This window comes from Nicotiana tabacum, chromosome 19 (assembly GCF_000715075.1).
Source record: "Nicotiana tabacum cultivar K326 chromosome 19, ASM71507v2, whole genome shotgun sequence".
NCBI classification, from domain to species: Eukaryota; Viridiplantae; Streptophyta; class Magnoliopsida; order Solanales; family Solanaceae; genus Nicotiana; species Nicotiana tabacum.
In genome coordinates, this window is record NC_134098.1 from 138,928,544 (window position 1) to 139,000,632 (window position 72,089).

Below are 72,089 nucleotides of genomic sequence, written 5' to 3' on the forward strand. Positions count from 1 at the left end.
TTCTTGGTCGGCTGAAAGACAAGGCCACTAAAGCTTTCCCTATTAACCTCCCTAGTGTGAGCACTGCTCGGGGTCCATTTTGAGACCCTTATGAACTCTCACACACTAGGGCCTGAGGTTCTTTAACCATTTTCCTTACTACTCAGTTTTGTCCTTCTTTCTACCTGTTGAACGTGCAAATTGACTTGTGTAAGTGATTATTTCCTGGATCTTATGATCAAACCATGGTTGTTGGGTTTGGTTCGAGTTCTCCTATGGTTTTTGGGCTATGTTGAGATCTGTGTGGAGAAAGAGCTTAGTTGAAGGCTTGTCAGTGCTGGGTATCTTTTGCGCTTGTCTTGGGCCTACTATTTTTGCTTGTACTACTTTGTAATTTATTCATTATTGGGTCTGTAATAATTCTGTAATAACAATTGGGGTGATAGTGAAATTGGAAAATGGGTATCTCTTAATATTTGCATGAAAAAGGGTAGAAAGAATGTTTATAGGATTTGTGTGATCTATTTGCTATCCGACTTGTTATATGTGAATCTCTTTGGGCACTATTAGAAGTCATGTCATTAGGGGATCACACACTCACATAATTAGTATGTTGTCGATGCATGAGTATTCTATCTATTCTTGTGTCTACTACTATATGTTGCTAGACAGCATGCCAATAGAAAATAATTACTAATGGGTGCTCCCTAATCTTCTCAGTAGATATCATGCCCATAGGATTTTAACTAATTAATTCGTTATTGCAATCTCATCATCTATCTAGAAAGCACGCCTATAGGAGCTAATTGTATGAGAATGAGTTCCAATCGCTAAGCTTTAGAAATCATGCCTATAGGACAACACTACTCGCTTTTCAAACGTTGTTTTATTGTTCATCCACGCGATTATTAGGAAGCGTAATAATTTTGAGCACTTCTAATGAGTTTCACTGTTCCTTTTTATATAAATCACCTAGAAATCATGCATATAGATGTGTCCACTGATAATATGTAATAAGCCACTAAAGCAGTATCCGGCATTTACAAATTGGTAATTTGGAAATCATTAGGTCTAAAATGGCTTGCGCATCTGAATCAGATCATCTAGAAACCATGCCTATAGAGTTTAACAACTGCAATCCCTTCAATTCTGAAAACTGCCTAATATGTAAAATATGTTTGCGTGCATTTGTTTGCCTAATTGTGGAGGATAATGTGAGCCTTTAATTGTATCTAATTGCAGTCCTATTTATTTTGAATTGTCGCCTAGTTTTAACATTTTTGAGCAGCCTAAGTCAAGTTTAGAACCACCCAAAAATAGAGGTCCAAATGTCTCCTGGACCATAGGCATGGGACGGGTAGTGCACGCATAAGGCACGATTTAGAATCAACTAGTACGTTTTAGGTAATAACTTAAAGATAGTAATTGGATAGCAGGAGATGATAATCTGTGCCCGCTGAATAATACGAGTAACACCCCATCTTGAGGGAGATACGAAGTATTATTTATGTTGCACGGGGTGATCCTTTAGGCTAAAAAATTTAGGACCCCCCATTTTATCCTTGAATCAAGTGTTTGTATTTACTCAAAGTCTTTGATAATCAAACTTCCCAAACTTCTTATTTTCTCTGTCTTTGTTTATTTAATTAATTCATATAATTCAAGTTCGGTCGGGACCCACAGTTGTGGACCTCGAAGAGTGCCTAACACCTTCTCTTCGAGGTAATTTCGAGCCCTTACCCGATCTTTGGTGAGCAAACTGGCCAAACCCGAGTCATATGCAAATAGGTGCCCTAACGCACCTTAAAAATTGTTAGGTGCGACTCTCCTCTTTTAATACCACCTTTAAAAGAGTTGTCACATGTCGAGGCTCGATTTCGCGAGAAAACGGGGTGCGACATTCATGACAAATACATTTGGAACAAAGAGTTCAAGGTGGGCGATCTCGTATTATTGTTCAACTCGAGGTTGAGGATGTTTCCCGGAAAGCTAAAATCTAAATAGCATGGTCCTTTTGAAATTGTGGGTGTGACGTCTTTTGGTGCATTAGACTTGAAGAACAAAAACAATGAGGTATTTTGAGTCAATGGTCACCGGGTGAAGCACTATTTGGGAAAAGTTGGAGATGGCCACATCGTGGCGGTGATTCATTTCAACTAATGGTATTTTGCGTCGTGTCGCGATGTTAAATCAGGTGCTTATTGGGAGGCAACCCATGTTTCTTTTTCTTTTCTTTTCTTCTTTAGTAGCTAGGTGTTATTTTTGTGCTAACTTGATTTGAAGTGTTCTAAAGGGATGAGTGTGCCTTACAGGAATTGTGTACAAAAATTTGGTTAAGTGTTGAAAGAATTGCGGACTGCAGTTGCATTGTGCGGGCCGCACAATTATGGTTGTTGTAGCAAAAGTGCTTTGCTGCGGGACAATTATCTTGCGAACCGCAGAAATAGAAAGTGGAAAATGCCAACTCTCTGAAGTTGGTCTATCAGAAAAATGGTCAATCTACGGTCGCAACAGGAAATTTGCGACCGCAACAAGGAATCTACGGTCGCAAACAAATATTCTGCGGACCACAGATGAAGGTCACAATTGAATCACCAGGTAACAGAGTGCGGTCGGCAATTGAAATTTTGCGGCCGCACTCGCTCTTCTTTCCATTAGAAAATCAAGGAGTATAAATAGAGGGCTAGGACCACTGTTACTCTTTTCCATCTCTGAGCAAAAAAATCACATAATCTTTTGAAGTTTCTTGCTGAGTCTACCTGTGCATTCATACAACATCTTTGATCAATCACTCATCACACTCACTCATTTGGTATGCTTCATAATCTTGTTAATTTCTTTCTTTTAATTTTTAGATTTTTAGTCAAATTTTAGACAATTTGTCAATAGAATCCAATTGTACATACTTGTAGAGGTATATCTGTAGTGGGTCAACTAGTACATGCTCTATGGGGAATGGGTAAATGTATTCTCATACTTTCATGATGTTACCATGTCAAATATTGCACACAAAAAATTGCAAACCCTAGAAAGGACTATTCGTATATTTTGAATTGTGTGGTCCGCAGAAGTTAATTCTAGGTAAGATTAGTTAAGCATGTGTCTGCGGCCGCAACAAAAATTATGTGGACCACAGAATTTCCATTGCGGCCGCAAAAATAGTTGTTTCACAGTCTTCAGAGAGTTTAGATATCTATGATTAAATGTGCGGCCGCAATACAAAATGTGCGGACCGCAGAAAACATGTTGCGGCCGCACATCCACCAATTCTTTGCATCAGAGAGTTGCATGTTTTTGATTTCTGAGTTGCGGCTGCAAGGAAAAATGTGCGGACCGCAATTCCCATATGCGGTCGCAAGAGAGAATTGTGCGGACTGCAGACCCTCACCCTTCAATTCCCCTCACTATGTTTTCATATGTTTTCTTGTATATATATCATGGGTCTGATTGAACATTGAATTGCAACTAACAACTATGTCTACTTGATATAGATAATTGTCCGATCTAGAGGCAGAGGTGATACTTCTAAAGGAACGGGAGAACCTTCTCGTGGACGAGGCAAGAAAGCCTTACCTAGTGCCCAACAGCATGAAATCAGGAAAAAGATAGCAGCCGGGATAGGGAGAGGTGCAGATCTCTCCGAGACGAGTTCATACGCCCCATCTAGGGACGTATCAGAGGGCAACTCAGCCTCAGTTCAGGAACAACTAGTAGTACAGTCCAGGCCGTCAGGGAGATTCCAACTGAGGGACGAGCCATCATCATCCCACAACACTTCTGAGGATTCGGAAAGTGCTAGTCAAGCTTCTGAGCCATCTACTACACTTTCCCCTGAGGTACCACAAACATCAGTTCAGGACATCCCCGATGATGGTAGAGGGGGAGATGCTACAGTTATCGGCCTTGAAAGGACAAAGAAGAAAGAGGTTTGGGATGATCGGTTTGTCAGTTTGGCCGCCTTCACCAGCTTCCGTCAATGGCAGCTAGTGAGGTCACTTACTCTTGAGCGACAGTTTCAGTTGAAGGATTTGGAGAAATATAACCCGGCAGTGCTGAGACAGTTCAAGGAACACAAGGGGTAGATGTGATTCACCCAGAGTGTAGTGGATGCCAAAGAATATCTTGTCCGGGAATTCTACGCCAATGTGGCGCAAATCAAGAAGAGGACAAAGTTAACCAAAGTATGTAACCTTAAAGTGAGATTTGATCAAGCTACTCACAACATGTACTTGAGTTTCGAAGATGTCGAGCCGAAAGAATACTTAGAGAAGTATGCAATGGGAGATGAAGCCCGACCTTGGTTAGCAGAGATTCTAGCAGCTCCTGGGCCACCGCCGCCATGGATCACAGCAGGGGTTCCTATTCACAGGAGCACTCTGAGCTTTAAGGCAAAGGGGTGGCAAACCTTTGTCTGCAGCAGACTGGACCCGAGCCAGAATGAGACCTATCTCCCGATCCCTCGGGCAGTTCTAGTTGCTTCGATCATGGCCAGGTACCTTATCAATATGGGTGCCGTGATGTCAGACAACATCTTAGTCATTGCTCGACAAGATGACTCGTCCTACCCATATTCCAACACTATTACAAAGTATCTTACGGATGCGTGGGTGGAACCAAGGGATTTTGATGTAAAGGTGAGGCCGAAGAAGCCTTTCTCATGGTACTCACTTATGGATGCAAGCAACCCGAAGAGAAAAGGTCAACCGTCTACTACCACAGGCCAGTTTGATAAGCCAGTTGTGGTAGTTGCGGAGGGAGTTGATGTCCCATATACTTCAGGCGAGCCTTCATCTAATGTTGTAGTTATGCCTCCACCATCATCCATAACCTCTTCTGCAGTTCCTATCACAGGTTCCACCTCGGCTTTGAAGCCTGTGCCCATGCCTACTGTCCCACTTTTGTGTTGCGAGTCTCCCAGACATTGGTGAGCCTCAACAACTGGATGCAGACAACCACTGTAAGGCTACCGACCTATCCAGTACTGTTGCAGCACAGTCTTCAGTTCAGGCACCTCAGATTCCCCCGACAGTTGAGGAGATATTGAAGAAGCTCCTAGAGAACTAGAATACCATCGTGGCTACCTTGGTACAACACGGGTCAGTGATCGAAGAGCTGGGCAAAGAAGTAAAGAAGATGAGAAAGTCCCAGGCCAATAAGAAGTCAGTGGACAAGCTCCGGAGGCAGGTGACCAAGCTTGTTGCAGCCGGAGACATCCCTTTTGACATGTTGATTGACCCACACCCTTCAGGACCAGATCCTGCAGCACCATCAGCACCGGTGGCACTAGCTGGCCAGTCTGAGGAGCTAGACTCTGCTAACGACACTGCCGAGGCAGTGCGTCAGATCTTCACCAACCCAGTCACTCCCAGAGTTGAGGATGATGAGATCCAGTTGGATGAGACTGAGAGTGGTGACCTTGCTGTGGACACAGAGATGTCCAAGGAGCCATAGGGAGTTTTCTTCATTCTTTCCCCTCTTTTACTCTTATTTTGTTAAGCATTGGGGACAATGCTTATTTTTATTCAGGGGGTAGAGTGTGATGTTGCCCAAACACCACTGATTGGGATTGTGAAGCGGTCGATGCAATTATAATTACCCAACTTTGAGTCGAGGTCGATTCCTCAGAGAGCTTATATTGGATTAGGTATATACTTATACTAGGTGTATGACGTGCCTAAATTGCACTTCCACATACTTGGTTGTTTCTTTCTACTTCTAAAATTTATGCTATTGTTTGTAAATGTAAAGCTATAAAACGATATTTTTGGTGTTGTTGTTTTTTCAAGTTTATAAAAGATCTAGGGCTGTGACTTCCACCTAGGTGGTTACCTAACGGGTTGTGGGATTTAGGGTATGTTTCATTGGTCGGGGTATAATATAGCAATCAACACGTAATTATCCACTCGATACCTCTCGGTAGTTAGAGTGGTTTTGCCCAATTTGGCTTTTTCAAGTCCAAATGGACAATTCACAAAACCGTTGATATATGCTCAAGTCGGGTCTTACTATCTCTAGATTTAACCCTTTAATTGAGGCTATCAGTTTCTTCAGTTCACCCCAATTTCTTGTTAGCCAAGTTTTCCTAGACTTAGTCTCTCTTTCTCAAGTAGAGACTAAGTTAATTAGGCATGAATCAATGTTTGCAACCATTAATTCCTAAATTCAAGCAAGAACTAGGCTAAATATCATACACCCAACCTTAAACAAGCCCTAAATCAAACACTCATTAGGTACCCACACTAGGGTTGGGTCACAACCCTAGCTAGAGATTTAGCTACTCATAGACAAAAATGAAGAAACTAAGGAAGAAGATAAGATTAAACTCATAATAGATGATAAAGGGATGAAATTCCAATGTTAAAATGATAAACTAATGCAAAATTTCCCAAAGCAGTAAAGGAAAAACGGCTATCTACTTTCTGCAGTTCAAACTTGACCTAAATTTGACAAAAAGAACTATTTATACACATCTAAAATTATCGGACAAAATTGCCCTCCGCACTTTGAAGCTGGGCTTGGCAGGATGGACTTCTGCAGCCGCACAATTCTGGGTTGCGGCCGCACGTCTTCAGATTATGCGGACTGCACATTTCTGAGTGCGGTCGCACTCTTGAATTTGAGCTAGACATGAGGGACTTCTACAGATCGCACATTTTTGAGTTCAGCCGCGCTCTTGACTTCTGTGGCTGCACAATAATAGTGCGGTTCGCACTTCTTCATGGACTCAGAACTCCATCTCTCTGAACTTCATCTTCTGCAGCCGCACAATAATTGTGTGGTCCGCACTCTTGAATTCTGCGGCCGCACAATAATAGTGCGGTCCGCACTTCTTCATGGACTCAGAACTCCATCTCTCTGAACCTCTCTTCTGCGGCCGCATAATAATAGTACGGTTCGCACTTTGCAAAGGCATTCAGTCAGAGGTCCTTCATAGTCTGCGGCCGCACTTAATATTGTGTGGCCGCACTTTGCTCTTTTTGCTCGGTTTTAGTCCTTGTCCAAAAACACTCCTTCTTGAGTTGAATTTCATCGTTTTGGCTCTTTTTCCAATGCTCCTGCAAGTAGGCATATTTTATCAGTTTTCGTGAATACCTTTAAGCATTTTTGAGCTAAAACTAAAGTAAAAGAGTGCAAATAAGTAGTCAAAATCCCTACTTATCAGAGTGTATTTTGATGATATTTGGTACATTCTGAGACAATTGGCATGTAATATATAACTTGATATTATTTTCTTTCTCTTTCTAATTCTGTATATATTCTTTATTTTTCTCTCAGTATGTATATTCAGTAGTTTTTTGTTTAATTAGCTTCTTTATTTTTGGTTCCATTATTAGTTCGTAGTTTGGGTTAGTAGCTTCTTTGTTTGTTTTAGTAGGTTCTTTCTATGTTTTAGTAGACAATAAGCTTTTGGTTTTCTTAATCTCACGGTTCTTTCCAAAGGTAGTTGTTGTGTGAACCGGGTGACTCGTCCCAATGATGGATGGCGTGACAACCTTCTTAAGGGAATGAGTTCGTTTTTGGTATTTAGTTAATAATAGTAGTAGTAATGAATAAGAAGACCTAATTAAGTCATGCTCAAAGAGTCAAACATGTTTCATTTGGTACCAACACACTTAACTACGTGTTTATGGTTAGAAACAAGGCCTTTGAAAGAAATAGCTCTAGTTAGTGACTTTGTGACTCTTGTGTTGACTTTGGCAACCATCGAGTGATTTAATTGAACCATAGTGATTTTCAATATTGAATGTGGTCGTTGTAGGCTCTCGACTCTATCATTTTTAACAATCCAGTTATGTGAGGGGTGAGATACTTTGTTGCTAGTCCAAGTACCCGCGCGAAAGGTCTAGAACTTGCCCCGAATGTATTTCAAGGCAAAATCCTAAGTTTTTCTTGGCTTAAAGTAATTGTAGGCTTTCCTTGGCCTGTTTGAATTTTCTATTTCCTACCAATGTTGTTATCCCTAGTCAACCCATTTGAGCATCGAGCCTTTCTCATTTGATAACCATGTTACAAGCCTTTACCCATTTTGTCGTGACCCTCTCTTGGCACCCGAGCTTTCTTTAACACTCTTGTGAAATAAATGGCTAAAAATGTATGTTTGGAGGAGATACGAGGAAATTGAAAAAAGTATCAAGACACAAAAAGAGAAAAGAATTGGTGAGAAGGAAAGGCAAGAGAAGAAAAGAACAAAAAGAAAAATGCAAAAAGAAAAGGTGAATAAATGGAAGAGTTGAAAGGATTCAAAGAGAGGTAATGATCCCAAACATGGAGAAATCAAAGAGGGAGAAAATGAATATAATGATCAAGAAAGAGTGATGTTAAGACTCTCTAGTACCCCAAGGAAAAGAAAGTGCCTCAAAGAATTGGCAAAGTGTGAGCCGAGAATAAAAAAAATGGAATGCTTAAGGAAAGGTGTAACCACTCAACCATATTGTATCCAACCCTAATCCAAAAGCCTTCGTTACATCCCGAAAGAAGTCCTATTTGATTTCAAGCCGAGTGAGCTTACATTAGTGGCAATCTACATCTATGGTACTTGAAGCTGTACTTGCGACATTCTCTTGAGAGAGATGAGTGAACCTTTCATAAATCTTTGGATTGAGTGCTAAGAATTCTTAAGTGAGCCAGGCAACCGGAAAGTAGAAGAGGAAGAGTTTGGAGTCCATCATGACCTATGTGATAAATAAAGAGTCCTTGATGAGTAAAGTCAATTTTTGATGCTCAAATGTCACTTTAGAACTATATGTGCATAAATGATTAACTTGTCGTCTTGTTGATAATACATAAGTAGTGTCGGTAATTGTTGGTCCCAACTGATGTGTGGATGGCTCACCTTCGATTCGCTGAAATGATCCTTAACTTTTGGAGGTGGGAACTAATTTATTTTCTTGAGGACAAGCAAAGCCTTAAGTTTGGGGGGTTGATAAGTGGGGATTTTGACTATTTATTGGCGCCTTTTAACTTTTATTTTAGTCTAAAAGCATTGAATTGTGTGCCCGAAACTAATAAAATTGTGTAAAATTACAGGAATATTGGAAGTTGGGCACCTGAGATGAAATCCGACTAAAAAGAGACGTCTAATCACAAAATAATAAAGGGCACAAAAGCACAAAATGTGCAGTCCGCAAAAGAAATTACGGACCGCAGAATTCCATTTGCGGCCGCAAGCAAAGAAGGAAAATCTGCAAATAATTGTGCAAATTGTGAACCGCACATGAATTGTGCGTCCACAAAAGCTAGGCTAGGAGTCAAGATCAGAGAGTATGCAAATTACCAAGTCCAGAACATTAGTGAATTGCGGAACGCACAATATTTGTGTTGCCACAACCCTAACATTGCGGACCGCAGAAGATTATCTTGTTGCTGCAGTTCTAAATCTGCGGACCATAGAAAAGTTGCTTCGCGGCCGCAGTTCAGAATTATGCGGTCGCAGAACTCCAACTCTTGTTAGATGAAGAAATATGCGGACCGCACATGGAATTATGCGGCCGCAGAACCTCCCGAGTAGTATTTTTGTCCTAGATTTTCAGCCTTGTATAAATAGACGAGTTTCACAAAATTAGGTCAAGTTTGAATATCAGCAATTACTGTAGCCGTTTTTCTTTGCCATTTTTGGAAGTTTACTTTGCTTTGGTGTATTTTACAATAGATTTAATCATTTTAAGCTTTCATTATGAGTTTAATTAGTCTTTCTTCTTCATTTTCTTCAAACCCAAGTATGAGTAGCTAGATTTTTACTAGGGTTGTGACCCAACCCTAGTGTGTAAATCTTATGGGTATTTAATTTAGTACTTATTTATGATTGGGTGTTTATTATTTTGCTTAGTTCATGCTTTAATTTGAGGAATTAATGGCTGCAAATATTAGTTCATGCCTATTTGACTTAATCTCTTCTTGAGAAAGAAAGACTTAGTCTAGGATAACTTGGCTAACAAGGAATTGGGTCAATCAAGAGATTGATTTACCTAATTAAAGGGTTAAACCTAGAGATAGTAATAACCTGACTTGAGCTTTTATCAACTGTTTTGTGTGATACCCATTTGGTCTTGAGAAAGCCAAATTGGGCAAAATCACGAGGTATTGAGTGGGTACTTTAGAGTTAATAGCTATAATACACCCCAGTCAATAGAACAAGCATTAAAGTCTTTATCACATTAGGCAAACATCTAGGTAATGGTCACAACCCTAGGCTTTTTATCAATTTGAAAAAAAAATAAAAAATTTATTATCTCTAGTCTTCTTTCTTTATTTTGCAATCAATAGAGTAAAATTAGAAATAGAAAACCAATCTTTTTGTGAAAGTTCAATCTCGATAATTCAATCACGCACATTGAAATATATACCCCTAACTCCCATCTTAGCTCCCTGTGGATTCGACCCCGTCTCTTAGTTGGGTTTCTACAATTGCAAACGACCATTTCATACCTCTTTTGAGGTGTGAATTTGGATGCGATCAACATCCTCCTCTGTAAAAGTGATATCATCTTCCCAAAGCCTTTTGATATGCATTTTTGATACTTTCATCTTCTTTGCTGCTGAAAAGGTGACCCCATTAATCTCATTCCCTCCGAAGATCATATTGATTGTTTGACACATGGGATCTTCTCCTGCTTTCGAGGGTTCCGTGTTATCTCGGTTACGACCATAATTGTTCTTAGCTCGGTCACTCAAGAATTCTCTTAGGTGACCATTCTTCAGTAATGTTGTCACTTCTTCCCGGAGATGTCGACAGTCCCCTATCCGATGGCCATTCGCCACGTGGTATTCACACCACGAATTGGGATCCCTCTAGCTAAAATTAGATCTCATCGGTTTTGGGAACCGTGCTTCTTTTATGTTTCTCATAGCCGATACCAACTCCACTATACTGACGTTGAAGTTGTATTATGATAATTTGGGGTAAGGAGGATCCGGCGATCTTGCCACTTCTTTATCCTGCAGTGATCGATTGTTCCGACCGTGATCAGTCCTCTTGTTAATGGTGAACCTGTCTGCTGTCCGAAAACCTCTACTGCGGCCTTCAGTTTGTTCGTTGGGCAAAAACCGTCCCCTCGAAGTCCGCATGTCCGCGTCTTAATCATCCTTTGGTTTTTCCATGTTCTTTTCTCGTCCTTTGGTCGACGGCGAATAACCAACCTGATCATCTTCAATCCTTATTTTTTATTCGTACCGGTTATGGACATCCGCTCAGGTCGTTGCTTGAAACTCGAGTAGGCTTTCCTTCAATTTCTGGAAAGTGTCTGAACTCCTCGGATTCAATCCCTTGGTGAACGCCTTAGTCGCCCATTCATCCGGGACAGCGGGAGCAACATTCTCTCTTTCTGGAATCAGGTAACGATCTCTCGTAGTAGATCGGACTCTCCTTGCGCAATCCTAAATATGTCGGCCTTTCGGGCCTGTACTTGTCTTGCCCCGGCGTGTGCCTTGATGAAAGAATCCGCAAGCATTTCAAAGAAATCTATGTAATGCTCGGGTAACAGCGAATACCATGTCAAGGCTCCCCTCGTGAGGGTTTCTCCAAATTTCTTCAGCAGCACAGATTCAATTTCGTGAGGGGCTAAATCATTTCCCTTTATCGTTGTTGTGTAGGTGGTAATATGATCCTAGGGGTATGAAGTTCCGTCATACTTTGGCACTTCAGGAATTTTAAATCGCTTCGGGATTAACTCTGGTGCCACACTTGGCTTGTACAGCAATTGAGTATACTTTTTCGAGTCCGGACCTTTCAACACTGGTGACGCGCCCGGGATCTAGTCCATGCGGGCATTCACTTCCCTCATGAACCGTAAAAGTTCATTCTTGAAAGTATCATTCTCGTTGTTGAGGCCGGATCCGTTCCCCCTGCCCCATCGGAGCCAATTTCACCTCTTGGAGTGTTGTTGTCGATCCTTCACGTCGTTTGATTCGTGGGAACCCCTGGAGGAATGGGATCTCATTTGTTTGCATTATTTGAAGCTCTCGATAACGCTTGCTTCAACTCCGTCATAACTTTATCCTGTCGCACGAGGTGGCCTAGAATGATCGCTTGTTGCTCTTGCAAGACCCTTACCGCATCGACGACATGTTCCTCATCGGCGTCATCGGGAGTTGTTTCCCGAACATGTCGAGGGTACTGCCTGTCATGCACTGATGTAGCGTCATTCCCCTCATTATGGGTGTCACTAATTGAATCCTCGGAATGAGGTTGATCCCCTCGAATCTCGGGGTTGCGCATGTCGTTAACAGTGTTATCAGCCATGTCTTATGATCTTTTCTAAGACAAAAACAATCAAAACACGTTAGTAAAAAAGGCAAGGATCAATTTAATTACATGGCTATCTAGCCCCCACGGTGGGTGCCAAACTGTTTACCCGTAAAATGGTACAGTTGAATTTATATGTGGTTCATAGATAAGTGAATTAATTTGATCCTGAAATAAATAAATAATCGAAGAATTGTACAATACTTAGCCTTAGGATAGAGATGAAACAACAAAAGCAACGATTTCGGGAAAAGGGTTTCCGGGCACAACAACAAAGAAAATCAAGAAATAAGAAATAATATTGGATTGAGCTTTGTATAGAGTATAACATAAGTTTGCCAGAAAATTTGTGTCCTTTACAATGACAACTGAGCTCACTATTTATAGCTATGAAGAAGGTCCTAGGGTCGTGCCCTTATTTAATGTCAATTATGAGGGGCATTGATTAAGATATAATGGTGAACATAAATACCAAATTCCTTATAACGGGTAACTGCTCTTAATGCCATGGAATATTCTCTATTAAATGTTATCGGGAAAAGAGCATTTATCACATCTTTATGAGCGTTATTCTTTTCGGTGAAAAATAAAACAGTTGCCTTCGGTCTTTAGCCATCCCATGTCTGGGGGTTCCACGTGTCATAACATATTTTATCCTATATAAATAGTAGTTAATTTTATGCAAGATTTAACGTATATATAACATACATAGTGATAAGATAAATTAATATTTTTATACTATCGGTATAATTTAATTTATTCTATTTTATTATTTTTCTTATTACCAATTTCATTTATTATGAATAATTACTTATTTTTATATTCCACGTTAAACCCAATATAATAGGGTCCATTAGGAATGGTACTTAAAAAAAATTCAAGTTAAAGTAGAGTAATTGTGATTCCGCCATTGGAGGCAAATGGACAATTGGAAAGGTAGGTGAGTGAGTGAGGTGGTAGCATGACTCGGTCTCCAGCTCGTAATTTCATTCTCTACGCAAAGGCAAAGAGACGTAAGACGCCATCGACCTCAACATCTCTTCGATCGCTTTCCTTCAGACGACGTACGGCGAATTAAAGGAAAGCTCGATCAGAAGAATTAACTATGTGGGTGTTTTACCTTATATCGTTACCCCTGACGATGGGAATGGTCGGGGTAACGCTGTGGTACTTCGCGGGACCAGACGTACCTCGTTACGTACGTTACACCGTTGGATACACCTGGTTCTGCTCTCTCTCTATCATCATCCTTGTTCCCGCTGATATCTGGACTGTACGTTCTTCACTCCCCCCTCCCCATTCTCATTCCTTTTTTGGATGACGAATCAGCTCTCTGCATCTCAACTAAGCTATCCGCCTGTTTCCTTTTTCTTTTCTTCAGCATGTTATCACTGTGCTTTAGTTGGGGTCAATTTTATAAATCTTCAATATCTTTCTGCTTTATTTCAACCTGTTAGCCGGTACGGATGTATGGTGGATATAGGAGAGTACTTCGTAACGTAGTCAATACTATCATCAAATATTGACTAGTTTTAGCGGGCCAGCTAGAGGCAAATTCAGAATTTTGACTTTACAGTTCAATCTCTAAGATTCTTATTACCCATTGCACTTTAAAATTATGGTTTTAGAATTTATTATTTGTTGACTTTTTAATGATTTTTCATATGTATATTTATTCTTCATGTCGAAAATGATGGGTTCCGTGAACCCATCCCCATCAAATTCAATGTCCATCCCCCCTGGCATAAACCTAGCCGAACATACATAGTTGCATTATGCATTTGTTTTATTTCTACTTGACAAAGGTTTCAGTATCGTTTGTTTTTGTTCAGACATTATCGAATCATGATAAGGGACAAATTTCTTTCTTTTGGATCTGGTCTTATTGGAGTACATTTTTACTCACTTGGTAAGCTACACCATCTGATATTCTTTAAGCCAGTGCTGTTGAAACTGTGGAATCTTATGCTAACTTCCAGTGTCGTTGATTGCTTAGTTAAATGTTTGCTTGAAATGCATAGTATTGATGTGTGAATAATTTAAATATAGAAGACTAATAGTACTTGAAGTACATTGTTTTTTCAGTAAATGTTGTAAGCTAACATGTGATCAGGACGATTTTTGGTATTGTCAGCTTTTGAGCTGAAGGGTTATCTTTTAAAGTATTGGCATACGAGGAAAAGTACGAGTATTTCTGATGAGTGATATGAGGAGAAGTAAGAGTATTTGTACAGCAATCTTTTCAATGTTCGTCCAGATTGAAGGAAACACTGGAAACTCGAAAATTTCAATGGGAGTGAATGCTTAATGTGCAGACTGCCACAGGCTTTTGTTTTTGTTCAACTTTGTGGATGGATGATCAATTTAGCTCGTATTACCTGTATCAATTCTCCTAAACTTCTTAGTCTTACTGGTACTTTATCACATTAACTTGTGGCTAAGATTAGGAAAAATATATGACAATGCTTCTGCTGAATCTTTCTTGATGATTCAGCATGATATCTTTGTTTAGAGGTATCTTTGTGTACCTGTTGGATGATTCAGCCATATCTTTGTGTACCTGTTGAATACTTATATGCCCAGCTATCCCAGATTTTCATTTGAAAAGGCAAATACCATGCAGCATTTGTGTATGTGCCCATCCACTGGGAAAATAATGCAACTCTAGAATTAATACCCTCTCAAGACAGTCAAAAATCGATGTCTAAGCCTTATACTTCTGTCCTTGTACTTATATTCAACTGGACATTACCAGTCTTCATTTCCCTTAATGACACACGAAGAAAAATAGTACTTATGTTTAAACTGCTCACTGTGGCGAATAGGTGTTATTACTTGATAATTAATGGTTCTCTTTAATTTCAAGTTTTATACCTTCCTTTAGATATTGCTTTATTAAAATTTGGATGGCACTGGTTGGGGTGCTTTGTTGAAGTGAGCATTTTATCATGCATTATGGCTATTTTCAGGGTTGTAGTGCCTATAATTCAGGGTTATGAAGATGCAGGGGACTTCACTATAACTGAAAGGCTGAAGACTAGTGCACATGCAAACTTAGTTTACTACTTGTGTGTTGGTGCTATCGGGCTCTTCGGACTTCTCTTGCTCGTCGTTGTTCAAGAATACCGGTTTATCTCTCACTTTCTCAATAGTTTGTGTAGACTGCAGTCTTATGTTTCTCTTCTCCTGATTCTGCATTTTGTTGTACCGATCATATTGGATTGTTTGTCATTGAATTATGTTATATTTGCTCTAATAAAAAGAAGTACACTGGTTTTACAATTAGACAACTCTACTTGCCAAGTGCAACAAGAAGGCTGCAGCGCATGCTTTTAAGTTTTAACTGTGCCATGGAAGCATCTTGGTTAAGCAGACCATCTCTATTTTGGGATTAATGAGCTGACCTGTTAGTCTCTACTAAAGTGTGATGCGATTCTTGAATTTAATAACAATAAAGAGCATATATATATAAATACATTTATCTATTTGGTCATGTAGGAAGATTAAGAAATAAAGCAACATCGCTTACTCCATTCTTTTTTTTTTCCTGCAAAATTCTCTCCACCTTTTACCGCTCCTAGCTTCAATTTCCAACTATTGATCCCTTTCTTGCATTCTCAAGCTCTAAATATGCGCATGCAGGATAGGAAACATTCCTGGTTTTGCTATGGCTTGCTCCAATACATTTGGTCTTGTCACTGGTGCATTTCTCCTTGGCTTTGGTCTAAGTGAAATTCCAAAAGGCATCTGGAGAAGTGCAGATTGGACAATTCACCAAAAGATTCTCTCACATAAGGTGGCGAAAATGGCCGTCAAACTTGATGATGCTCATCAGGAATTTTCAAATGCTATAGTAGTAAGTTCTGCTTGACACGTGGCTTTTCTTCTATCATTGTTCATAGTTCATACAAGGTCTAAATTGTCATTACATATACTCTGCTTGTTAACATTTACTTGTAAAAGATTTTTCTTGACAAGTATAATTTTTTTCTTGACAACTAGAGTACAACTATTATATCCGGGGATGAAGTATGTTTAAGATGGAAATGTTGAGAAGATACTGGGGAGATTTGATTTGTAAATTGTAACATATTGTAATACACAGGGGCGGAGCTAGCATGCGGAATACGGGTTCGGGCGAACCCCGTTGCTTTGATTTAAATCTTGTAATTAGAACCCACTAACTTAAACGCACTACATTTCTGAACCCATAAACTTAAAATCCTTGCCCCGCCTCTGGTAATACAAGATAATTTGCACTAAGAACTTGCTAATGCATTTTCAATTGGCCTTATTGCCCCATGTTTACCACTCTGGTTTAGAATGACATGAGTTTTTTTAACTGAACCCCACTGTCGGTCGCTTCTAAAACCGACCAACATGAGAATTGGGGATTTGCCCATAAAAATTACTAGAAGAAAAGGGAGAGCTCAAAGGGAATTGGGTTCATTTCCGAAACTCTCCACAAATTTCAGTTTCAGTTGTGAAAGTGATGTTCATATCTTGAGCGCAGCTCTATAATTGCCAATACTCTATTTATACAATAAAGAATCTAGCATTACCTCTAGCTGCTTTTGAGACAATTGGTGGGGTGGATTGATAGGTATGTACAATTGTGCGTGCATTTCCCCATCTGGGCTATATTTGCTTTGACTGTTCATCTTTTCAACCTACCCAAAATGCTGCAGTTGGAGCAAAGATTAATCTTGTTGAAGATGAACAACTCAAGATTTCTCTTCCAACAGTAAAGATGTGGTTTCATACTTTCAGGTTGCCCAAGCCACGTCAAAACAGATGTCAAAGCGTGATCCTTTGAGATCTTACATGAATGTCATAGACAAGATGCTGATTCAGATGGTAATCATGCTTCTCTTTGCAGATGATTTTGCCTCAAAGCTTCATATCAGCGATTTAGGCACTTCTATTCTTGTTAAATGCTTATCTTCTCATACGCATTAAAGCCTTTTCTAGTATTACTTTGAGTGCAGCTTAGCGAAGATCCCTCTTTTAAACCACAAGGTGGAAATTTAGGAGAAAATGATATGGATTATGACACTGATGCAAAAACAATGGCTACACTTAGACGTCAACTCAAGATAGCTCGAGAGAAATACTACCGATACAGAAGGTACATGTTCATTGCTGACTCAAAAGATTGAGTACATGTAGTCCATGGTTAATTTTTTGGATCATAAGTGTTTAGTCATGACGTATAATTGCCTATCCACATATTGTTATAGCCTGGATACACTCCTAGGTTTGAGACCTTTATTTTGAGCTTAAGAATGATATTAATTGCTTAGGAATCCATTCTGCGCCCGTGGAAAACTAGCCCAAATTTTGTTTTCCTATTCCTTATGCCTGCAAGGATCATGTTAAGGCCCTGGTATCTCTGAAATCTTCTTCATTTTATCTTATCTAATTTCCAGATTTGAAATGTAGTAGTTTCATAACGTGTAACTCTGTGGCAATGGTCTTAAAAGGCAAGTCTTTCCACATATGACAAGTTGACAACTATGGTGCTGTAGGTTAGTGGTTTAACCAGGAACATTCGCAAGCATTGGGATGAACATTAAAATATCTTGCAACAACATTGTCCTTAAAAGTTCTGGAGACCATGGTTTCTATTTAAGAGCTATGTTTTTTCTGCTCTCTCCAACTGTTGAACCCACTTAAGCTCTCTTTTTATGAGAATTGTGTTTTGTGTTAGAGGGAAATACTGAAACATTACTGTATGTTTAAGATGTGCAGAGTAAATCAATAAACTAGTAATACATTTGCCCGCTGGTGTGTGCTAATGAGAATTATCTATTCAGAGAACCACGTGATTTATGGGTGAAACACCCAACTTCATACATTCAACTCATGCAGTTCCTGATTTCATTTAAAATTCCGTTGGCACACTAATAGCATATAATTAACTCTAAGTCTCTTGTCTAATACAGCGAGTATATGAATTTTGTAACTCAAGCGCTTGAGCTGGAAGATACCATAAAGAACTTTGAGCACCGAAGTGGCACTGGATGGTTTGATCTCTCTCCTTTCTTTCTTGTTATTTCCTTTTATATTAACAGTAGAAGCTACACCAGGTATCTTGTTGTTATTAACAGTAGAAGCTAGACACTTATGGGAAAGTTTTAGAAGCATTATACTCCTAATTTATATTAAAAGACGGATTGTTGAGTATTGGAATGTACCGGTTTTCAAATGGATCAGAATGAATGTTGAGGATACATATAACCGATCCAAACTAGTTTGGGATGGACGTAGTTGTTGTTTTAGCAGTCTTTTATAGCTATAGTCCTATATATATAACTCTGGAAAGCAGTAATTAGTTGGTAGTTGTTCAAATATCTAGTGCGTTAATTATGCTAAGGAACATAGGTCTTTTATGTACGAAACTCATGGTTCAGAGCTTAAAATTGATCGATGATGAAGTGAACCGGCAGAATCAAAGAGTACTGTTCTCTTTCACTACCGATCTACCCCTAATCATGGGCTTAGACCTGCCTGCTAATTCTGTTGCTTAGGTTTTGTCTGGGACATCGTTACTGATTTAGGTATTTTATTTAACACCTGTAGTTCATATCATCATATGACAAATTGATAGAATGACATTTTGGGATTCAATCCCAAAAGAAAGTAAAAGGGAAGGGATTTGACACTTATCTTTCATTAGGGGAAGTATTCTGCTCACTATCATGCTGTTTGCTTGATTCAATACCAGAGCTAGAAATTGTGCTGAGGCACATGCAGTAGCAAGACAATATATTTAGCTTTTCTTTGATGTGAACTAGTCATGCTAATGGTATATGGCATACAAGATCTTGTCTTGTAGGTTAAGTTGTTTGTACTGATTAATTGATTATAAAGATCTATTTCTTAAACTTGGCAGGAAATATATATCAAGCTTCCGGCCTGAAAGAGGTGGAAGATTAGGGTCTACGCTGGACATAATAGGTGATCTTCAGATTTTTTTCGTCTATTCTATAATAAATGGAAATTCTCATTCCGGCATTTCTTGAAACACTTCCTACTTAAATGCTTAGCAAACGGCGGAATATGTTACAAGATTTGATTTCAATCTTGATGATGATTTGCAAAAGAGAATATTGGTAATTCTCACATAATCCTACCTTCAAAATCTACAAATTTCTTGTAGTAATGCATTTTCTAGTTCATACTACAAAATGTAGCCATGTAAAATGGCTTCAGGAAGAAAATGCCTTTCCTATCTTTTGGCTTCAGGAAGAAAATATATTTTTCTGTATAAAGCAATCAAAGAAAATGCATTCACAATAAATGACCACATTAGTGCCTTCACAAGAAGAGGTGGGGAGAGGTGATTAGGCAAGACATGGCGCAGCTTCAGTTGACCGAGGACATGACCCTTGATAGGAAGTTATGGAGGTTGAGGATTAGGGTAGTAGAGTAGGTAGTCTAGAGTGTTCATAACAGTAGTATTGGCACGTAGTCTCGCTTTCTGTTGGTAGTATGTTTTTATGACTAACCGATTTCTTTCATTGTTAATCACCTTACTGTCTTGTTGTTTTTATTCTGCTTTTATATTACTTTTTGGTACTGTCCCTTGTCTATATTTTCATTAATGTGGTGCTTATGCTTTCCTAAGCCGAGGGTCTATTGGAAACAACCTCTCTATCCTCACAAGGTAGGGGTAAGGTCTGCGTACACAGTACCTTCCCCAGACCCCACGGTGTGGGATAATACTGGGCATGTTGTTGTTGTTGTAATAAATGACCAAATTACAAAGGAACAATAATAAAAAGAGAATCAATTAAATGACCAAATACAATGTGATTATTAAGTCGCATCTCTGCAGAGTTGATTTGGCGTTGTGTATTGGCAAAGCAACTTCAGAAATTTTTGGCGATCGTCTTAGGCTGTATATCGGCTTCTATACTTCTTGCTGAGGCAACAATTCTACCAAGTGGAGTTGATTTATCTCTCTTTTCTATTCTGATTAATGCCACAAAAAAGCACGAGATGCTTGTACAGGTAAATTTCTCTCTCTCTCTCTCTGTCTCTCTTTTTACTTCTATCCTCTCTTAGTTTTTGAAATTAAGATATATAACTTTGTAATGATGAAAGCTTCTTCTGAACACCTTGACTAGATTTGGCATAGAACTTTCCAAATGAGTTATTTAGCAATAGTCAACACAACATTGTGCATCATTTATCCTGTGCACAAATGTTTTGAACAGCGATTGAACTGAGAAGGTGCTTTTCTTTCACTAGTTGTTTGGATTCCATATATGATCTCAAGTGAGATGGAGTAAACATTTGTTACTAAAAAGATGGACTAAACATCTGTTTTTCTTTTTCTATTTCTCTGTAGCTTTCTTTTGTTCCTTGTTTGGATCATGTCCTTCTACACACTACATAGAGGTAAAGATGTAGTGAGAAGAGTTAGTAATGCCATACATGTACTTTTATAAGCATTGCTTCCTGTTTTTCAAAGCTTCTCTCACACTACAGGTATCTCGTTGTTTAGATCTACGAGATCAAGAATATTTGTTAATATGCCTGAGTTTGCAGAGACACGGTTTCCCCCTTTCTTATAGTTTGAATCTTTTGATGGCTCTTAATGGTTGATGGATATCTTTCTCTGGTAATTGTAATCAAGTTAAATGCTATATGGCTTCTTTTCCTGAAAACTTTTTTATCAGGGAACTGGTGGAATGCAGAATTTGCCTGACCTTTCCCTCTTTGGAAAAGAAAGTTTAATTAGTTGTAGTTTTATTGGGAGTTTGTCTAACTTACTTTTCCCTTGGACATTATAGAAGACTGTTTGACTACTTATGATGTTGTCTAATTTCCCTAACATAAGGAAATGCCACCTAACTTTTGTTTTGGCATTAAATTGGATGAGCTAAATTGGTTGTGTCTTGAAGTTACTTCATAGCTTGTGCATTCATATTTATGTTTTACCTGTCTTCTTTTCCCTTATTTCTGGTGCAGGTTGCTGCCTTTATTCCTTTAATGTATATGTGTTTGTGCACATACTATTCCTTGTTCAAAATAGGAATGTTGACATTTTATTCACTGACTCCAAGACAAACAAGTTCAGTCAGTTTGCTTATGATATGCTCGTATGTCTCTTTGTTCTTCCTTTTCCTTTCTTACTGGAATTTGCAACCATTCTGTGCCTAATACTTCTTAATAACCATGTAAATCATATTAGGATGGTTGCACGCTATGCTCCTCCTATTTCATACAACTTTCTCAACCTTATCCATCTCGACAACCGTGCAAAGACTATCTTTGAAAAGGTAAGTAACTGATCCATATGTCTTTTTGTTAGCTAGAATGTTTAATTCCGGTATGTCAAATTATAATCACATATTGGATTTTCTTGTGAGGCACAAACAGAACTCCCTTTTGCCCATTTTGCATGACTTTGATTGGCTTTCATGAAGTTGTAGAGTAAGGGCTTGGATTTTTTTATTATTATTTGAATTTGTACATTTTAAAATAATGGTTGGACGATGTGGATGTCAAATAATTAAAATAACGTAATCTTATATTTTAAGAATACAAGATTAATATCATGGGTTCAAGCTGTGAAAACAGTTTCTTGCAAAAATGCAAGGTAAGACTGCGTACAATAGACTTAACGTGGTTTGGCCCTTCCCCAGGACCCCGCGCATAGCGGGAGCTTAGTGCACCGGGTTTTCCTTGGTAATCTTATATTTTAAATTGACTTTTCCGAAAATCTTGGACTTTGTCATGTAAGGGAGAAGTTATGTACTAAAACAGAAAACAAGTCAAGCGAGATGAGACGAAGGAAGTGGAACACAACCACTCTGAAATATGCAGCTCTGTTTTTGCTCTCATAGTTAGTATTCCATGGATGATTATAGGACTGCAACGAGAGAGAGATTACAGAGAAGCTACCTCAAAGAAAAGATTACAGAAAGTTGAAATGCGTACTTGGTTCCGGACGTACAATGTATTGATACACGTATTTTGCAGAGAGAACACGAGGGATTTGTTCTTTATTAGTATTCTTCTCTTTAGCAAATATTGAGACTCAAATCTTAAATTTCAGCTTAAATTTGGGAATTCGAGTGACATGGTGTAGTTCATAATATTCGTCAGACATATAAATTGTAGTTCATAATACTTCCAACTATAGCTTAATAAATTCAATCTTGCTATAATCATCCTTTTTGTCTATCATGATGATCTAAGGCCATTAGAAATTTAGAATAAAATTAACCAATCTAGTTAATTGGTCAGTTTATTCAAGATCTCTTGTCTAATAAACAAATTCATCTTTTCCTAGTCCACTTGCAATTGGTAGTTAGATGCATAGACACAAGCAGGCACCATAATGGGAAGTAATTAGAAAAAGGAGGGAGATGAACAGATATTCTGAACTTTCATAAGAAATTCGTCTTTCTAATTGACCATGCAAGTTGATGATTTTGTCATTGCATTTATGCAGAGAATGGGGAATATTGATGATGCGGTCCCATTCTTTGGAAGAAATTTCAATAAAATATATCCGCTTATTATGGTCATCTACACCTTATTGATTGCGAGCAACTTTTTTGATCGAGTCCTTAGCTATTTTGGGAACTGGAAAATTTTCAAATTCCTGAGTGAAGAGGCTGATGATTTGGATGGATTTGACCCCTCAGGACTCATTATTCTGCAAAAAGGTTAGTCTTGGCATTTATCCCTATGTGACACATGTTATTGGAGTTCTGCCAAAATAAATTTGTAGCTTGGGTATTGTTTTTTGGGAGAATGGAGGTCTAAAAGAAGACAATATAAGACAAGTAGTTTAAACTTTATGCAAAACCAGGTAATGCACAAAATGACTTTGATTTCACTTCTCAGAACGTTCTTGGCTTGAACAAGGACATAAAGTAGGTGAGCTAGTTGTTCCATTGGCAAGGAATTTCCAAAATGCAAGCTTGGATCTTGAATCTGGCAGCAATAATATGGTATGTGATTCTCGGAACATGACATATTCTTTCCATCAGTTATCTGGAAAATATTAATTTTACAGATGTCTTATTTCTCACATAAATTTCTTGGTGTTTTACACTTTGGCGTCCACTGTTTTACAATTTTCACCTTCCTTGCAAATGATACTAAACAGGAGAACTATATCGCAAGGCAGGTTTGGCACATTTAAATCCTGTTTTCCTGAACTTGCAAAATTTGCTTAATTTGAAAAATACTTTTTGTCAAATAGAGTTTCAGAAAAAGTACTTTTAGACAACAGCTATTTGTGATTGGCCAAATCATTTGAGAAATATTATGGAAGCAGTTTTTTTATAACTGTGGTGTTCGGGCCAGCTTGCGCAAACCTCGACTAATTTCACGGGGTACATGCTAGTTGCTACCTCCCGCTAGCACAAGGACTTGGTAACTCTGTCCAGTCAGGTGGGATGAAACCACCTAATGTTTTTGCCTCCATTGAAATTTGAATCTAAGACCTCATGGTTCTCAACCCACTTCATTGACTACGACGCCACACTCTCACAAGTAGTTTATGTCTGGCTATTCTTTCCAAGATAATGATGTGCTCTAAGTGCGCAAGCTTTTATTAGTTTTGCGGTGCATATGTGAATTATCCACCGTGAATGATTATTCTTCCGTATTGCATGTGACTTTGGGTTTATATTGGTAAAAGCTTCCTGAAACAAAACCATCAACAAGACTGAGGGAAGAAGATAATGTTAGCAATTCAAAACCTCTAAAAGGAGAGGCACAACATGAGAACAGCAAAGAGGGGATCAGTGGAAAGTACAAGGCAAAAAGAGCAAGACAGATGAAGAGAGAAAATAGCATAAGTTCAAATGAGAAGAGCAGGGACCGCCCCTTGTCTTCACGGGACGAAAGCTCCATGATGGATATGCATGTTCAACCTTCTAGAAGCTTATCCTCAACTTGGAGATCAATGAAAACAGGTTTTCGCAACTTCAAGTCTAACATGGAATCAAATGGATTTGTCCCTTTACGTCAAGTTCAAGATGCAGGACACAGTCGTGCTTCCTCAACTGAATCCCTGGATGAAATATTTGAGAAGATAAAGAGGCCAGGTTCAGAATCTACAAACTATGACAGTGACGATGATGTTTATGAAATGAGCTTGAAAAGTTCAAGGCCAAGAAGATAATATATGTCAAATTTTGTCAGAGATCAGCCTACCAATTTTGTGCCAGAATCAGGATATTGGTTGTAAAGTTTGTTCAATATTCTTTTCTCCAAGTGGCAGGTTTCTGCGTTGCAGATCCTTTTGGCATCTGTTTTTGTTGTAACAAGTAGTATAGCATAGTCACTCCTTTACCAATTACCATACAAGAAAGCATAAGCCACAACTTGAAAACCTTCTTAAAGAGTTGGAAACATTGTTATTGGAAAACTCCAGTTTCTGTAATGACTCACGCACGGTTGCTGTAACGCTCCCTTTTAAGCATTTCCATTTTAGGAAATATAATGAGACAATGTCTGCTTCCTTTTATTTTTCGTGGAAAAGTTCTTTGACTCTCGATTAGATGTAAAAAGGTTAAAAACAAAAATTGAAGTTTTATCCATATAAAATAATATTTACATGATTGTATAAAAAGTATATCACGATGAGCATCTGTTAGAAAAGCTGGTGATAATTTGTTGGTATAAAACTAATTATACTGAATGAATAAAATTGTTTGCAACATTAGTGGATAAAAGTTAAACCAAAAAGAAAGTGTTATTCTCACCATCACACTCCCCCCCACCCCACCCCCCCCCCACCCCCCCCACCACCACCACACCACCCCCTTCAAGGTAAGCTATACTTAATTCCAAATTAGTTAGATTTGACTATATAATTGTCACTATTTATTGTGCTCCATGAACTCATTTCAATCTGATATCTAATCGTTTAATATTTTCTAAAATTGAAGTTCATCATTACTCCCTCCGTTCACTTTTACTTGTTCATTATGCTAAATATAAATTTTTATTTTGCTTGTTAACTTTAGCAAATTAACAGAAAAATAATTCTTTATCCTGTTTTACGTTTTTCATTAATTACTCATTTCTCAATGATTATGCTTGGAACACTATGTTAATTATTGAGACTATTTATCATTATTTAGGTTTATATGGTAAAATATGCTATAATTATTATTTTATTAAAGGACTTGTAAAGTTAGTTGTTGACGAGTAAAAGTGAAATGAGAGATACTTAATTTTGTTATAAAATAAAGACAGTAAAGTAAAGACAAGTGTAGAGAGAAAACTGATATATTATTCAAACTTCAAACTTATGTACATAATAAACTGAATTCTCCTCTATTTATAGAAGAAAGGAAGTTGTTGTGTAAGCTGCTACTGCAAGCTGCTGTGTAAGCTACGACTGCAAGCTGCTGTGTAAGCTGCTTGTAAGTTGCTGTGTAAGTTGCTTGTAAGCTGCTACTCTAAGTTGTTGTGCCAGATATAGATAATCTTCTACCATGGGTAATATTTATCCATAACGGAGTACCGGAAGGATAAGCTTCTTCGGGAGGCTTATTTCCAATGGAGTACTAAATAGATAAACATATTTACGGTGGAGTCTCATATGGATAAGTTTCTTCAGGAAGCTTATTTACAACGGAGTACTAAATGAATATCCATAATATAATATATTTATAACACTCCCCCTTGGATATTCATTAGAAGATAATATGCCTCATTAAAACCTTACTTGGAAAAAACCCTGTGGGAAAAAATCCTAGTGAAGGAAAAAGAGTACACATATTTAGTAATACGCATTGCTAGCTGCCTCATTAAAAACCTTATAAGGAAAACCCTGTGGGAAAAAACCTTAGTAAGGAAAAAAGAGTACATCGCATATGTTACTCCCCCTGATAAAAATCTTGTTTCAAATATTTAAGTCTCCGCATTCCAATCTTGTATACCATCTTCTCAAAAGTTGAAGTTGGTAAAGATTTAGTGAATAAATATGCCGGATTGTCACTTGAACGGATTTGTTGCACATCAATGTCACCATTTTTCTGAAGATCGTGTGTGTAGAATAATTTTGGTGAAATGTGTTTCGTTCTATCTCCTTTTATAAATCCTCCCTTCAATTGGGTTATGCATGCAGCATTGTATTCGTATAAAATTATGGGTTTTTTCTCACATTCCAAACCACAATTTTCTCGAATAAAATGAATTATTGATCTCAACCATACGCATTCCCTACTTGCTTCATGAATAGCTATTATTTCAGCATGATTTGAAGAAGTAGCAACAATAGATTGCTTTGTGGAGCGCCATGATATGATAGTACCCCCACATGTAAAAACGTATCCGGTTTGAGATCTAGCTTTATAGGGATCAGATAAATAACCTGCATCTGCATAACCAACAAGATCTGCACTATCTTTGTTAGCATAAAACAAACCCATATCATGATTAGTAATATTATCACCACATAGTTTCAATTGAAAAATAATTATGAACATAGCAATTATATCCAATGATAGATTTAAAATCTTGTAACCTTAGATGAGTCCAATCATAACGTGTCTGTGGAAGAACGACCATCTTCAGGTGGTCATATCTATCTTTTAAATTATTCTACAGTATGACTGGATCTTTAACAGTAAGATATTCCATTTTCAGGCCCTCATCAAGGTGATGGCGTAGGAATATCATTGCTTTGGCACAGTCTTGGTTTGATGCTTGATTTTTATTTTTGATGGTGTGTGCCAGATCCATCGCATCAAGATGAATTTCGGCATCAAGCACCCAAGACATGTAGCTTTTGCCCGATATATCCGGGGCTACAAACTCAAATTTAAAAAGATTTGACATTATTTAGAAAAAGAAAGTTCGTACCTCTGATACTTTCAAAGTATTTTCTCGAGATGGCAGAGTCTCGTGCTGATAACGTGTTAAAAAATAAAGATAGTAAAGTAAAGACAAGTATAGAGAAAAACTGATATATTATTCAAACTTCAAACTTCTGTACATAATGAACTGAATTCTCCTCTATTTATAGAAGAAAGGCTGCTTGTAAGCTGTTGTGTCAGATATGGATAATCTTCTACCATGATTAATATTTATTCATAATGGAGTACCGAAAAAATAAACTTATTCAGGACGCTTATTTCTAATGGAGTACTAAATGAACCTCCGTAATATAATATATTTATAACAAATTTCAGTTTATTGCAATCTTCTTCCTTTTAAGAATACGAGCTCATATCGGTCGAATTAATGCCCAAAATAAACAGCGGACCAAATATCTATTTTTCGTTTCTTTTCAACGCGGACCAAATATCATTCCCCTTAACCCTGCGGTTCACGGTGCACCCCAAATTTTCCCGCCCAAAATTCTTGGTCCCCAATTCCCGCCAGACGCGCCGCTGACGGTGAAAGCGAAAAGCCTTTTCCGACGTGGGAAAATCCGATGGAGGGAAACGGTTACAGCAAAGAACTGGCGGCGTATTTGCTAAAGCACCACTCGGAGCAGCTGAGTTCCATCATTCTCTCTCCTGATCCTCGACTTCACTATCCCCTCTTTGTCGAGTAAGCAGCACTACACTACCCTTCGCATTTGGCTCCACGAAATCCCACGATTTTTATTTTTTGTGAAACAGTTTTGCAGAGATAATGGATGATAATCCAACCCTTTCTCAGTTCATTTTCGCTAAACCCACAGAATATTTACCCCTTTTTGATGAAGCTGCCGTCTGGGCTCAGGTATCTTACTTTACCCTCTTTTTCAAAATTCTGTTAAATTAGATTAGTAATCTACATAATCAGTGGTTTTTTTTTGTCTTTGGGTAGAAAGTTATTTTGGCAGATCTTAAACAACGTGAGAACGCAAGCCTTAAGGACAACATACATGTCCGTATCAATATCAGTGGTTCTCCTCTTGAATGCCCTGGTTTGTTCCTTTTTTATCCCTTTATTTCTTTTCGCATTAGTTTTGTTGTATTTAAGCGATATGTATGAATATTTTAAAGATTCTTCTATATTATTTGTGTAGTTTAACCGGTTGTAGAGGTTACCCCGGCGAATTTACAGTTCAACTTATTGGTTCATCCGGACCTAGTAGCTTTGTTCGGATCCATGTGTGTTTAAAAATTCACTAAAAAAGTACAAATAATTGGTTGCGAATCCAGTAAATTAAAAGAGTTATGGTAATTTCCCAAACTCGAACCCTTAAAGCTTAAATCCTTGATCCAACGGAGGTTACATATCTTATTTTCCATATTACTGCCCCATGCTTACTATAGACAATTACTTTAGTTGGGTTTTGAACAACTTGATAGTATCTATCAAAAATCTTCTACACCATCAGTGTAGATAAATTAAACCCATTATTGTTTAGGATTTAAATTATCTTACTGACCATGTAGAGATTTTAACTGGTTAAGACATGTTACTAGCCTTAATTACCATTTGACCTCACTTTGCACAAGTACCTGTAATAGGCTTCCAAACAACATGATAGTGTAAAGAAATTTTATACTATTAGTGTATAAAAGTTAAACTCTATTGGTTATGTTCCTAATACTAGAATTTTTACAAGTTTCACATGTAAATGCACATGCTCCGATCAGAAAAAGCACATATTACTAGTATGCTTTCAGCTATTCCGTGCATATTTCTTTTCTATATCCAAGTCATAAATCCTTCACTACCCTTGCTAAATAATGCTTCAGTGCATTGCAGTTTTAAGTATACCTTGTAATATCACATTCTCAAAAAAAGTATACCTTGTAATATCAAACTTAGTCATTTTTTATAATGTTTTAGAGACATTTCCCAGCATTGGCCGTGTGAGGGTGAAGCATCGTGGAATGCTTCTTACTATCAAAGGGACTATAATCAGGTCTGGAGCAGTGAAGATGATTGAAGGGGAGAGGATATATGAGTGTCGGCGATGTAAGCACAGGTTGTTCTTGTGTGCCTCTCACCTAGTCATTCTGCTAGTTTCAATTCTTCCAACTAGGTTGAAAATCATGGAGATATTTTCACAAAGCATTAATGGAATCATTGATTTATTTTATCAAGTCTAATACAAACTAATCAAAGTAATTGGTTCAACTTTGTCTCATATGGAAATTAGTATGTCAGGATTCAACTGAAAAACGTCTTATCTTTGCAATTATAATTCCAATTTGCCAGAAAACTTTTCTACTAGAATCGGATTGCCGTAATTTTCACTTACCACAACTGTTCCTCAACCTTAATCTTATTTAGACAAATTATTTTTACTTCTTTGTTAGTGACATCTCTAACTAACAAAACAAATTGTTGCACCTGATACCAAGTAACTAAGGATGCTCATCTGGTTTTTCAACAATATTGGGTCGCCAAATAAGTGGCATGGGGTTGGTATATTCCTCAACAAGGGATAACAACAGAATGAGCAATTACAAATTAGCAACGGATCTCCATGTTTCATCTTTTATTAAAGATATATTTGGTAATTGTAATTGAACATGGATGATTCCCTTGTAAGACTTTGTGGGCGCTTAGCATCCTTAAAAATTTGAGCTCAGCTTTAATTAATCCTTTATGGGACCGAACTCAGTGCAGACATGCTTAATTCGATTGGTAGAGTCTGTATATTGCTCCAGTAGACTAATTCTGTTGGCTAAACTTCCGTTTTGTTCTGACTTCTATAATCACGTAGGATGTGTTTGGTTACTATAATAGGTAAAGATGCTTCCATTTCTATATAGGCTAAGTGGGTTGTGTAAGATATTGCTTAACATAACTAACTTTCGAACAGATTTATAAATTAGGCTAAAACCTCCAATTTGCCAGAATTTGGCTTCTCAGAGGATATGCTTATGTCAAAAACAGACTTCTACATCTCACATTGGGGCTTGCATTTCTCTGATGCCTGAAAAAAATTTGTTAGAAAGGCGATTTAGCTTGTTTATAACATAATGTTCTTAGACAACTCTTTATCACTCTGAGGTCAAAACGTCCACACATTTTTTTCTGCTTTCCTTTTAACTGGTCGTACCAAAAAAATCAATTTAGTCTTATGGAAAGATTACACGGTCAAGGTTTTACCATATGCTAATCTACCCCTAACAGATAATTATTGGCTAAGAAGGAAAGTTTATGTAGGTTCAAGGTTTATCCGGAGGTGGAAACTAGGAATTCAATTCCAAAACCAATTTTTTGTCCCTCACAGGTCTGTTCCCAACTATCCTTATTTTTTTTTGCGTGGACAAACACGCAATGCTTTGAATTTGCTAATATATTTTGTTTATCTCCATTTGATTACGCGTGGAAGAAAAGCTCTTTTTAATCTTCTTTTGCTTTTGCTATACATCAGTATACATTCACATTTCCTCTAAGCCTTATCTCATAAGAGTAGGGTCTATGTGAATTCCAACTAGATTCTTCTTTTGGATTTTCTAGTTACTTTTAGCTTTGAAAGAAATGGATGTTGCTTTGTGGCATTGTTCCAAATGATGCAATGAGATTGCACTTGAATACCTTTTTCTGGCAGCTTATTAACAATAATACAATGGGTGGGTTGTTTTTCTTTTTTATGTTTTCTGGTTAAGAAAATCACAAATATTAATTTTTTTATAACATACTTAAATGTAAGTAAGCAATACCGCAAAGCATTTCAAACTATTTTAGAGTGGAAAAGAATTACATTTTTTCCCTATTAAGACCAAATAACAGGCATATTGAATTCTTTCTAGATGTTTACAGAGATTATTTTGTTGGCTTAGAGGAGATTCTGTAATTAGCTTTTCCGATTTCACGAATTTGCTGGACTCTGTTACTGTGTAGTTTTTGTTAGAATCCTGATCCTTCGTAAACTTTTTGGTACCTTCTTGGTACTGTTCAATTAATACTTTACCTTATAATTAAAAAGGACAGTCATACTGAATTCTTATGAACGAAACATGCTTCCTACTTTAACAGTTCTAGATCTGTCCCACTGAATTTAGGAACTTTACATGTTCAACCATGCCAATTGATTTGATAGAGACTTTTGTTTGTTACAAAGTATTCAACTAGAAGTAGATTGGTATGGGTAATTTTGTAAGCAATTTGTCCCGACAAGAGAAGCTCTTTTTGGTTAGATATGAATTTGTACCACATTTTATTTTGAGAAACTTGATAACTAGCAACAGATTTGGCCAAGTATGAAATTTTGGAGTGTAATGTGTGGGCTATAGCAGAACACCCAGTGGATTAGTGTAGGTGAACTAAGCTGGTCCTGCCCTTTGCCGGACCTTGCGCATAGTGGGAGTTTAGTGCACTGTAGATGAAGGAAGCTAGTCCTGCCCTTTGCCGGACCTTGCGCATAGCGGGAGCTTAGTGCAGCGGACTGGCCTCTAAAAAAAGAATAAATTTTCGAGTGCAACATGAGGAGATATTAACATAAGCTGCACTATACTAATTTTTGTATAATCAGGTTTCCTTTAATTGTCACATAAGTGTGAGAGTTACAAGAAAGTTAAGCATTAGAAGCTGAATACGTCCATAAATTGAGTTTATGGAAAAGAACTGGAATAGTAAAAAACTGAAATAGATACCAAACTTGGGACGAGTGAAATGTTTTGTATTGTATCCTCCTATATTTGAGATATTGGATCATTTTCACACAATGTCTGAAATTGAGGCGACATAATAAATATGACTATGTTATCTTTCCTTTACCTTTACTAAAGTGTGCACTTAACTGTGCTTTCTGTTTAAAGCCCCACCAGATACTTGGTGCTTATTTATACTTTTCGCCTCTGATAACCATGCTGGTAACAGTAAAATCCAAACTGCCTCATAGATTATATATGCTGTGTTGTTTTACTTCATTATTCAATCTCGAATTTCTATTCTCTCCTTTTCTACCCTCATTCCCTCCCATTCTCCATGTTGGTTTTGCAATAACCTTCATCCAGTTTGGTTTAGCATTTTCTAAAACCAGCTGCTTGTAAGAAAATCAATAATCTCTTAAAGTTCTTTTACAGAGGCCTAAGTTTTGTGAAAGCACAAGTTTTCAGCTTGTAGAAGACAATAAGATCTGTCATGATTATCAGGAGCTTAAAATCCAAGAAAGTACTCAGGTATTGGGTGTTGGGGCTATTCCTCGCTCCATTCCTGTCATTCTGAAGGATGATCTTGTTGACATGGTTAAAGCTGGAGGTACTATTTTCTTAAAACTAGCTTGTTTGCAGTTCAATAAAGGTGTGTGGGCTGATTAGCTGTCCCTTGATGCTTGTACTACAGAATATGCTAAAACATCTTATGCTCTGACGCCACAAAGATTTAAGCCCCTCCATCCTACATGGTTCAAAAGATCATTGTTTTGTCTCATTTAGGACATTTATCATTCACATGTTATAGAATTTTTTTTTTGATGTAAAGCACCCTATTCGCTACAAATTTTGGAATTGAAAATTTCGAAGCATTTATTTGAGTAATCAAGGTCAAAGTTAAGATATGTTTTGAATTTGAAGCAGTAATAGGTTGCTTTTCATAATGGAGGTAGTTTATATGTCAGTCTGCTCATTTGCAATGTTGTTCTGTGTTATTTTATGTTAATTCATCTTCTACCCTAATGAGACACAATTCTCTCTTTTCTTCCTCTTTTTCAATGATAAGCTTGATACAGATTTTCTTCCTTGTCCTTTATTTACTGCCATGTTTTAATGTCGTCAGATGATGTGATTGTCACTGGGATCTTAACCGCCAAATGGTCCCCCGATTTAAGAGATGTTCGCTGTGACCTTGATCCGGTACTAATTGCCAACCATATAAGGTAAAGGGAGTACACTCAGTTCATTTTGAGAATGATTTCAATTCATTTCATGTGACCACAAGTCAAACCCGGATAGTTAAAGGATTTTTATCCAATTATTTGTGCAGAACCTATGAATGCGAGTTATTGTATCTTGTACAAATCATTGCTGTTGCTTGAGATGAAGTGCATCACTTTAATTTGTCCTTAAGTATTAGGTTGTTTAGAGTAGCAGAGTAAACCATGGCGAGCTCAATCTCCCTCTTTTTTCCTTTTGCTTTCGATCCTTGTCAATTTAATTTGAGAATGAAATCAGAAAGTGCCACTTAAACTGGTAGATACTGCTTGATATCTCATCAATTGGGAATGATGGTTAATAATTGGGTAAAACAGAAGCAGGTCACCTTTTTCTTTTTGTTTCCTCTCATTTAACATTGTTTCCAGTGATGTAGATTTTTTCTCATCATAAAAGTACTAGCATGGTTTCATTACACCATCTCCGCTCCCCTCTCTTAAGGTTTATTTTTGTTATCACGGCATCTTCTTGATGCCATTCAATGAAACAACTTACCTTGTCGGAAAATAAAAATAAAAATAAAGGAGAAGTAGAGTAATTCTAAGCCTTAGGTTGGTTCTTGTTCAGTAGATACATCAATTTCATACAGTAAAGCATGGTGTAGATGCAGTGGCGGACCCAAGTGGTGGCTAGCGGGTTCAACTGAACCCGCTTCACAAAAAAATAATACTGTGTATATGTATAAATTAGGATTAAAACTGTGTAAATTTTGCATAAATATTTTATTTGAACCCACTTGACAACTACTATTTTACGACTAAATTTATATAATTCTAAGATTGAACTCGCTTGCACAAAATCCTGGGTCCGCCACTGTGTAGATGCAATGAAGACTTTGGATGAGAGCTAATTTGCTCCGACACAGCAGTTTAGGTGCCGCATCCGTGTCGACTCGACACTAGTATGGGTGTGGGTATGGGATCTGTACCGGATCTGGTCAAATAATTTTGGGTACTTTGACCACGACAGACGGAAAAATTCGAGACGAGATACAATTTGATTCCAAATCAGACCAAAATTAGGGTAAATTTAAAGAAAATAACATACCTTATCTAGGAAATCAATAAAGTAATTCAGACTTTACAAGCTATACGTAAGTATTCCACAAAATTTCTCATAATTTAGAGATATTTTTATTTTTTGAATTATTTTTAGCCGGATCCCCGCACCCGTATCCGTTCTAGGATCCGTATCCCAGAATCTTAAAATTTACATTTTTAATGATCCGACCTCTAGATCTGCACCCGTGTCGGATTATCCGCACCCGTGTCCAAGCAACTTAGGATGAGAGTATGTAGTTGGCCTTTTACTGATAGTATAGGGGAGTCCCAATGAAGGGCTCAGAGTATGAAGAATTGCCTTTGAATTCTTTCACTGATTTTTGTTACCAGAAAGGTGGTCATCCTCCAGGGTCTTGTTGTAGTTCCTCTTTCCTTTTGATTGATAGGTAAAGAAATACGATATGACTAATTGAATTTGTCATCTTCCAAGCTAAAATAGCATTGTGATATTTGTAGAGCTTAATGAATCTTATATCCAAGGAGGAATGGCCAAATAAGGATTTAAACTTAGAAGAGATAACAATAATATAATTGTTTTTATTAAAAAGTATCAGGAGCAGATGTACACTTTTATCTCTCATAATATTTCAAAAACTTACACGAAGCAAAACATGACTTTCAAAACTTAGAGATGGAAGGCTTTGCTGACCTACCACCTTTTGTCTCCACCACTGCTTGGAGGAGGTAATATATTTCTCTGACTCTTTCTCATAAAATAAACTGCCTTTCTTCACGCATTTCCTATAATGTATCTTCAGGAGAATGAATGAGCTAAAGTCAGAAATCGATATCCCTGATGATGCTATTCTCAAATTCAAGCAGTTTTGGATTGATTTTAAAGATACTCCTTTAAAGGGTAAAAATTCTTTGAACAAGTTGGATTTTAAATTACTTGCTAAAAGTACTTGGGACTCAGACCTGCTTTTCTTTCTATTCTCCTTCATTCCTAAACGCAGGTAGGAATGCTATTCTCAAAGGTATTTGCCCACAGGTCTTTGGGCTTTTCACAGTCAAGCTTGCAGGTATTGTCCCCTGCAAGTGTCTCCTTTTCAGTTGATGTCACATGTGTAATTGTTAATTTATAGTTTTAACTTGTTCGATATAAAGTAGAGGGAATTTGTGTTACTCTTGGTTTTCTCTCAGCAACTGTGCATCGTGAAAAGTATCCCCTATGATGTTAATGTATAATTCAATCTGTCCAAATGATGATGGATAATCCCTTTACCATTTTGGCCAATGACCAACTTCGAGTTCAATGTAGTGGCATTGACGCTTATTGGAGGTGTCCAACATGTTGATGCTTCTGGAACAAAAGTTAGAGGAGAGTCTCATTTGCTTCTCGTTGGTGATCCTGGTAATGGATTGTAATGTTAAATGTTTTGAATCAAGATTGAAGAATATCTTCTTTGTAGGCAAATGGTCATCTTTAGAGATTTCACTTCTTCCAGCACTCATTTAATTGTGTCTAGCACTAATGTGCTGCATAGCAGCCGGTACACTTGATTTCACCTTCTTTCATGGTTGTGGTGACATCTTATGGAGCGTGATATTCATTTGAATTTTGGGTTGTCACAAATGAGATAATGTGGTTGCTTACTTATCCTGTCAGGCACTGGGAAGTCACAGTTTCTGAAGTTTGCTGCTAAATTAAGCAATAGATCTGTCATAACGACTGGGCTGGGAAGCACTAGCGCTGGATTGACTGTTACAGCAGTTAAAGATGGAGGTAGATTGTTCATGTTATCTTGTTACTCACTAATAGCTGTCATGTTGAAGTATGTAGCTAGCTGTCTCTATCTATTTGCGTTGATCATATTGAAGTGGTAATCTGTCTGTGTTTCTGTCACAGCACTCGCACAGAGACAGTCATGATAGCAAGCCCACATACATTAATTCTTCGATGAAACTAAAACTAATAGTTTGTGTGGTCTACTGGGTACTGCTGGGAATTCTTCTTACATCTCAAATCTTCTTTAGTTCCTTTTCTATTAGAAAGTGACACATGTAATTTTTTTGAGATTTATACTAGTGCACTTTCAGTTCACAAACTGGATAAAGTAGGATGGGACATTCCCAAATGAATTGCCCTCAGAGATTCCACTGCATATGTTGAATACTTTGATATGGTTCCATCCTCTTTAGTTAATGCTAGATGATTAACAATTAATCAAATCTCCCGTAATGAAGAAAGTAAATCTAAATCAAATTTGTTTTGCAGCTTTGAGAAACTAGGGAGCAGTGTTTAAAGTAATATAATAGTGTATATTACTATTAGGAATAATTCCAACCTTAAAACACTTTAGATTCTATATAGAACAGCATTTTTACTTGCATCATGAAAATCCAAGTAAGCATATAACAACCTAAAAGTTTCTGTTCATAAAATTTACATCAACAAAAAAATTGTACAAAGCAAAGGAAGTTTAGGTAGTATTATGGTTTGTTTATCTGACCTAAAGGCATAATAGTCTTGTTGAATTCAAATGTGGTTCTGAGTTAGTACTAGTACCCCGCTAAGATTAAATGATCTGTTTTTTTTATATAAAGAAAAGAGTACTGTAAGACTACATAATCTGTTATGCTGAAATAAAGGAGATGTGGGTTAACTCAGGCTGTTATACCTTTTAAATCCAGAAACAATATGAGCGGACGATTCATTGGAGTGCCTCTCCATCACGCGAACCAAACACGCACTTAATTCTTGATAATATTTTGACCTATATGTACAGTTATTTGATCATCAAGTGTAAAAGCGAGCTATATTTTCAGGAGAGTGGATGTTAGAAGCTGGTGCACTTGTATTAGCAGATGGTGGTCTCTGTTGCATTGATGAATTTGACAGGTATCTTATAGCTGTTGTTGGAGTCTTAGGTTGATTTGTTTCAGTTTCTCCATGTTTTGATATAACTTGTGTGGCTTGAATTGCAGTCTGCACTTTAGTTACGGTTATATGTAGGTTGTTGATTCAAATTATTTAATGATTGTTTTCTGTAGTAAAATATAGCCAGTAATGTTATCCTACACATTAATTTGATGTTGACTCATCAAATTCTGTTTGGCAGCATGAGGGAGCATGACAGAGCAACCATCCATGAAGCAATGGAGCAGCAGACTATAAGTGTTGCAAAGGTATATCATTCTTTGAAGAACCTAATTTCTTCTTCTTTTGGTATAGTACCAATACATGCATGATTGGCAAGGTCATGAGTTCTTGATATTTTCTTCATTCTTCCTTTTTCCGCCTTATTTCCAGACCCCCTAATATCTACTGTTCTAGTGCTCTTAATTACTTCGATGAATCCTTTTCTGATCCTTGATGATTGGTTAATCTCTAGGCTGGTCTGGTGACAACTCTCAGTACAAGGACACTTGTGTTTGGAGCAACTAACCCTAAGGGGCAATATGACAAGGATCAGCGTATCTTTTCTTCTGATGTCCTCTTTCTTAATTTTTTTACCTTTCATCTTTCTGCAAGCTAGAATCTCCATCCAGGCATCTTAAACGCCTTGCTCCCCATCTCATTTTGTTTTCTATGTTTTTAACACAAGCTAGCTCTATCTGTTAATACGACGCTCTCTGGCCCGCTGCTGAGCAGATTTGATATAGTCCTAGTTCTCTTAGACACTAGAAACCCAGAGTGGGATGCTGTTGTTTCTTCACATATTCTTGCTGAGGTGATGGATCTAAAACAATGTGAATACATTATTATTTAGTCATGAAGCGTCAATTAGCTGGATGAAAATTCTCTTTTATGTGATTGAAAGGAAGAAACAAAGAGCCATAATTCTGAAGAGGATCTAAGGAGTACCTGGGCACTTCCAATGCTCAGAAGGTAAAATGCTTCCCAACAACCATCCGGATTCTGATGTATATGATATGTGCTCATCTTTAATTAACTACTACTCCAGTCTAGTTGTGGTTTGTTGCCACTTTGGCTAGACTGCTTCTATATATAAAGACAACAACAACAACAACAACATACTCGGTGTAGTTCCACAAGTGGGGTCTGGTGAGGGTAGAGTGTACGCGGACCTTCTGCCTTTAAAAAGGCAGAGGCTGTTTCCGGTAGACCCTCGGCTCAGGAAGGGGAGAGGGGAGGGGCAATAACAAGCAAACCGATCTGACAACCGAAGCAAAAATACAGATGTGATAAGTTCCCAAATATGAAGACTCAGATATGATAAGTTCCCAAATATGATTATTGACATTGTTCATGAACAGTAAGAGATTATGCATGTGCTTTTGCTTATCAATAACAGTGAAACTGGCCAAGGTGAGTAAGTCCATAAAAATGATTATTGACTGTTCCAAGTATTGCCTAAACCAATAGTATTAGCTTATTCCTTCCCCCCCCCCCCCCTATCTATTTCAATATGGATGATGCGCTACTCTTATGGTTTCTTTTTCCTTTGTAGAAGCTGGTACAAGACTGAGTTACGTAAAGCAACATGCAAGAAATTTCTCTTTTCACATTTCTTAATTCTGCAAAGATTTGTAGTTTAATGCTAATTCTTATTGGGAGAAGGTTGTTTAGCATGAATTTTCTTTAAAGCATTTAAAACTGGAAGGTCTCCAATTGGAATGCATGTATAAGTAAACAAAAAGGTTAAAGGGTCATTTTGGAGCCCAAAAGATTAAAGTCTAAAAGCATATCCATAGTCTTGCTAGCAGCACTGATTTTGAGTGTCTGAATTGTCACGAGACTTTCATGTCACGTGTTGTACAGTAGGCTTTAGTTGGTAGTTAGAAAAACATTTTAATCATATTAATGTCTCAGGCTCCTACTTTACCTTACAAAAAAATATGTCATGGGCTCCTGAACGGTGTGTGCAGTGTCGGTGAGTGCAACTTATCAAAACAATTTAGCATAATGGAAATGCACATGACTCTAAGAAAAACATTAATTCTAATTTATTTATTTGTGTTCTCCCATTTTATTACCATGTTAACTCCAGCAAAAGAAAATCTTCAGCAGCAATTACTCCATCAATTACTCCATCACATTCTGGTGATGAGATGGCAGCGTTATGTCTTCTGATGACATCTTGTAGGTACATCCAATTTGTGAAGAGATACTTTAGACCAGTCCTCACAAAAGAGGCAGAAAAGGTTATCTCAAGCTATTACCAATTGCAGAGAAGATCTGTGACTCAAAATGCAGGTCACTAGGCATCATCGTTGTCGCTAAATATTCTAATTGTTGCATGACTATGCACTTAACAACTGTGAACATCTGCAGCAAGAACAACTGTGCGTATGCTGGAGAGTCTGATAAGACTTGCTCAAGGTGTATCATTGACTCTCTAGCTTTTTTTCATGGTTTGGCCCTATATGATCTATTTGTGACTTATTCTGAAGAACCAATATGGAATTTTACAGCACATGCAAGATTGATGTTTAGAAATGAGGTCACTAGATTGGATGCCATCACTGCCATCTTGTGCATTGAGTCATCCATGACTACCTCGGCTATAGTGGACAGCATGGGGAATGCATTGCACTCCAATTTTGCAGAAAATCCTGATCAAGAATGTATCCTAATGGTATCTTCTTATTCGCATGCACATGAATCATGATGCAGAAACCTTTGAAATTAACTTCTTCTAACAAAATTGTATTTACTTCTATGTGAGTGTTCAGTCATTAGTGCCAAAGTTGCTGAAATATTTTTCTTTGTTGAGGAACTAGTAAATATTGTGCCTCTTGAGTCGTACCCACAACATCCAAGCAACACAGAAAATGCATAAAAAGTACTTGTATGAACATATGTAAACTTGTTTTTTGTTAGTATGTGTATTAAGTTACCCTTTTGTCATAATCTGCCTGATGGTATTTCAGTAAATCTATTTCCAATCTGCTTGTGAATTGGCTTCATGTCTGGGGTGCTAGTCAGCAAGAATTTATTCTCTTTGTTTCATCTATAGCAGAGTTGGGTTATATATTTAAGCAAATGCTCCTTCAAATATAGATGCTTCATATTCATTTGTTTTTGCATATTGTATGTTATTCTTGACAACACATATTATAGACGCCAAGCAAGAAAGACTGATCCTTGAGAAGTTGAGCTTACTAGACGAATTCCCTGAAGTAATCAGCACTGGAAGCTCAATATGCTGATGAAGTTCAATCTGTATCCTGAGAACAGGTAATTAGAATGATTGCTGATTCTCTCTCTACCTGTATCACATCTCACGACTTTGTATAACTTCAAAAATGAGCATAAAGGTATCAAAATCACTATGAAACACTTTAACCTTGATTTATAGATACCCCTATGCTCATCAGCAATTGCAGTCGATTCACCAAATCTATAAATTGAGATGTGCGCATATAAAGTTGCAGCATCTTGACTAAATTGACTTCTCATAGATGGAGATGCAATTTCCATAATGTTAGCTTATGTATCATGTGCCAATAGTCGTTTTTTTTTCTTTCTTAATATGTTACGTTTATTCATATTGGAACAAAACAATTCAGAATTATTGTTCTTTTTATAACCGATTGTTATTTTATTAATCAACAAAAACCAGCACCAAACAACCTTGCTTGGGGTTTTTGTTTTCCATATTTTCTCTTCCATGGCCACTGATTATTTCTTCCAAACAATTCAGAATTTTGTTATATTACTACTTACCAGTTTCAAAAAAAATAAAAACCTCAAATGTTGTTATACAGCATCTCTTATAGATCAAGCCAAGAACGGGGTCTACAACTTTTTTAGTGCACGCATATCCCCAACGAAGGCAAGGAGCTGGATCTGTTAGCTGAAGGAAGAAGTCCAAGTCATCTTCAGCATGTCAAAATCATATACTAGTAATTCAGATGCAACGGCTATTAGCTTCATCAATTGGTGGGTAGTCATTAATGTATCCATTTAAATTGCCTGAGTCACTTCTGAGTATGATTAGCAGATATATTGTTAGTTTTCCAGGTTAAAAAAGAGCACCGCATTTCATTACATGTATAAACGGCATTAACAAGTTTTGCCTCTTTTGATTGTTGTAAGACCATAGAGTAACAAATTTAGAAAGATGAAGATATTTGATCCTTTCATTAGTGGTGTTAATCGGTGTAACTCTGCGGTTTTCCTTAGCTCATTTTGTAGTTTACTTTCGTTTCATCTTCCAATAGTGAAATATTTTAGTCATCAGCTCCGCCTCACTTGCCGGTTAATGGCCACGGTAAGGTGGGTTCCAGGAGAATTTATGGACTTCTCTTGATAGCCGAATTACTATTTCAAGTGTTAGCATGTGTTCTTGTAATACCTTTTTTTTTTTTTTTTTTTGAACGATTTTATATCCACTTTGAGAATAATCTTTGTAAAAGGGGGGCTTTGACTGACCTTTTACTACAAGAGACCTTTTACTACAAGAGTTGAACTTGGAAACCAAGTTTAGAAAGCTAAAAAGCTAACACCAAAATATAGTTACATAGTGTTGAACTTGGAAACCAAGTTTAGAAAGCTAAAAAGTTAACACCAAAATATAGTTACATAGTGGCTATAAAGTTGAAAATTCAAGGTGGGTCATATGTGAGGGTGCTTGCTTTTTTCTTCTTGACTTTAAATGAAGGAAGTTGCAATCTATCGGTATTTACCAAGCCTCGAACCTGCCCAGGTAGGCTATCAAAAGTGTTATATATACTAAGATCTGTCAGATTGTGGTTAAGGGATGCCAATTTGTCCGCAACACGATTTGTTCTCTATAGCAGTGCCGAGTTTTAATATCATGAGTATTTACTAACAACTTTATCTCTTCTACTGTATCACTGATTCTCCAAGGTGTATCCCATTCTCCAATCACTGCGTTCTGAACGATGAGTGAGTCAGTTTCTCCTATGATTGAGTTTAAAGCCATTGTTGATGCACCATTTAAGGCCATAGAGCAATGCACTAGCTTCTTCAGTATTACTGGTGCCCTTTCTCATTGGCAATGAATATGCCATTATTAGACAACCATCACTCCCTCGCACTATACCTCTTCCTCCACAGTTGCCATTTAGACAAGATCCATCATTGTTCAGTTTCACAAAGAGAGGTGGTGGTTTGAGCCATTTCATCATAATAAAGCAGTTCATCACCATCTGGACTTCATACATGTTACATACATCTTCCCAGTTGTTTCCAAAGTTGATCTTCTTGAAATGAGATTTGATAAGCTGAGTGATGTTGAACGTAATCATCTCTTTGGATCTGTGAAAAGATGATTTTTCCATATCAAATCTAGAGCTGCACCTAGACCTCCATAGCTCCCAAACGATGATAGGAGGCATGATTTTGTGTATGTAGTTAGCCATAGGATTTTTTCCCTTCTGTTTTCGGCAATTGAGTATAAGAGCCCTCAGATTGCTGTTTCTATACTCAATGCCCAATCTGCCAACAAAGAAATTCTACACTTGTTGTGCATATTGACCACTATAGAATAAATGATCTGTTGTTTCAGGTCCATGGATGTCACTGAAACTAGCACAATAACTGCACCTAGAGTCGGCGACAATCCCAAGGATAGAAATTCTCTCATCAGTGGCAACCTTGTTGTGAACATCCCTCCATGTCATAAAGGACATTTTAAAAGGAACACCTTTCTACCAAATGTTAGCGTCATAGCTAGAAACTCTCTTTCTTTGCCTTAACAGATTCCATGCACTTGATATAGTAAATTTGACATTGTTATTGCTAATCCAGATTGCTGAATCCTCCTTTTGTTGGTTGATGAGAACCTGCAAGGAAGACAAAGAAGATAGGTAAGTTTTTATGTGTTCAGAGGGTTGGTACTACAGAACTGACCAATCATATTGGCCATCCTTGAGTACTTCATTAATCTTTATATTACTCAATATGGGATTATCAGAGAGAGTTTCATAAAGAGGACCCTTGTCCATCCAATTGTCAAACCAGAAGTTGATGTTGCCTTTTTCAATTTTCCAAAGTATATTTTTCTCCACTTTGTTTTTGATTGAATACATAGCTTTCCAACTATAGGAATTTCTTTTCATTCAGTTTGTACAAACTGGATTGCTCCCATTACAATACTTTGCTTTCATGAATTGAGCCCAAAGGGATTGGGTGGTTTTGAATTTCCACCACTGCTTGGCATTGAAGGCATTGTAAATGTCTTCTAATTTCCTGAATCCTGTTCCTCTTTCCTCAAAAGGAAAACACAAAGTCTTCCATGCCACCCACTGGTATTTCTCCCTATTTGCATGCCCTGACCAAAAATAATCTGGCCAAATATGTCTCAATCAGTTCAAAGGATTCTTTGGGAGGATGATATTCAGAGCCAGGAGAACATGCTTGATGAGAACTTCCCTTCCATCTGTTGATAAGAATTTCAAATGTCATCCTTTGATTTTGTTAATGACCTTGCTCACCATATCTGAGAATGTGGCAAGAGTTTTCCTTCCAGTATATATAGGACACCCTAGGTACTTTATAGGAAAATTACCATGTCTCATACAAAGAATTCTGCCAACTCTAGTAATAGTGCTTATAGCAGTCTTAGGTGCCATTGCATAACAACTTTTGGCTTTATTGATCATTTGACCACTAATCTTCTCATATGATTCTAAGCTAGCACCGGTTTCAGAGTTTGCTTAATACCACTACAGAAAATAATTGTGTCATCAACAAAGGAAAGATGAGAAATCTGTGGTCCATTGCGAACCATATAATACCCTCTGAATCTGTTGTTGTTATGGAGTTCATTGAGCATTAGGGAAAGCATCTCCGCACATAGAATAAAAAGTGAGGGTAAAAGAGGATCTCCTTGTCTGAGTCCTCTTTCAGACTTGAAGAATCCATGCCTGCTACCATTGATAATAAGAGAGTACCAATTGTTGGATATGAATCTGTAGATCATGTCTATCCACACTTCAGCAAAACCAAGTTGTCTAAGCATGAAACATAAGAAAGGCCAGCACACTCTATCATAAGCTTTAGCCATGTCAAGCTTAATGACAAGATTTAAACCTTTTTTAGGCTTGAAAATGTTATTAACAATCTCTTGGATCAGTAAGATATTCTCATTTATCAACCTTCCTTGATAAAATCACTCTGATTCAGAGAAATAATCCTGGGCAAAATGAGGCTGAGTATAGCATTTATGATCTTTGCAATGATCTTACTAGATACATTACAGAGATTGATTGGTCTGATATGTGAGAAATTTTATGGAGAGTCCACTTTAGGAAGCATTATCAGGCAAGTGTGGGAGAAGAACCTAGGTAGAGTGGCACCATTAAAGAACGCACCCACTGCCTAATGTATATCATAAGAAATCACTTCCCATGCACTTTGATAGAATTTAGCACTCAAGCCATCAGGGCCTGGTGCACTGTCAGGATCAATCGAGAATACACAATCTTTAACCTCCTGGAGGGAAGGCATAGCTGTCAGAGCAGCATTATCAGCTTCAGTAACCACCTTCTTCACTACATTTAGAATTTGAGAGTCTTCTATAACAATATCAGCTTGAAACATCTTTTGGAAGAACTGGACAGCTGCACTTGCCACATCATTGGTGCCCTTTATCCATTCACCTTCCTCATTTTTTATTTTGAGGATGGAAAGCTTTCTTCTTCTATCCTTAATGACTCCATGGAAGTAAGCTGTGTTGGCTTCTCCTTCATCTAACCATTTGACCCTAACTTTTTGCCTTAGAACTTTCTCCTGTAGAATCAAGAAACTGGTGAATTCAGATTTAGTTCTAGCCAACTTGGTCCTGATATCTTGAGTATTGTTGGTAATAGATGCCTCTTCAAGTTCCTTAATAAGTTTTTCCAACTTCTTTGGTTCTTCATAAATATCACCAAAAGTAGCCTTTGACCATCTGCTCAAAGCACTGCATACTCTTTTAGTCTTCTGGTGGAGGATATAAAAGGGATTCCCATGAACCTCTTCAACCCACGATTGTTGGATAACATTCAAGTATTCATCATGGTCTACCCATATATTCAAACATTTGAAAATATTTAGTATGAGTAGGATCAGAATTCCCACATTCCATCAGCAACGTGGCATGATCAGAGCATATCCTAGAAAGATGTGTAAATTTGGTCTCCCCAAACAGATCAAACCATTCAACATTGTATGTTAATCTGTCTAATCTCTTCCAAATTGTGTTTGGGCTTCCAAATTGTGTTGGGAGGGTCTCTATTGTCACTCCAAGTGAAAACAGTTCCATGAAATCCACCATATTGTAAATTGCAATCATTCAGACAGGAGAGGAATCAATTCCTTCTTGAATTCTATAGGGTAAACCACCTAGCTTCTCCTCTGAGCTAATAGCTACATTGAAGTCACCAACCACTCCCCAAGGGCCGTTAATGTTATTGGACGTGCTTCTAAGTTCATCCCGTAGAACAGTTTTTTGGTTTTCATCGCACTTGGTATACACAATGATAATGTGAAATGAAATATTCCCATAAATTTGAGAAATTTGAAGTAAAACTTGATGTTCTTTATCATCCAGGACATTGATCTTGTAATCAGCAGACCAAAAGACCCATATCTTATTGGAACAATTGTGAAAACATTCTTGGTATCCAAGCATCCTTTTATACTTTTCAATCTTCCTTGCTCTCACCATAAGTTCCTGCAAGAAAATAAAAGGAAGGTTGTATTGGTTTTTAATAGTTTTGAGCCTTTCCGCAGCACCTTGGGACCCTATGCCCCTAATGTTCCATGATAAACAACTAATCATTTGAAACATTTTAGTTTTGTTCCCCCTGAGTCTTTGAAATTTCTTCTAGATTCCTACTGTTAGGAGCCCAATTGATCTCACCTAGTTGATCACCAAGTCCTTTTGCAGAGAGATTGTTGAATTGAATAATTTTTTGGTGAACTTGGGTGGTAGTCACATGATTGCATTCGACACTTTGATACCTCCCTGTCATATGATCATCATCGGATAAAGAGTTTTTCTTATCTTCAGATGGTATTTCCATACTCATATCATGGTCTTGGGGATCACTGATAGCATTTGCTTTCCCACCTAAGGCCATCTGGCTAATTTCTCCTGGATCAATGATTCTTGGTGGCTCATCTAGCAGTTGATATTCAAGCCCCCTTTCTCTATCCTTCTAGCTAGCATATTTCTCAGCAAGTTTGGGGTCAAGGCCAAAGAGTGGTCTATAAACCAAGCTATGATTTTCTTGATCCATGTCACTTGTCAGAACAACATCACGTGGTATGGTCACTTTTTCTTTAAACTTTCTCCCTTTCTTGTTCATCTTCTTTGTTTCCTCTAGCTTCATATTCACTAGTGAAGCATTCATGATGTCCTTTTGATTATCGACATAATCACTGCTCAACTCAATCTCTGGGTATTCTGCCTCCTTTCCCTGATATGTCTTTTTACCAGCCTTATTGATAGTAAGTAATTTTGACTTCTTCTTATTATCTGTGTTAATGTTGTATTTGTCCCTTATTGTGTGTTTGGCATGAGCTTGCGGGATCAAAGAAGCAGCAACTTGGATCACTTTCATATTCACTTCACCTTCACTGTTATTGTGGGTGACAATCACAGTACTTTGTCCATCATTGATCATGTTCCCTTTTGAATTGTCATAACAACATGATTGTTGTTAGCATTGTTTATATTCTTTCTTTCATTCACAGTATGACAACCATCTTCAGCTCCTTTGTCAATATTGGTAGCACTGCTGTTGTTACCTGGTCGGTTACCCGTGGGTTTTCAACAGCGTGTGAATTGTCATTGGTCTGTCCAGCATACTGAGGCCTGTCCTATTCTTTTCTTTGCTCATTTGTCATGTCTGCTCTCATATTTTCATTTTGATTAGTATCATTCCTTTTGGTTTAGTCATTATCCTCACTGCCATTCTGAAATCTCAGTTCTGGATGTAAAATTCTATACATTCTGTCTGAATGTCCTTGCCTCATACAGTGCTTGCAAAATGCAGGTAGTGATTCATATTCAACTTTCTGAATAAACTCTTCTATATTGCCTTCATGGTTCCTGATCTCGACAATGACCTCATTTAAAATTGGCTTTGCAAGGTCAATTCCAATTCTAAGCTTTGCAATGGTGGGTCTTGTTTTGGTGGTCGTTGCCTTGTCCAAAACCAAAGGAAAACCTATAGGATCAACTATACGACATATTGCGTCCCACTCATAGAAATGCCATGGGAGACCAGGAAGTGTGATCCATACCGAAACTCTGGTGGTATTAGGTTCCGGTTTAAATTTTGTGATCCACTTCTCAAGACTCATCACAAAATTTCCATCCAAATTCATAAAATTTCTAGTAGCTACTGCATTGTGTCTAAGTTATCAAAATCAATAAATACATGTTTCATGTCATAAGCTCTAATGGTTATGCATCTTTTCCCAGGAAACAATTTCGCGAATTCCTTCCTAATAATGTCGATCGAGGGACGGATCTTAGAAACTTACCGACTATAGTCCATTTGCATGACTGCGCCAAGATATCATTTTCCTCCTTAGTGAAACTTACCACTGGTTTGCCGTTAGTCAGCTCGTAAGATCTGGGAGGGAGTCAGATTCTGCTCCTTTGTTTTGGGGTTTTGATTCCTATGGCACCTACTAATAATTGTCGCCATTGATTTTGCTTTGAGAGCTAGCAGCTTTATTAGCAGTAGTACTTTCAAAATTTCCTGGGTTCAAAGTGATTTGGGGGTTTTGATTTGAAAAAGAAAAAGGGGTCCAAGGGTTTGGGGTATTTTGATTAGAAGAAGAAATTCCACTAATGCTTGTGGGTTGGGGTGTAAAGGATTTTTGATTTGGGATAAGAGATGTTGTCGGAATCTGGGTGGGGATTAAAGGCGGTGGGTCCGGGGGACCATTGGGTCCATTGATCGGAGGAGGCCGTTGCCGGAACAGTAACCCAAATTTGGGGTTCACTTGAGAGAAGAGAGGGTTTGCCAATGTTACCGTTTATAGTGAGTGGAGGTTACTCTAACCTTGTGCATATGAAGATGAAGCAACTAAAGTGTAGTACTGTAGCAAGAGATACTAGTAACTCATTATTCACCCGAGAGAGAGATTATTTTGATTCATACTTCCTAAATGTTGACTCAGCGCCAAAAAAACAGAACTTTTTTCATCCGCAGGTTTTAAGAATGTTACAATGGAGAAATGCTGAGATTGTACTTCAGCTTGGAGTCAATAATTTCGAGGACGTTGCTAAAATGCCACAACAGATAGGGCACGTATAACTGGGAAAAAATCTACTTACACCAAAAACTAAGAATCAGTATAGACCCAAGAACTTCCACCAAAATGTCCCAACGATTCCCCATATAGTAGCATTGACGAGTGCCATTATGAATCCCATTTTGAAGACATCCGGGAGATCTACATAACCAGCTGTCATACAAGCAACAAAATTATAGTCAGTCCAAGATCTCAAAACAGCGAAAGAACGGGTTAGGTGGCTATTGGTCATAGACGTAGCAATTAATTGCAATCTTTATTGCTCATTTTCTTATCAGCGAACAGAAAGTGAATGGATAATTTTCATCTTGTCACCCCAGAAGTAACTAACGATGATTCTCTGAGAAAAGCCATTTCTCCAGAGGATAGAACCAAGCAGAATTAGTTGAATGCAAAGCACCAACTAAAGAACCTAGAAGAGGAGAGACATACCTCCAAAGTAGACAGCAGCCTGACCACTGCTATAATGCGTCAAAGCACCAAATAGATTAGTATTGTAAGCTAAAGCCAGGGCTGCCAATACACCAGGCACCCCAGACGCCAAATGCATAGCAAGGAATGCAGAGTATAGTGCTCCAACATGGCCAGTTTGACTTGCAAATAAGTAGTGGATACAGAAGTATGCCGCTTGAAGAACACCAAATGCAGCTGGCCAGCTCAATGATAAAGCTTGGAGGGATTTAGCTACACAACTAGACATCCAACCAACAATACCAAGGTTTGTCAACTGCCCAGCCATGCCAACTAGGACAGCAAACCAAGCCAAAGTATCCCATGCTGATTTTTCACTTAAACAGTCATCCCAATCAAGCACTCCCAACAGCAAGAGAATTGATAAGCCGAGCATTGCGGCAACAACGCTCGCAATACCAAGAGCGTCACTGAGAACAATATAAAAGTCGGTGTATTAGAAATTAAATACATTAAGACCACACGAACACACAGCCCATAAGCAAGTCATAAGAACCAATGATGACATATTATAAACATGTAGAAACCCAAGAGACAACTATCTTTTTTTCCTCTATATTCTCTGCACTGTAAAATGGAAATAGATTTTACAACCAACTTTAGAATTGGCAAAAGTGCTTCCAATTAAGTCACTGTATGGAGGTGAAAAGCAGTAGTCAGTACCTATATGTTTCTTTTCCTTTCTCTGTCTTTTTTTTTTCCGATAAGTAAAGCTAATTCAATGCATTTATATTTCTAGCAATTGGGAAGAAGGATCAATAAGGATTCCCCCTCCCCCAGCTAAAAACAAAAAAAAAGACCCTTCTCCCATTGTCTTTTACTCCATCCCCTTTTAAGCAGATGTTGCTTAATAGAAGCATAGCAAGAAAAAGGGAGGAAAAAAGAAGGTGAATGTGTGTGTGGGGTGGGGGATATTCTAATGTGGAATGAGCCTTTTATACACTGGTGATACTATTGCATGGCTGCTGCCCAAGCCTGCTGGTACTGTGCACCCAACCAGCTCTCCAAATAAACCTTTCATTAAATGCCTCAAGGCAAGAAGTCAACTTTGAAGTCAGACTGAGAATTCCGTTATCAATAATTCTTTGGAGCAGTCTTTTTGGGAAAAGAACTCTATCCCTGTACTGTCTATGATAAGTCTCTCCCCGTTTAACTTTCTATCCTGTAATATGTACACGCTTCAGAAGCTTCTGACTATTCTCAGAAGTCTCAGATTAGAGAAAATCCAAAATGGTCCTGTAACAGGAAGGATTTCAAGGAGAATGGTATTTTGGTGTTGTGTTAGATGAAAATGGAAAAAGGAAATCATCGGCAAAAACAGAGAGGGGGTAACCACAATTACAGACCCCCTACTGCCTCTCTTCAGCCTCATTCTTTCTGTCTGGAATTGCAACTATTTTCTACCCTTAATAATCAACTTTTACCTAAAATCAAAATCACAAAGAGTTAAAGCACGGCAAGTTACAGGTATCAACATCAATTGAGAAATGATACATACCCGAAAACCCATAGAGATACTGCAAGAAGCATTGTGCCAATCATCACCCATTCATTTTTGGTCACAGGACCCATGAGGTCCAGTTTTTTAGCTGCCATAGCAGGGGCATCCGGTGTATCTTTGGTTTCAGGAGGAAAAAGCTTGTACAAGATGAATGGAGTAGCCAAAAGGGAGATACATGCAGGTAAACTAGCAGCCTTGAACCAAGACACCCATGGGTTTGAGATTACAACCCCAAGTTCCTCAGCTAGCTTGAGGCAGAGTAGATTTTGAGCTGCAGCAGTTAGAAAAAGAGCACTAGAGTTACCTGCAGACTGTCATGCACCACAAAAAAAGCAATCTGTAAGTGGATGGACATCTAGAGTGGTGGCAAAATAGTACATCTTCAGAAATTTTAATGCTGCATAAGATATAGTATTCGTATCTACCAGACCAAAATATTAAGCCGAGTTGCTAAATCAGCCAAAAAAACAAAGGGAGGGAGGAGGGCATAAATGATTATATTCTTCTGCTAAATATGAGATGCATGCACACAAAAAATTCAGTACTGTCAATACAAATTTCATCGGATATAAAATAAAATAACTGCCAAGAAACACAAAGAGTGCAGATGTTAAAGCATTTACTTATAGTGATATAAAGCAATTTAACATCCGATAGCTAAATGAGCTCGAAAAGATACATGATACGTCTCAACCAGACTTAATACTGATTTTAAGCACACAACTACTATTATTAGACTTATAAAGAATCAATTTCATATAAATATGCTTATTCAACAAAAGGAAACTGCTCATCTAATAGGGAAGGACTGGAATCACTTCATATGCAATACTCAGAATATATAGTAATACTAGATCAAATGCATAATGTCTCAGTTGCAAATTCAAGATAAACCAAAGTGCCCTGACAAAGATCTCTCAGGCATAAAGCCGTTGCTATCTTAGAATCAGAAATTGCAAATTTCCTCAACTCTTTCTTGAAAACCATTGAATCTCAACAAATGAGACACATCTCCATCCAGCATAGCTGCTTAGATCTATTCCATAATAAATTTAAACTATACATACTGACATTGTAAAGATTTTTTATAATATCAATATAATTTAATCTATTGTAGTAGGTTAAAAACCTCAATTTCCAGGTTACAATTAATTTCGAGGTTACAAACTCAATGTTACTTTAGACAGTTAACTGTGTTGGCTTTTAAAGAACCTGATAGCTCAAAAAATCTTTCCACCATTGGTGTATACAAATTGAATTCGTCCATAATTAGGATAATTTGATCTGTACCAATTCGTGTATCCACAGAGTATGCTATAAAATTCATTAAAATACACCTAGTTCGGTGACACACACAATGCTATAAAATTCATTAAAATACACCTAGTTCGGTGACACACACACACACACACATATGTATAGCAGGCAAAAAGCAAAGGCAACCTGAAATTGAGATTGGATCAAGTAAGAACCAAGCTTCCTGGAGGAGGGATCACCAGGCTTACTTCCAGCGGACAGCGAGAGAGATTTAATAATAGGCAAAAATACCCCACCAGCTCTAGCAGTAGTACTAGGCATTGCAGGTGCAATCAAAGCCTCACTCAGTGTCAATCCATAGGACAAACCAAGTGTACTCTTCCCCAACCACTTAACAAAATACGTGGCAATCCTATCCCCTAAACCAGTCTTGACAAATCCGCGAGCGAAAAAGAATGAAATCACAATTAACCAAATGACTTCATTAGTGAATGCATTAAATGCAGCAGTAAAAGTTAGAGTCTTGGTGAGAACTGAAGTTGTAAGCCCAAGAAAAGCCCACGCCCCTACTGGCAATGGGCTGAGGACCAAACCAGCAATGGTAGAGAGGAAAATAGAAAGCAATTGCCATGCTTGAAGTGAAACTTCAGGTGGTTTTGGAACAAAGAAACGGACAATAAGCCCAATTGAAACAGAAATGATCAAAGGAATGAGCTTTGCTCCTTGGGGTTTGGGCTTTGCATCTATAGTAACTACCTTATCTGGGTCAGGAGATGAGGAAGCATTGATGGGTTTGTGAGATGGTGAGTTTTTGGAAGTGGGTTTTGAAAGGGGATTGAAAATGAAAGGTTTGGGATGAAAAAGATTGAATCTTGGGCCGGAAAGATTGAATCCTGGACCAGATGGAGGTGATCGGAGGGAGGAAACTGGACGGAGAGCGGCGGTGGAAATGGAGGAGGGGCGTGATCGGAGGTGGTGGTGGAAGGAGAGACGAGAGAAAGAAGTGGTGGCGGCAGCGGCGGCGGAAGTGGCTGAAGATGGAGAGTAAAGTGCTAAACTCTCCATTGTTAGAGTGAAGAGAAAAGAGAAAGTGTGTGTGTGTGTGTTTGTATTAGAATGAGGGAATTTTCTGTGAAAGTGAAGAGGGATTTGGCTGATTGAGGGTGGCGGAAACTACAATAACCACATACATAGAGAGTGATCGTTTTGTTCGTTTGAGAAATAAGGGGCCACACTTCTCCTACTTTTTCTTTTTTCTTTTCCTCTTTATTCTTTTCTTATTATGACCAAAAGTAAATTACAAGGGACAAATTTGCAAGAATTCTTATACAATATCGGAATTCAAAGAAAAGAATTCAAGATCAGACCAAATTTTTCTTATTTGGGGAATTCTGGTGCTCAACAGACGTTGAGAACTTCCCTCTTGGAATAGATGATCGGTATATGTTACAAATCTGATAAAACGACTTTTTAACTTGCATATTATGTTCGATGAAGCCATTTTCAGAACAGTGACTTTGATGTCATTTCATATCTTCTTCTTTTTTGGCACAAATTTTCCTTTAAATTAATTGAGTACAAACGACCAATCACTGAGATTTATAGTCTTATACAAAAATACACTTGTAACACTCACATCATTTGAGTATTTATCGCCACCAATAAATCTCTACTCGTGTCAAAAGAAGTAAATCGGCCGGACAGCATCACTCTGGATTTGTTTATGAGCTTTGCATGGTTGCAGTACTCGGTCATCTTAATATTTCCAATGAACTATCGGCTTTGATGACAATTTGTTGGGTTAACCATTCCAAAGACAGGAATTTTGCAAATGCCATTTGAAAATTCAATATCTATTTATAAAAAGTATAAATTTTAACCTATTTATAGTATAATTTTTTATATATTCAATATAATCTTTCGATTAAGGGTGCTCAACTAAACACCCATCGTTCTATGTGGCAATGCCACTGGTTGCTACCACCAAAAAAAATAGGAAATGCACTATTGTTAATGTAGAGATCGTATACACTTTATGTTTATCACCTCTGTGCAGTTTACATTGTTTTGAACGTCCATATGCGTTCCTCTAGAGCTGTTTTCTCATTCGACAATAGAATGGAAAGAAAATCTCAAATAGCTACATTTTCCAGTTGCGCAAGATGAAACAAACAAATGAGGAATTATTATTGGTATTGCATGTGATTTCGAAATGAGTATTGGCCTATTGCCCTTTCATTTACCCCAAATACCAAAGAAGATAGTGGCCACCAACTACTTTGGGCCTTTCAACTTCTTTAAGCCTGGTTACTAATGTTGCAGTACAAATTTCATCGAGAAAATTACCGCCCTTCTAAATTTTAATAGCACATATTTTTTTTTTACTTATACGAAAAGACCCTTCGGTCCAAATATATTATATCTAATAGCCCAAAATATCTATTTTATATATTTTTTATATATTGACAGTCTATTTTGTATATTATTTGTATAGTGACAGTCTATTTTGTATATTTTTTGTATAGTGATAGTCTATTTTGTATATATTTTGTATAGTGACAGTCTATTGTATATAAATTGTATAGTGACAGTCTATTTTGTATATTTTTTATATAGTGACAGTCTATTTTGTATATATTTTATATAGTCTATTTAGTATATATTTAAAAAAAAAATTATTTATGAATTAAACTAAGTTCACTAGCTATGCAGGGTTTAAGTTAATACCTGGTTTTTTCTCTGCAATTTCACATCACGCCTTGAGGGGAAAAAGATAGTATTTCTTAAGGTGTAGAATTCCTCAAAGGCATAGAATTCCGCAAAGGCACAGAATCAACCTCCAATCGTTTCTGGAAGAGAAAAATCAAGACCTCTCGGAGTGATAATAGGATCTACTCTTGCAACTTTCTTTGGGATAATTTTAAGTATCAGTACCTGCTTTGTCCTTATCAAAAAGAGGAGATATGAGTCCAGCAAGGCTGGGGGTTTTCTGGATTTAGAGCCAATCTTACCGGGAATTATGCTAACTCGGTTCTCTTACAATGAGTTGAAAATAATTACAGAAGATTTCAGCTTTGATTTTCCACCTTTGATTTCCAGTAATATGCGGTGAGGGACCGGAGGAGCAGAAAGAAAAACAGCCCTTATTATTGTTTTTAGACTATGACTTGTATGGGATCATTTTGTGGCTATCGGGTGATATAAGTTCTGGCCGAGTGGCTACAAATGAATTTTGCTCAATTTCATTACTCGGGCCCTAGAGTTTTATTAAGTATTTTCCTTGAAATTGATAACCAAACATAAATAAATAAATAAGGTTAAGAGGAAAAACAAATACAAATATTGGATGAGCAATACAGTCGACCTTATCAATAACAGTTTTATTTGTTCCGAATATTTTTTTTTTGTTATAGCGAAATACTGTTATAGAGAACATATACTATAATATAATATGAAAAATTGGTTCCAAAAAGAACTTGTTATAGATGATAACTGTTATAGAGAAGTTTAACTGTATATGATTCTAGTATTAAAAAAGCATGACACTCACGCAGTCACACTTATCTGACATTGTGCGTTTTTTCCTAGCCAGATTACACCATTTTTCTGTCCTTGGTTTGTGATGTTCGATCATTTTATCATGAATTTGTTCATTTCTATTTTGAAATAATAATCCGAATTCAGAACTAACGTGTTTATCCCAAATTCAGCTTCATCCAATGTTGAGTAGGGATGTACCTAGTCAAATTTGTAAACTTTTAGATATCATGAAATCCTTCATAGTCGAATTTGTGAATGTCACATTTTTATATATCAGAAAAGTCATAAATTCCCCTATGGACTTGTTTCGAGAAGTTGAGTACTTATCCAAAGTCTACCTATAGTTCTCTACCATCCTAAGTTAGCGATGTGCCAAGACAAGACAAGTATGATTGAACCAAATATAGTTGATAGTTCTTTACCCCTAAAAGACAAGTCTATTCATAGTTCTTTACCCTTATGATTTTCTCTCTTCTTTTTGTAATCCGACAAAATCAAATCAAAAATTTCAGAATTTTTTTCATTCTCAAACTCGAAACTGGCCTTTAAATTAAGAATGGAGAGATTCAGAGACTATTTATTCTCTGTCCTTTGTTTATATTATATAAAGTTTATTGCTGGAACTATTACGATTTAATTTTTTTTTTTGTGCCAACTTTTTAATTTTTTTTTATTTTCCGTGACTTTTTCACTAAAACAAATTCTCGCTTTCGCACAGAACTCAAGTGTCTCTAGTACGTATGCTGTGTACAACTATGTTAAGCACAACTGGAAAAGCAAATTGAAATAAGGTATGCTATAATATGAAATAGTACTTATATGTCAATCTAATAACACTGACGTTAAACCAGCTCCGCCAATTACTAATTCATCATTTGAGGTTACGAAAAGATTTCATTGGTTGGGAGAATCATAAACAAGAATCCTGAGTTACCTCTACTATTTTTAGTTTATTTCTATCTTTTTCCTTTTTCTTTTTGTGGAAGTCTGAGTTTATTTTCTCAATGAATGCTAATATTGACATTTCATTTTACATGCGGTTCCGCGTCAAACTATGACTATTCTACTATACTTTTTTTTAATGAATTGCGAGACACATATATAGCAGCAGGGGTGTACATGGATCGGGTTGGTTCGGGTTTTATCAAAACCAAACCAAACAATTATATCGGTTTGGATTGGTTCAATTTTATCAAATTTTTCGGATTTTTTATTACATGAATATTATTCCAATATTGCTTTGTTAAAGTTATAGATAAAATTTTGATAAGTGAATATATGTTTACTAAAAATTAAAAACATTAGCCAACACATGATCTATTAAAGTATTCTTATGGGAGAATTATTTTTAGTAACACATAATATATAGTTTATTTTCTTAGTCATCTAATAATAATTTTTATTAAACATAAAAATCAATATGACACCTAAATAATGATATGTTCTATGTAATTTTAGATTATCGAAATACCACTTCACATTCGAAAAAGATATAAAATTTTTTGACATATGAATATGAAAGAACAAAGAGATGATTGACGTATTTCAATAACACTTAATAAGAAAGTGATACAATCCATTATTTAAAGCAAATAAAAGTGAATGCATTTTATAGTTCTATTAAATATTACATCCCATGAGAGGAACTCAAATATTTCTACACATCTTTTAAACAAAATTCTATATAAAGTCTTAGAAGTATATGTAAAAAATTATATATTTATATGTCGGTTTGGTTCGGACTTTTTTACTCAATATCAAGTCAAATCAAATCAAATCTAATCGAATTTTTTAATCATTTTGATTTGACTTTTCGATTTGGTACTGTTTTCCGATTCAGTTTTAACACCCATGTATAGCAATCACGTTAACATGAACCCGATCATCTACCTCGACCAACTATTTTACCAATTTGCCACAACATGATATATATATATATATATATATATATATATATATATATATATAGAAACAATTTCTTTACTTGCATAAGATATGGGTAAGGCTACGTACAAACTACCATCTCTAGATCTCACTTGAAAGATTATACAGAGTATTTTGTTACTAAACAAATATGTTTGAGTGATGAAATAAAAAACAAATATAAGTTCCTGAAAATAATAAATGTTAACCCTATTTAGCTAGCTCAATAAAAAAAAAGATGTCTTATTGTGATTTTGGCATTGTCTTTAATTATTAAAGATAAAACTCTCTCTCTCTCTCTCTCTTTTTAATTATATTATTATTATTATTATTATTATTATTATTATTATTATTATTATTATTATTATTATTATTATTATTATTATTATTATTTTGTTATAATTGTTGAGTATAATTTTCAAATATTATGCAAAAAATCCGAAGAAGAGGAAACTATTAGTATTTGAGTAGAAAATTAAAATTGTTCAAATATAATATCGAACAATTTATAGTTAAACAAGATTAAATGATAATTATATTTAACGTAAAATATATTTTAAAGAAAAAATGGATCATTATACAAATATAGACAAATCAGTACTAATCGACATGGTTGCGACATAAATTGTATATAAATTTTGTATCATGAGAATTATCCTTCTCAAAAGAATTATAATTAGAAGGGCATGTGAAAAAGTCATGGTGATATTGTATGAGTTAAGTGTAAAATGAACGTGCTTTAAGCATGTTTGTTCCTCACTTTTTTTTGTTTATTTTTCTGATTATATTTTAGAAAATTATAGCTCCACTTTCACTCTATTACATTGTATACTATCTCCGAATGATTGAGTTGACAGTGCTTTTGAATAAAATATTTAATAGTATATTTACGTTAATTTATTTAGCAGGGATGGTGGGAACTTCGACTCCCCAAAACTAATAGATATTGATGGGAGTTAGTTTCAATATTAAAAAAACAGTTATCAACTTTTAAAAAAGTGTGAATATATATTTGTACGTTTCTTATTTATGCAATGAACTAAAATTATGTCACGACCCAAAATCTCACATGTTGTGATGGCGCATATCTCAATACTAGGCAAGACGACAATCTCAATAAACCACCATATCTTTTAAATTTGAAAACATAATTATTAAATTTAATGGAAGAAAACCTCACAAACACAAATATAAATACTCCCAAAACCCGGTGTCACTGAGTACATGAGCATCTAATATAAATACAGAGTCTGACTGATAAAACAATGTCTGAAAGTATAGAACAATACAATAACTGAAAGAAAGAAAGACAAGGTCAGCAGACTCCAGGCAGCTACCTTGATAGTCTCCAACTGATAGCACTTTGAGATCCAACAGTCGCCGTATCCGAAAGTACCTGGATCTGCACACAAGGTGCAGAGTATAGTATGAGTACAACTAATAGATATTGATGGGAGTTAGTTTCAATATTTAAAAAACAGTTATCAACTTTTAAAAAAGTGTGAATATATATTTGTACGTTTGTTATTTATGCAATGAACTAAAATTATGTCACGACCCAAAATCTCACATGTTGTGATGGCGCATATCTCAATACTAGGCAAGACGACAATCTCAATAAACCACCATATCTTTTAAATTTGAAAACATAATTATTAAATTTAATGGAAGAAAACCTCACAAACACAAATATAAACACTCCCAAAATCCGGTGTGACTGAGTACATGAGCATCTAATATAAATACAGAGTCTGACTGATAAAACAATGTCTGAAAGTATAGAACAATACAATAACTGAAAGAAAGAAAGACAAGGTCAGCAGACTCCAGGCAGCTACCTTGATAGTCTCCAACTGATAGCACTTTGAGATCCAACAGTCGCCGTATCCGAAAGTACCTGGATCTGCACACAAGGTGCAGAGTATAGTATGAGTACAACTAACTCAATAAGTAACAAGACTAACCTCTGGGCTGAAAGTAGTGACGAGCTCCGCAGGTACAGTCCAGTATAAATAATGATACAAAATGTAGGCATGCTTTCAAGTTCAACAGTTAAACCCAATACAAGTGAAATAGATCGATACTGCATGATATGAAGAATATGACATCTCAGTAGAAAGACCTCATATAAATACTGATCATAAATTATTCGGTCACTCGGTACTATTTATGGCCAGTCTAGCCCAGGGATATTCCATCTCGTATATATATATATATATATATATATATATATATATATATATATATATATATATATATATATATATACACACACACACACACACACACACACACACACACACACACACACTCCGTACTGTATAAGGCCAATCTAGCTCTGGGGTAATTTATCCCCAATGTAAATAATACGGACAAGATCCATGTCCAGGAAAAATTCATCACAATATATAAATAAGTTAGGCAAATCCATGCCCTGAAAAGTCTATCCCGAATATATATAATCATCTACGCTCACTAGGGGTGTGTACAGACTCCGGAGGGGCTCTTTCAACCCAAGCGTGATATAAAGCCGTTATGGCCTACTGCAGGCGGACAATCCCGATCCGTATAATAATAAAGCCTATAAGGCCTGCTGCAGGCGGGCAGCCTCGATCCAGAACAATAAAGCCTATAAGGCCTGCTGCGGCGTACAACCCGATCCCATAATAATAAAGTCTATAAGGCCTGCTGCGGCATGCAACCCGATCCCATAATAATAGTATATATAAAGCCAATATGGCTTGCTGTGACGCGCAACTCGATACCATAAATATCCTTGCAATGGATGAATATGACTGAATGTGCTATGTACATTTTTAAAATAATTAATTCAACAACAACACGACCCCATGAGTCCCAAAATATTGGCACGTAGCCTAAACATGATCTTTAATAAGAGCCTCAACTCAATTTCTCTAACACGTGGAACATGTTTAGATAATAACATGATTCATAAATTTTACAACTCCACGATATTTATTTAAGTCACAATTTCTATAGTGCACGCTCACACGCTCGTCACCTAGCATGTGCGTCATCTCCAACAATTGATATAACACAATATTCGGGGATTCATACCCTCAGAACCAAGTTTAGAAGTGTTACTTCCCTCAAACCGTGTAATTCTTTACTCCGCTATGCCTTTGCCTCCGAAAGCCTCGTATCTAGTCACAATCAGTTCAATTCAATCAATACAAATCATAAGAATTTTTTTCCATATGAAAATACTAATTTTCAAATAAAATCCGAAATTTAACTCAAAAATTGCCCGTGGAGCCCACATCTCGGAACCCAAGAAAAGTTATAAAATCCAAAAGCCCATTCAACCACGAGTCTAACCATACCAATTTTACCAAAATCCGACATCAACTCGACCCTTAAATCTTCAAATTAAAGCAAGAGGATTTTCTAATCTTTCCAACTTAATTCACCCATTAAATATTAAAAATAATTATGGATTCGGGTAATTTGACCAATAATGAGTTAAGAACACTTACCCCATAATTTTTCTTGAAAATCTCCCAAAAATCGCCTCTTCCCGAGCTCAAATCTGTCAAGAATGAAAAATGGGACGAAGTCCCATTTTCAGAACTTAAATCTGCTGCCCAGTCATTTACCTATGCGATCGCAACAAAACACCCGCGATCGCGAAGCACAAAATTTTTCCAGCCCTTTTTTTACTCTATGCGATCGCGGCTATTCTCCCGCGATCGCGAAGAATAAATTCCCCAATAGCCTTGTCCAACTTTTTCCGCAGAGCCTCTAGTATAACGGTTATCACACTTTGTATACAACTCCAAATGACAAATGGTTTATATTTCTGAAAACTAAACACAAAGGGCTACAACTTTTATTTTTGGATCATCTCCAAATTCCTTATAGATTGAGAGATATTAGCTTCCAAAGTCGGGTTAGTGTAGCAGAAAATTTCCTCTACGCGATCGCGAAAGGCTTTCCGCGATCGCGATTCACTGGCTATTTTTTCCTATTTTGTGCTTCGCTATCGTAGCCAATTCCACGCGATCGCATAGCACATTGCTGTAGCCAAAAACTAACAGCTTTAAATGGCCTAGAAATAGTCTGAAACCATCCCGAAACTCACCCGAGGCCCCCGGGACCTCAACCAAATACACCATCAAGTCCCAAAACATCATACGAACTTAGTCGAGCCTTCAAATCACATCCAGCAATGCTAAAAACACGAATCACACCCCAATTCAAGCGTAATGAACTTTGGAATTTCCAAATTCTACAAACGATGCCGGAACCTGTCAAATCAAGTCCGATTGACCTCAAATTTTGCACACAAGTCGTAAATGACATAACATACCTATTACAATTTTTAGAATCGGATTCCGACTCTGATATCAAAAAGTCAACCCCCGGTCAAATTTCCCAAAAATTTAACTTTCGGCATTTCAAGCCTAATTTCACTACGGACCTCCAAATAACTTTCCGGACATACTCCTAAGTTCAAAATCACCACACGAAGCTATTGGAATCACCAGAATTCAAATCCAAGGCCGTTTACACATATGTTGACATCCGGTCAACTTTTCCAACTTAAGTTTTTAATTTTGAGGCTAAGTGTCTCATTTCACTTCGAAATTCTTCCGGACCCGAACCAACTAACCCGGTAAGTCATAAAATAAATGTAAAGTATAAATTAAGTAGTAAATGGAGGAACGGGGTTGTAATACTCAAAACGACAGGCCGGGTCATTACATTCTCCCCTACTTAAACATACGTTCGTCCTCGAACGTGCCAAGAGTTGTTTCCAAGCCATCACATCACTATTCCATCTTACCACACATATACCGGGGGTGATCTCATGTCACCCTATTCCATATAGGCCTGATGACACCACATAATTGAAGATCATTACTTCAACCTTAGCCCATAAACTTTAGAATTCCATTTCCAACATTCAGAATTTCTTTTCAAGACCCGAGCTTCACATCTACACACTGTATGAGTCTGAACAAGCAGTATCAAGCCATAACCATAACCCCAGATATAATTACGTAACATACTACACAACTCACAAACTCGTAGCATAATTCCCGATCACAGTAACTACTCCAAACTAACCCAATACTAGTATTAAACCCCATATCGAGACAAACCTCGTTCCAAAACCTTCGTAAACTGCTGATATTAAAAGAAACACGCAGAATCTCATAACCACTTATTAGATCAACAAGTCATGGAGCTCTCTCGTCCCAACCCGAACCATAATCACTTTCTAAGCCAACTTTCGATGTCATCCTCCCAAATATACCGTAATCAAATCTGATAGTACACATTCTAGGTCCAATTACCTCATATTATTAAACACAACTATCCCACAGACATGCCACACCAATATAACTCAAGCCACAACTGCGCAATCCGTGTACCCAAAAAAATGGAAAATTTTTCAAAGAAGAGAACCGTATTGCGAGTTCAACAAGCACCACCACAACTGCAATGCTATAAGCTCATTATATATAGTAGAACCAAGACACACAAATTTAATAACAGTAACCAGCTCTTCTAGAGCTCACATTAACATCACTCGCACGGACAACTCACGTGCTATAGTATCAATATCTGGACCCACACGGACAACTCATGTGCGATAATATCAATATCTGGACCCGCACGGACAACTCACGTGCCAATAATATCAGTATATAGATCCGCACGGATAACTCACGTGCCAATAACATAATCTGCCTGACATGGTCACATGCCTCCAATCCAAGCATATCATACATGAGCAATCAAATAAGTACACATGTATATAATAAATGAAATAGGATTCACATGCTCCTGGACTGGTATAAATAACACTCCATAGGGTAGGCATGTGCAAAGTGTTCTATCACAACTCAAATCGGTAAGTTAACGCAGATTTAGTAACTACCCGATTTATTCAGGGAATCAACCTATTTGTAACCTCAAGTATAGACCATATAGTTCTCAACAAATGTACGAATACGAGAAATGTTATAACTTTATGCTTAACCATCAACTCTAGGCATATCATAGCCTAAACATTTTCCCGAATCTGAATACTTGCCCCGATGCCCGCAGATGGATCAAACCTCACATATATATGTATACACACTTGTAGCGCGTAGTCACACAAATTATTAACGCAACTAGTGTCTCTACTGAGTTTAAATAAAATGCTCACCTCAAACATGCCGCCATCCTGAAACAATATGCTTCTGAGAATTCCAGTTCCCCAAATTCATAGAACGCATGAACCATCGTAACTGATCACAACTCCAGCACTCAATTGACTATCACCTCCCTCATGCATGATCATCCCACTAGGAATATTGTCATAGTTCTTCAGTGCCACATATCAATAATTTGAGTATCAACAGTCTATCAACCAGGTGAGTACCGCAATACCAATGAACATCCGTAAGTCAAAACATAATGCCCTTTTTGAAATGTGCACCATTCTCAGGGATTACCGAGTAGTTATAATATCCGTCTAAACTTCTGAAATTGACCATTCTATCCATAATTCGTTGTCTTGCTTTCCAGAATGAACTGCTACCTTGTACATGTAAGTCTTAATCCCACACAATACACCACATCTATTATGCCATCATGTGACAAGAACGAGAATCTCATTATTAACACTGAGTCACCAGCATATTACATACCCGGTCAATTAGAAACCTTCAATTTTCTCTCGTCCATGAGGAATTCACAATGCACAACATGTCTCCCACACCGGTAGAAAATATCTAGTTCAAACCATGGTAGAATCCACAATTACTACACAATCACTTAATCTTTCCGAGTCTAAACATATTAACAAGATATGAGACTTTAATCTGTCCCACAATTTAACAGCGTGAAAGATCCTTGAAAACATTCATACTCGAGATTGTACGTCATATCAAAATAAAAATCAAGCACCTAATGGCCCTTCATTTACATTTCAAGGAAACACTTCTCATCACATTCAAATCATCTTATCACATCCCGCAGTCACATCAAACTCATTACAATGCCATTCTATCGCTTATCGAGCCATAAATTCCACTCGTAGGGACATTACCGGACATATGAGTCCAAATATACAAGTTACAACTAAGTTACCGAGCCTAAGCTGCGGTCTAAACCTGGCCTCAAGTCCTCTAGACTGGCCCATCACCAAAACACAGAATACACATTTTGAACCTCGTTCATGGAATCACAAGCTAGTGATGCACAGTTAATACGGAGCGCTCACATGCGCACACGAATGCGTAGAAGGAATTCAAAGAGTTATGTTTCAAGCTAAATCAATTCCGCACGATAGAATACAAGAAACTGAAATTTTCCTAAGGGTTCGGTAGCCTCTCGAAGATAAGTACAGATGTCTTCGTACCGATCCACAAGACTCTACTAAACCTGCTCATGACTCGTGATACCTATGTAACCTAGGCTCTGATACCAACTTGTCACGACCCAAAATCTCACATGTCGTGATGGCGCCTATTTCAATACTAGGCAAGCCGACAATCTTAATAAACCACCATATCGTTTAAATTTGAAAATATAATTATTAAATTCAGTGGAAGAAAACCTCACAAACACAAATGTAAATACTCCCAAAATCCGGTGTCACTAAGTACTTGAGCATCTAATATAAATACAGAGTCTCACTGATAAAACACTGTCTGAAAGTATAGAACGGTGCAATAATTGAAAGAAAGAGAGACAAGGTCAGCAGACTCCAGGCAACTACCTTGATAGTTTCCAACTGATAGCACTCTGAGATCTAACAGACGCCGTATCCGAAAGTACTTAGATTTGCACACGAGGTGCAGAGTGTAGTATGAGTACAACCAACTCAATAAGTAACAAGACTAACCTCTGGGCTGAAAGTAGTGATGAGCTCCACAGGTACAGTCCAGTATAAATAATGGTACAAAAATATAGGCATGCTTTCAAGTTCAACAGTAAAACCCAATACAAGTGAAATAGATTGATACTGTATGATATGAGGAATATGACATCTCAGTAGAAAGACCTCATATAAATATCGATCACAAATTATTCGGTCACTCGATACTATTTATGGCCAATCCAGCCCAGGGATATTCCATCCCGTATATATATACACATTGACTGACAGTCAGTCACTCCGTACCGTATACAGCCAATCCAGTCCTGGGGTAATTTATCCCCAATGTAAATGATACAGACAAGATCAATGTCCGGGGAAAATTCGTCACAATATGTAAATAAGTAAGGCAAGTCCATGCCCTGGGAAGTCCATCCCGAATATATATAATCATCTACACTCATTAGGGATATGTACAGACTCCGGAGGGGCTCCTTCAGCCCAAGCGTGATATAAAGTCGTTATGGCCTACTGCAGGCGGGCAGTCCCGATCCGTATAATAATAAAGCTTATAAGGCGTGCTGTGGTGTGCATCCCGATCCCATAATAATAAAGACTATAAGGACTGCTGCGGCGTGCAGCCCGATTCCATAATAATAGTATATATAAAGCCAATTTGGTCTGTTGTGGCGTGCAGCTCGATCCCATAAATATCCTCACAATGGATGAATATGACTGAATGTGCTATGTACATTTTTAAAACAATTAATTCAACAACAACACGACCCCATGAGTCCCAAAATATTGGCACGTAGCCTAAACATGATCTTTAATAATAGCCTCAACTCAATTTCTCTAACACGTGGAACATGTTCAGATAATAACATGATTCATAAATTTTACAACTCCACGATATTTATTTAAGTCATAATTTCTATAGTGCACGCTCACACGCTCGTCACCTAGTATATGTGTCATCTTTAACAATTGATATAACACAATATTCGGGGATTCATACCCTCAGAACCAAGTTTAGAAGTGTTACTTACCTCAAACCGTGTAATTCTTTACTCCGTTATGCCTTTTGTATTGACCTAACCGGTAATTTTTACTTTTAGAACCCCTTTCCCCTAAATATAACTCCCCGTATGTGCTTTTATTAATTTAAGACTTGTGGGGATGGTTGGTTCGGGATTTGGGAGTGTTCGGGTTGAAATTGGAACACTTGGTTCCTTAATTTGGTTTTAAAAGCTCAAGTTTGACTTCGGTCAATATTTTGAGAAAACGATCCCGGAATCAGGATTTGACGGTTCCAGTAGGTTCGTATGATGATTTTGGACTTGGACGTATGTTCGAATCGGGTTTTGGACAACCCTGGAGTGTTTCAGAGCTTAATAGTGAAAATCAACTATTTGAAGGTTTAATGCTCTTTAAATTTGGTTTGGAGTAGGTTTTGGAGTAATTGAAGTCCGTTTGGAATTCCGAGCCTGAGAATAGCTCCGTATGGTGATTTAAGACTCACACGCAAAATTTGGTGTCATTCCGAGTAGTATAATTATATTTCAGCACGTTCGGAGTAAGTTTGAAGAATTTAAAAATTCTAAGTTGAATCAATTTGGTTTGAGGTATGATTCTTAGTTTTGATGTTGTTTTACATGTTCTGAGGGTTTGAGCGAGTCCGTTTTATGATTTCAAACTTGTTGGTACATTCGGGCGGGGCCTCGGGTGTTAACCGGACGAGGCTCAGATCGATTTTGGACCTTGGAGCAGCAGCTGAAGCTTCCAGCTTCTGATGCAACCGCACCTGCGCTTGGCCCGCCGAAAGTGCGTGAAAAAGCACCGTAGAAGCGGGCTGGGCATAGATGCACAGGTACAACGGTAGAAGCGCATCGCAGATGCGATGTACAAGCCGCAGAAGCGGACGGGGCCGACTTAGGGGGAAGCCGCATCTGTGACGCATTTTTTGCATATGCGGAGCCGCAGATGCGAAGGGCTGTTTGGCAGAATCCTTAAAGAACGGGAAAACAACCATTTCTGCCTATTTCTCTCCATTCTTGGGCGATTTTGGAGCTTTTTGAGAGGGGATTTCACCTAGCAACTTGAAGGTAAGTTAATTCTACAAACTTTGAGTTAATTACATAGATTATGGGTAGATTATAATCTATAAATTGTGAAAATTAAGGGTTAGAGGAAAAACCTAGATTTGTATAAAAATGAGATTTTAACCACGAAAATGGTTATGGAATTGGATGAAAATTGTATATTTGAGTTCTTGAGATTATGAGTAACGATTTTCTCCGAAATTTTTTGGAATCCGAGCACGTGGGCCTGGGGTGAATTTTAGGAATTTACCATTTTTGGATAGGGTAATTTATTTAATAGTCTAATTTCGAATTATTGAGCATGTATTAATTATTTTATATAATTTGTGGATAGTTTCGGATTTTTCGGCACCGAATTGAGATTTTACGCGATATTGTAATCGGGAAGTGGGCTTTGAGACAAGGTAAGTCTCTTGCCTAACCTTGTAAGAGGGAATTTACCCCATATGTGATTCACATTAATAATTGTTGCTAATTGTGGGGGCTACATACGCACAAGATGATGAAAGTCTGTGCATAGCTACTAATTATGCTATGTCCGGGTAGTTTAGGACTCAAATGATGAATTACTTGTGATAATTGCATCTTTTATTTGATTAAATTACTGGAATTATATTGTAAATTATTTGAGGAAATAGTAAAATATCGAAACTTCATATACTCGAATTTTGTGTAAATTATTGAAATGTTAATAGAGATTGAACATCCTACGTGTTAATATTATAATAACTTCTCATTCCGTAGGTTCATAAGAAAATGTCTTCCTTTCTTGTAGAGCGGACCGAATGCCTCGGCAGTATAGATGCATCTATGGATCGTGCCGCACGTGTACACGACACTCTGGATCGGATCGTATGACCTCGGCAGAAATTGTGCCTAATAATAATAATTACACGATACCTTGATATTTTAATTGATGCTTGTGAAGTTAATTGATAAATTAAAAATTATTGAAATGTAAGGAATTAATTATTTCTGCTTGTTAAGAAAATTATTGTTGTTCATCTAAAAATCATGTTTAATTCAAAATATTCTATTGTAATATTATTGACCCATAGTGAGTGTCAAAGTCGACCTCTCGTCACTACTTCTTCGAGATTAGGCTTGATACTTACATGGTAGACGTTGTTTATGTACTCATGCTACGCTTGCTGCACTTTTTGTGTAGGACCTGAGACATGTACTATCGGAGGACCTATCAGCGCACACCCACATTATCTAGAGGCTTAGTGGTGAGCTGCCTTTCTGAGCTGTTCTGCAGCAACTAGTGCCTATTCTTGTATATGTATTCTGTCTATTTTATTTCAGACACTATTTAGAATTTTGTATAATCTACTAGATGCTCATACACTTGTGACACCAGGTCTTGGCACACACTAGTAGAATTTGTGGATTTAATTATTTTACTTGGATTTTAATTTATCTTATTTTCTCATATCTTTCTTAATTTTTAAAATTTCGAAGAGCATGATTACTCGGATAATTCTTAAAGAAATGAATATATGTTTAAATCATTAGTTGGCTTGCCTAGTTTGGGTCGTGACACCTTTGCCTCGCAAATTTGCCTCCAAAAGCCTCGTATCTAGTCACAATTAGTTCGATTGAGTCAATACAAATCATAGGAATTTATTCCATATGAAAATAGTAATTTTCCAACAAAATTCGAAATTTAACTCAAAAATTGCTCGTGGGGCCCACGTCTCGGAACCCGACAAAAATTATAAAATTCGAAAGCTCATTCAACCACTAGTCTAACCATACTAATTTTACCAAATCCAACATCAACTCGACCCTCAAATCTTCAAATTAAACCAAAAGGGTTTTCTAATCTTTCCAACTTAATTCACCCATTAAATGTTAAAAACAATTATGGATTCGGGTAATTTGACCAATAATGAGTTAAGAACACTTATCCCGTTATTTTCCTTGAAAATCTCCCAAAAATTGCCTCTTCCTGAGCTCAAATCCGTCTAAAATGGAAAATGGGACGAAGTCCCATTTTCAGAAATTAAATCTGCTGCCCAGTCATTTACCCTATGTGACCCCGGCAAAACACTCGCGATCGCGAAGCACAAAATTTTTCCAGCCCTTTTTTACTCTATGCGATCGCGGCCATTCTCCCGCGATCGCGAAGAATAAATTCCCCAACAGCCTTGTCCAACTTCTTCCGGACAACCTCTAGTATAACGGTCATAACTCTTTGTACACACTCCAAATGACAAATGGTTTACATTTCTGAAAACTAGACACAAAGGGCTACAACTTTCAGGATCATCTCCAAATTCCTTATAGATTGCGAGATATAAGTTCCAAAGTCAGGTCAGTGTAGCAGAAAATTTCCTCTACGCGATCGCGAAAGGCCTTCCGCCATCGCGATTCACTGGCCATTTTTATCCATTTTTTGTTTCGCTATCACGGCCAATTCCGCGCGATCGCATAGCACACTGCTGTAGCCAAAAACCAGCAGCTTTAAATGGCCTAGAAATGGTCCGAAACCACCCCGAAACTCACCCGAGGCCCCCGGGATCTCAACCAAATACACCATCAAGACCCAAAACATCATAAGAACTTAGCCGAGCCTTCAAATCACACCCAACAATGCTAAAAACACGAATCACACCCCAATTCAAGCCTAATGAACTTTGGAATTTTTAAATTCTACAAATGGTGCCGGAACCTGTCAAATCAAGTCTGATTGACCTCAAATTTTGCACACAAGTCATAAATGACATAACGAACCTATTACAATTTTCAGAATCGGATTCCGACACCGATATCAAAAAGTCACCTCCCCGGTCAAACTTTCCAAAAAATCAACTTTCGGCATTTCAAGCCTAATTCCACTACGGACCTCTAAATAACTTTTCGGACACGCTCCTAAGTCCAAAATTACCATACAAAGCTATTGAAATCACCAGAATTCAAATTCGAGGTCGTTTACATATAAATCAACATCCGGCCAACCTTTTCAACTTAAGTTTACAATTATGAGGCTAAATGTCTCATTTCACTCTGAAATCCTTCCAGACCCGAACCAACTAACCTGGCAAGTCATAAAATAACTGTAAAGCTTAAATTGAGCAGTAAATGGGGGAACGGGATTGTAATAATCAAAACAACCGGCCGGGTCGTTACAAATTAATTTTAGCTCTTTTCAAATAAGGAAAATATTTATATAAGGTGAAATTTAATTAATTTTAAATTCTTAAATATAGGAGTTTTGACATAGTTCAAATAAGAAAAAATTTAATAAATGAAATTTTAGATGATTTCAAATTCCTAAATATTAGGAACATAATTATTAAATTACAATTTCGTTCAATATGAAATCTAGTTTTAAAGGACAAAAAAGGTTAACAATATTTCGTTAAGGGCCTTCGTGCTTTTATTATAGTAGGATACGCGCGTTGCGCGTGTACCTCGCATTAATAAATATAAATTTTGAGTTAAAAATTATTTATGAGTTGTTGTAAACGAAATTTAATGAAAAAGGTATAAGTTTTTTAAAATAATAATTATTCTGTCCTGTTTATCTAATACTCAATTTAGGAAGAAAGTTTGCACTATGTATCTTCCTATAAATATGCAGTATTATGAGTGTGCTTTTACTTTAGAACTCATGTATTACATATTTAACTATAGTTTTTATATATTTTTACTTATGTATGGTACGTAACTTTCGTAAAAGTTCAAATATTTACATTAGTGCTCAATTTGATATGTTTATTTCGATTGAAGTGGTGGAATCAAAATAAAATTTAAAATTTTAATATTAAGACTTCCTATCTAATTTTCATTAGGAAAAATTCAGTAAATAAATTTAATTGATTTCAAAGTCCTAAGAATTAGGAAAATAATTAAATATTCTTAGAAAAATGATTAAATGACTATTTTATCTAGAGTTAAACTTATTAAAAGGGTAAAAAAAGATAAATGACATTTCGCTAAGAGACTTTGTATTTTTAATATAGTGCTAGTTTTAGGATACGCACTTTGCCATGTTAGCATATGGTGTCTTGTGTGATAAGAATGTGCCACCGAAGCTAATGTCACGACCCAAAATCCCACCACAGGCGTCATGATTGCACCTAGTCTCTAAGACTAGGTAAGCCGATTTCAATTACATTTTTAAAGCCATTTTTTATAATTAAATAAATAATCAAAATTGACAGCGGAACAAATATGAATATGCAACTTCCCAAGACTGGTAGTACTGAGTCACGAACTCTAACTGAATATATGGAATGATCACGAGGACCGAATATACAATACTGTTTGATTACAAATTAACAATACAATAAAATAAAAAGACTCCAAGGGACTGCGACGGCCAAGCAGCTCTACCTTGAATCCTTACGATCCCGCTTTAACTCTGCTCAAGTCCGATATCTCCAATACCTTACTCTGCACAAAAATGTGCAGAAGTGTAGTATGAGTACACCACGGTCGGTACCCAGTAAGTATCAAGACTAACCTCAATGGAGTAGAGACGAGGTACAGTCAAGACACTCACTAATCTAATAACCTGTGCAATATAATATACAAAATATTAGGAAACATATAGCAATAAGGGTAGGATAAAACAACCACTGGTATGCACAGCAAGATAACAAGAATACCATAAATATCACTCAACAATTAATAAATACATGTACGCCCAATTAATTCAAGTTTTTCAAATAAATATTCTTCACATATAATTCTTCCAAATAACTCTCTTTCAAATGTAGTTTTCTCAAATAATTATTTTTTAAATATAATTCTTTCATATAATTCTTTTTGAATAAAAATCCTCCCAAATAAATATTTTGAATATAATTCTTCCAATTAAAAAGTCACCATGTGACACCTTATTTCATAATCATAAACATACGGGTCTCAACCCATTTTTGTATTTTCCGTAAACACGGGTCTCAACCCACTTTTATATTTTCACGGCACCTCGTGCCCCTGATTAAATCATCATATTTCCCCGCCACCTCATCCCCTCATTTTATATCACAACTGCACGGATAATTCACGTGCCAAATATCCTCATTATTTACTCACGACACCTCATGCCCATATTTCATTTCTATAATCCGCCTGGCAATGGCCACAGGCTCTCAAATTTCAACATAAATCAAATTGTTATCAATTTACTAACAACAAGACAAACTGCACAAGATAT

At 37.1% G+C, this 72,089-nt stretch overlaps 4 protein-coding genes across 4 annotated transcripts; 2 read left to right on the forward strand and 2 right to left on the reverse strand.

Annotated features, from left to right (window-relative positions):
- The first annotated feature begins 13,185 nt into the window (after nucleotides 1-13,185).
- On the forward strand, nucleotides 13,186-24,719 carry LOC107819757 (uncharacterized). The gene is made up of 14 exons (XM_016645904.2): nucleotides 13,186-13,493; nucleotides 14,053-14,129; nucleotides 15,190-15,348; nucleotides 15,863-16,076; nucleotides 16,991-17,077; nucleotides 17,209-17,348; nucleotides 18,166-18,246; nucleotides 19,116-19,180; nucleotides 20,061-20,236; nucleotides 21,200-21,330; nucleotides 21,423-21,510; nucleotides 22,689-22,905; nucleotides 23,087-23,193; nucleotides 23,889-24,719. Exons 1-14 carry the CDS (start codon nucleotides 13,326-13,328, stop codon nucleotides 24,372-24,374), a joined length of 2,196 nt encoding a protein of 731 aa, XP_016501390.1. The 5' UTR covers nucleotides 13,186-13,325; the 3' UTR covers nucleotides 24,375-24,719.
- Nucleotides 24,720-27,465: 2,746 nt separating this feature from the next.
- Nucleotides 27,466-41,147, forward strand: LOC107819758 (putative DNA helicase MCM9). The gene is made up of 21 exons (XM_075238755.1): nucleotides 27,466-27,760; nucleotides 27,832-27,934; nucleotides 28,022-28,121; nucleotides 28,997-29,135; nucleotides 30,326-30,392; nucleotides 32,191-32,365; nucleotides 32,882-32,981; nucleotides 34,856-34,953; nucleotides 35,054-35,119; nucleotides 35,359-35,451; nucleotides 35,707-35,823; nucleotides 36,867-36,939; nucleotides 37,160-37,226; nucleotides 37,433-37,514; nucleotides 37,650-37,771; nucleotides 37,862-37,929; nucleotides 39,149-39,258; nucleotides 39,337-39,384; nucleotides 39,477-39,629; nucleotides 40,126-40,242; nucleotides 40,773-41,147. Exons 1-20 carry the CDS (start codon nucleotides 27,642-27,644, stop codon nucleotides 40,212-40,214), a joined length of 1,989 nt encoding a protein of 662 aa, XP_075094856.1. The 5' UTR covers nucleotides 27,466-27,641; the 3' UTR covers nucleotides 40,215-40,242; nucleotides 40,773-41,147.
- A 3,205-nt stretch (nucleotides 41,148-44,352) lies between these two features.
- On the reverse strand, nucleotides 44,353-45,289 carry LOC142173746 (uncharacterized). The gene is made up of 2 exons (XM_075239390.1): nucleotides 45,094-45,289; nucleotides 44,353-45,035 (listed from the first exon to the last, which is right to left on the reverse strand). The coding sequence occupies exons 1-2, from the start codon at nucleotides 45,287-45,289 to the stop codon at nucleotides 44,353-44,355; spliced, it is 879 nt and encodes a 292-aa protein (XP_075095491.1).
- A 2,832-nt stretch (nucleotides 45,290-48,121) lies between these two features.
- LOC107819756 (dicarboxylate transporter 2.1, chloroplastic) lies at nucleotides 48,122-52,974 on the reverse strand. Its single transcript, XM_016645902.2, has 4 exons — nucleotides 51,704-52,974; nucleotides 50,258-50,571; nucleotides 48,721-49,169; nucleotides 48,122-48,441 (listed from the first exon to the last, which is right to left on the reverse strand). Exons 1-4 carry the CDS (start codon nucleotides 52,580-52,582, stop codon nucleotides 48,326-48,328), a joined length of 1,758 nt encoding a protein of 585 aa, XP_016501388.2. The 5' UTR covers nucleotides 52,583-52,974; the 3' UTR covers nucleotides 48,122-48,325.
- Between the last annotated feature and the right edge of the window lie 19,115 nt (nucleotides 52,975-72,089).

Coding starts and splice junctions, on each gene's coding strand:
- LOC107819756 (XM_016645902.2), bottom strand. CDS start 52,582: ATGGAGAGTTTAGCACTTTACTCTCCATCTTCAGCCACTTCCGCCGCC. Junction 50,572..51,703: donor TGATCCAATCTCAATTTCAG/GTTGCCTTTGCT, acceptor GGTGCATGACAG/TCTGCAGGTAACTCTAGTGC. Junction 49,170..50,257: donor GTATCTCTATGGGTTTTCGG/GTATGTATCATT, acceptor TATTGTTCTCAG/TGACGCTCTTGGTATTGCGA.
- LOC107819758 (XM_075238755.1), top strand. CDS start 27,642: ATGGAGGGAAACGGTTACAGCAAAGAACTGGCGGCGTATTTGCTAAAG. Junction 32,982..34,855: donor CTAATTGCCAACCATATAAG/GTAAAGGGAGTA, acceptor ATGTATCTTCAG/GAGAATGAATGAGCTAAAGT. Junction 37,515..37,649: donor GCAATATGACAAGGATCAGC/GTATCTTTTCTT, acceptor AACACAAGCTAG/CTCTATCTGTTAATACGACG.
- LOC142173746 (XM_075239390.1), bottom strand. CDS start 45,289: ATGGTGGATTTCATGGAACTGTTTTCACTTGGAGTGACAATAGAGACC. Junction 45,036..45,093: donor TGCCACGTTGCTGATGGAAT/GTGGGAATTCTG, acceptor ATATATGGGTAG/ACCATGATGAATACTTGAAT.
- LOC107819757 (XM_016645904.2), top strand. CDS start 13,326: ATGTGGGTGTTTTACCTTATATCGTTACCCCTGACGATGGGAATGGTC. Junction 19,181..20,060: donor GTCTACGCTGGACATAATAG/GTGATCTTCAGA, acceptor GCATCTCTGCAG/AGTTGATTTGGCGTTGTGTA. Junction 23,194..23,888: donor AATCTGGCAGCAATAATATG/GTATGTGATTCT, acceptor TATTGGTAAAAG/CTTCCTGAAACAAAACCATC.